The sequence below is a fragment of the Heteronotia binoei genome, chromosome 1, assembly GCF_032191835.1.
Source record: "Heteronotia binoei isolate CCM8104 ecotype False Entrance Well chromosome 1, APGP_CSIRO_Hbin_v1, whole genome shotgun sequence".
Classification (NCBI taxonomy): Eukaryota; Metazoa; Chordata; class Lepidosauria; order Squamata; family Gekkonidae; genus Heteronotia; species Heteronotia binoei.
The window spans coordinates 16,311,303-16,372,250 of NC_083223.1; the positions used below are offsets into that span (position 1 = coordinate 16,311,303).

The 60,948-nt window shown below is 46.6% G+C and overlaps 1 protein-coding gene across 1 annotated transcript; it reads left to right on the forward strand.

Annotated features, from left to right (window-relative positions):
* Positions 1-25,575: 25,575 nt before the first annotated feature.
* Positions 25,576-59,321, forward strand: LOC132585879 (meprin A subunit alpha-like). Its single transcript, XM_060257760.1, has 13 exons — positions 25,576-25,635; positions 25,731-25,761; positions 25,909-25,965; positions 28,169-28,209; positions 28,296-28,371; positions 33,587-33,704; positions 37,797-37,972; positions 41,584-41,805; positions 43,715-43,861; positions 51,929-52,144; positions 54,349-54,816; positions 56,582-56,752; positions 59,293-59,321. Exons 1-13 carry the CDS (start codon positions 25,576-25,578, stop codon positions 59,319-59,321), a joined length of 1,812 nt encoding a protein of 603 aa, XP_060113743.1.
* The last annotated feature ends 1,627 nt before the right edge of the window (positions 59,322-60,948 follow it).

The following is a 60,948-nucleotide window of genomic DNA, read 5'->3' on the forward strand; positions in this document are numbered from 1 at the left end:
AAAAAAAAAAAAAAAAAAAAAAACCCTAGTTCATTAAATCAATATTTCAGTAACTCAGTGTTCACAACACCAACGATTAAACAATTAAGTTAAACAATTAATTTTAAGTTAATTAAATTTGTAAATTTAAATTCATTTACAATTATGTCCGTTTTCCTCTCCTTCTTTCTTCTTCTTTCTCTTCTTCTTCTGTGTTTTCCCTCTTATTATTTCAGTTAACAAACATCTCAGTTCAATTCTAATTCCAATCAATTCTCTCCCTTTTCCAATGAGACCCAGTCTGCTATAAAATCTTAGCCAGGTCTAACAGACCGTCTCACACTCTCTGTAGCTGGGTCTTAAGCAATGTATCGGTAGTCTCAGTTTATAGTTTATAGTTCAGCAGGAAGCCTACGAAATATACTAAGTAGTCTCCCCTATTATTAATTCAGGGGACTCTTTCCAAGAAATACTAAAAGAACCCAAGTCTATAATCTTTTACTTCCGTCACTCGTTCCTGCCGCTCTTAACTTACAGTGTTCTCCGCCGCTCCTCGTCGTCTTAGTTTTTACAATGACTGATAAGCCTTGGCAAACTATTTGGCAGTCCTCCAATGTTATGCAAAGCACATCTTCTGGAAACTTAATCCTTGCTCTTTCCAGCTTCCCGTCGCCTCAGCCCCTTGTTACGAGTCGATTCACCTCCGGCGGGCCTCCGATCCTCCGATGCCTCGGACTCGGCTCCTCTCGCTCCGCCGACCGCCTCGCCCGCTGCAGCCGCTAGCAACTCTCACCCACGCGGCCAAACTCAAACACAGCCACTCCTCCAGGCCGCTACTGCCGCCGCCGCCGCTTCTCCTTCCCTCGCAACAAAAGTTGCCAGCTCGTCCTCTCTCCGTTGCTCAGGTAAAATTTTTTATATTTCTTTCTATCCACGCTTAGCTCTTTGTTATCTTTAATTTGGGATAGTCTATTGGGTCGCTTCTGCCCCGTCAACTCCTACTCCGGTGGCCTGGTTAAAACGCCGAAGCGTCGGAAAGCCCCAGGCGGGGGAAAGGTGGGGGAAGAAGGGAAGCCTCCGCTGCCCCACTAAACCCCTGCCAGCTCCCCCAAGCTTCGAAGCGTCGTACTGACGTTTCTTAAGAGGCTTCCACAAACGGGGAGCCTCTCTGGAGCCCTCAAAGTCGCAGCGCACGCCGAAGCTCGGCAAATGCCCTGTGTCTCACCACGCCATCTTACCGGAAGTCCCGCATGAAGGCTCTTTTTACCATATGTGGTGGACATGTGAAAAAACAAGACAATTTTGGCAAATGATTCAACAATAGATGTCGAAGATTTTGGGATATGCAGTTAAAAGGGCACCAGATACCTTTCTGGTAGGATTACAAATGGAAAGTTTTCTGAAGCAAGATAGGACTTTGGTGTGGTATATGTTGTCAGCTGCAAGAACATTGTTTGCACAAAGGTGGAAGCAAGCTGAAATACCAGATAAATGGGACTGGATTTTAAAAAATTTACATTGGAGTGAAATGGATAGACTTACTAGAATCTTGAAAGACAGTGATGTAGAAAAATTTAAAGATGAATGGAAGAAGTTTCAGGACTATATTGAAAAGCAATGGAGAGTTAAGAGACATTTGGTGGTTTTTGAAAGTATAACCTGAAATTGGGGGAAATGGGGGAGACAGGTGATTAGAAAGAATTTTTTGAATTAATATACGCTAGCTCCTTTTATTAGCGGTTAGAAAATATAGTGATAATTACAACAAACAGTTATAATTGATGTGATAATAGATCGATGAAAGATAAGTGTAATACTTATAAAGAATTAAATAGCTATAACCGGTGTGATAATAGATGAAAGATAAGTGTAATACTATGGGTGAACTAAAAGGTTAAGGTGATATGATTTAGTATATTGAGATAAATAAGTTCAGGATGTGCTAACAATGTCCTGAAGGAAAGCTAGAAGACCAAATTATAAATAGAGATATAGAGATGTTATTAGATTTTATGTAAGTTTTATAGTGCAAGTTTCTAAAACAGATGGTACCTTAATTGTTTTTTTCTCAATAGCTTGAAGCACTGATGGAGGTCAAAGAAAAGAAGTGGGGGAAGTGAGAAAAAAAAAGAAAATGTGTAATGTATTGATAAGGATTGAAATATTGCTTTTTTCTTTCCTTTTTTTCTTATTTGAAATACATTTCAATATATTGCAAAAAATTAATTTGGTTAACACGAAATTGACATTGCTTGCTATTTGTTTCCTGGGTGTGAACTGATGCAAAAAAATGCCACGTGCGAATGAACCGTACTTGTCCAAAGAAATACATTATAGTGGGAGTATTCATTTCGACAAATACAGTTAATTTGCACACTGAATTTTTTGCATTAGTTCTCATTGCGGTCTGCCATGATCCCAATTTATTCATCAGTCAGTTTCCTGGGGTCTGCTTGCAGTGCTACAGAAATCTGCAGAGCCACATGTACCCAGTTTGGTGTAGTGGTGAAGTGTGCGGACTCTTATCTGGGAGAACTGGGTTTGATTCCCCACTCCTCCACTTGCAGTGGCTGGAATGGCCTTGGGTCATCCATAGCTCTCACAGAGTTGTCCTTGAAAGGGCAGCTGCTGGGAGAGCCCTCTCAGCCCCACCCACCTCACAGGGTGTCTGTTGTGGGGGAGGAGGATAAAGGAGATTGTGAGCTGCTCTGAGCCTCTGAAATTCAGAGTGGAGGGCGGGGTATAAATCCAATATCTTCTTCTTCTACCCAAGAGAGACAGTGGAAAAATGCCACCAAGTTGCAACCAACCGATAGGGTTTTCAAGGCAAGAGATGTTCAGAGATGGCTTGCCCTTGCCTGCCTCTGCTTAGTGACCCTGGACTTCCTTGGTGGTCTCCCATCCAAATATTAACCAGGGCTGACCCACCCTGTTTAGCTTCTGAGATCAGGCTGGCCTGGGCCATCCCGGTCAGGGCTCATGGTACCCCACGGCCAGAGAGAAAAAAGGGCAGATTTGCGGCACAGTAATTCCAAACACACTTAATGGTTGAGCGGGATGCAACTGGGTTACAGATGCATTGTGGTTTCCCCCAATATAGAGACACGGAAAACACTGCTTTGCATATTTTCCACCCAAAGGAGAATGTATTTAGAACTAATTTGGTGTAGCGCACATGTAAATGTCGTCAGTATTCTTTGTAATGTATTGATAAGGATTGAAATATTGCTTTTTTTTTTCTTTTTTTATTATTTGAAATACATTTCAATATATTGCAAAAGTTTAATAAATTTGGTTAACATGAACATCTTGGAATGGATATTCTGATTTTTGAACTAGGGGATCTTCATTTTTATTCAAACTATAAGAAGAGATTATAAGACTATTCTCTAACAGGCACAATATTATAGGACTTAATTTTGAATCCCCCCCCCCCCTTTTTGAGGGATTCTTCAAACCTAAAGCAGGATTATTTGGTTTTTTATTTTTCAAATTGAACGGGCAGCTTGTTTTGGTTTGGTGTGATTTTCTGCAAAGCTCAAAATCATAATGAAGGTTAACAATCTGTTGCTAAAAAAGAGGGTTTTTAATGACTCTAACAACTTGTAAAACTTTTAAAAATTTAAATATACGCTAATGTAAGGCTAAAAAGTTAATCTGTTTAATAAGAATTTGGACTATTGTAGCTAGAATTACATACACACATACATATATATAAGGAAAGTGTGTACATACCTTTAATATTTTTGCTTTTTCTTGAATGATTAGTTAGGAGATGCCCTTTGTTCATTCCCATGCATGGAGATGTCTGCCAATGAATTAATCCACTAAGAGCTTTTTTCTTTGCTTTTCAAGGGAGTAAATCAGTACAATTTTATGGGAGTGAGATGAATCTTCCCTAAAGATCAAGGTTCCCCTTTTTGTTTAGTGTGAATTTGTGGGAGCAATTGGGAATGGCTAGCGCCTTCTGAGATGAGGGCTGCTGTAAAAACAGCATTCCATGGGTTTGTGTTTTTTTCCCTTTTCCTCCCTTGCTTATTTTTTCTCTTTTATTTTTGAAAACCCATCCTTTTTGTTTATTAAAGAGAGCTAACTGTTCAAGTAGATGCCTAAAGTTATCAACATTTGCTAATAAGACATGAGTATCATAACTGTACCCATCTAACTCAGAAGCCTTTCATGGTTAATGAGAAGCTTGTTTTATTTTCATTTAGCCTTGAGATTCCTTTGTAAAGTAGATAGAGATGCAGCTGCTGTTGCTACATATTGAAACCTCCTGGTTAAGAAGCTAGTACTGAAGACCAGAATTTGAACCTTTCTTTCTCTTCTTTTTCTTCCTTCTGTTGCTTTATGTAGATTAAAGATACATAGATTTGGTTTTGTATGATCACAGGATAGATAAGAATCTGGAATCTGCCACTAAATAGTTGGTAAAACAGGAGGGTTTTACAGTAATATCAAAAGATCATAAAATATCTGTAGACTTTAATGGTAATATCTATGTATTAATTTTGAGTACTTGCAGGTATAAGGAATTATACTTTTTCTTTTGTTTGTTTTTTTGATGTAGTAATAACTGTACTCTATTCTTTTATTTTCTGTATCCTATCCCTGATCCTTCCCCCAATTCCCCAATTTTCCCTGTTAAATTTAATAAAGCTTGTTATCATGAAAGGGGCAAAAAATTAAAAAAGTAAAGGTAGTCCCTTGTGCAAGCACCAGTCGTTTCCGACTCTGGGGTGACATTGCTTTCACAACGTTTTCATGGCAGACTTTTTTACGGGGTGGTTTGCCATTGCCTTCCCCAATCATCTACACCAGGGGTGGCCAACGGTAGCTCTCCAGATGTTTTTTGCCTACAACTCCCATCAGCCCCAGCCAGCATGACCAATGGCTGGGGCTGATGGGAGTTGTAGGCAAAAAACATCTGGAGAGCTACCATTGGCCACCCCTGATCTACACTTCCCCCCAGCAAGCTGGGTACTCATTTTACCAACCTCGGAAGAATGGAAGGCTGAGTCAATCTGGAGTCAGCTACCTGAACTCAGCTTCCACCGGGATCAAACTCAGATCGTGAGCAGAGCTTAGGACTGCAATACTGCAGCTCTACCACTCTCGGTCATGGTTATTTCAGGTGACACACATCACAGACTTACAGCCAGATGTCCATTGGGGGAATTCACTTTTTTTTAAAAAAAATCTTGTGTGCTTATCTCTGTGAGGGAATGTTGCGAAGAGGAAGAAAGAGCTTCTGGATTCTATCCCACTCTGCTTTCTCCAGTGGGCAAAGCACTGTTTATTATTAATAAGTAATCCTGCTATTGTTTTATATTCATGGATCTCTCTTCTTAATTCTGCTCAGGGCTTTTTTTCTAGCAGGAACTCCTTTGCATATTAGGCCACACCCCCTGATGTAGCCAATACTCCTGGAGCATACAAGGCTCTTAGTACAGGGCCTTCTGTAAGCTTTTGGAGGATTGGCTACAACAGGGGTGTGTGGCCTGATATGCAAAGGAGTTCCTGCTGCAAAAAGAAGCCCTGATTCTGTTAAAGCTTCTTTTGAATTTACAGTTAATATTCAGCAATAATAATCAGCAGACATATTGCTCCTGTAGAACAAAGCAGTATACAAGTTTCACCTTTAAGACCAACTAAGTTTTATTCCGAATGTAAGCTTTTATGCTCTAAACGGACTTCATCAGACAAAAATGGAATGGCAAGCAGTCCTAAATATAGAGAAAGTAGGCTTGCCATTCCATTTTTATCTGATAAAGTCTACTTGGAGCATATGAAAGCTTACATTCTGAGTAAAACTTAGTTGGTCTTAAAGGCGCAACTTGTATACTGCTTTGTTCTATTGCTTCAGACCAACACGGTTGCCCACTTGGATATTGCTCCTGTGTATTTGACCATTTATTTCTAAACCTCTGATACGTCTGTTAGTGTTTATGGCAGTTGCCAAGGGTTTTAATGAGGGAACAAAAAAGGACATCCCTGTTTAGTTCCTCTAGCTAGGGGAAAGCTTCCAGGATCAAATCCATTTACTCACACTCTAGCTTTTGACTTTTGATAGACTAACTGTATTGTTTCTTTGTATTAAACGGCGATTGATTTTCTTTGTTGTTTGAAAATTTAATGAAATATATCTTTTTTTAAAAAGACAAAATCCTGTTCATGATGGATTTTCTTGATGCTGTCTGACTGCAAGTTTAGTTGCACACCTGTGACCAACATGTCTTGGCTGTGTTGATTGCCTGAGTCCTTTGTATATTTTGGAGAAAAGGGGATATACATCTTCCCAAGAGATACCTGCCAACTACTGGTTTAGAAATATTATTTTTTTAAAAAAATTGAAAAATCTGCTGCTTAACCTAATTAATTAGGGGTATATTTTTACCCAAGAGGTTCTCAGATCAATGAAGGCAGCTGATGTTGAAGGACTGGGGTACATAACAGTGAACCTATCTTTCTGTAGTTCTTTTTATAACTCCAAGGATGCATGCCAGATGGTCTCATGATTCTAGCTTCTGCAAATGTAATATCAAATGTTCAAACCTCAACTACACTGTGCATCTTCAGACTACAATATATAACCTTCATGTGTTCCCGGTATCTACAAATTGGATCCCATTTCATTGCCTTTGAAGACTCAACATACAAAATCCACAGGAATACACAGTGTGTCAAGCAGAAGAAGAAAAAAACTACTGTGCACAAGAATTATGAAAAATAAAATTGTTTACAAACTTGAAAGTTTCAGTTCCATTGTTTAATAAGACAGTACACATTGGACACACTCTCCAATACAGAAAACGGATGCTGTCTACTTCCAAGCTAAACATTATTACACCTGTTATTTCTTAAAGTCACTTTAAAATTCACGACAAAGTGCTAGGTGTAAACCAGGTACAATTCCAACTTGAGGTGACACAGCTTGCTCCAGGAATGAGAATATCCACAAAAAGATAAACCACTCGACATTTCAGGATCGTGATTCACGGATAGGTTCTCTCAATTCTCAAACCTTTCAAGTTTGTGAACAATTTTATGTTTACATAATTCTTGTGTACAGTAGTTTTTGTTCTTCTGCTTTTGGAAGACTCACACTGTTGATTGGACTGATTTTATCCTACCTAATCCACCTTGAGTCCGAGTGAAAAAGGCAGTCTACAAATTATGCCAGTAACGACAACGACAACAACCTTTATTGGCATAACAGCATAGATGTGCACAATTGGCAAGGGAGAAAACATATATTACCCCAACATTTGAAACATTCCTCTCCTCTCAGAAGCGCAGCACAGATATTTAGCCACTGTCTCAATAATCTCAGGGTGATGAGAGGACCATAGGAGGAGAGTCTTACCACCATCAGATTGTCCCTCATGCTTTCGAAGAAGAGGATCTAAGTACATGGCATAAATATCACAGTAAAATGTACAATGTAGGATAACATGCTCTGTACTTTCTATATCCCTTGAACCACAACCACAAAAATGGGATTTTCTTAAACCTCCCATACAGCACAGCAGAAGGAAGTACATTAAAGCTAGCTAACATGAAGGCTCTATGAAGGTTAGGGGAAGTCAAGCAAGAAAGATATGTTGCCAAGGTTCCACGAGAGGAGATCCCCCACCTCAAAGGGGAACATCTGCCAGAGGCAAGGCTTCTGAGTTCTTGCATTTCAATATCTACAAGTCGTTGTTTAATCAGAGCAAACGCAGTCCTCTCTGGGACGGAGACTAAATCATCAAAACTGAACCCGATTATGGAGATTTCTTTTCTATATTGAGTAGCCATGCAGATAATTGGGGTTCAGATAGCATGCATACAATGAGACTATTGGGGCTACTCCTAAAATTTAAACGTAACCAGAATTTATTTGTTTTAATTCAGGCTTTTGTCTCTAGAAGTCTTTGATCGGTCTCCAAGCATATAGCTGCATAGGGCATACATGTTGGCAGCCCTAATATTTTTCTTAAAAAGCTGGATTGTATTCGTTCTACTGCTTTATTAAGGGCTGTGATCCAGATTGGAATACCATAAAGCAGTTTAGCACTGATTATCCAGTAATAAAAAAGGAGAACTACTCATTCATTCCAGTAAACAAAAGGCACACCTTGATTTAGAAGTGAGCCATGATTTTTAAAGCCTTTCCTGGCCTGGAGATAAAACACAGTTACAGCATGTTTGTAACTAGCTAACACACTGTCTGCACTTAAAAAAATACAAAGACCTATGTAACTCGTTTCTAAATTTCTTATTGCCCCAAACTGATATAAAGGCATCCACTGTAAAACAGCTATACATAATAAATGAAGGACCAAAATGAGAAATTGAATATCCTCCTAAGATTCTTGACAAGTACAGTTGAATAGATATGAAAAAGAGGACATTGTTGACCAGAAGGGACAATATTGTGATCAATGCTTGGGAGTGGGCGTCGGTTTGGGGGCTCCTGTGGCCGCCCCAACTACCCAGCATCCTCTGACGGTGCCTCCAAAGAGAGAAAAGTAACAGGACGGCAGAAGTAGCACAGATAATAAAAGCGGCAAGAAATCCAACTTCCAGCAAAGCAAGCGAGTGTGGGGCTGCCACTGGGTAGCTGCTATCAGTCACACTTTCATTTTGGAAGGAATTAGAAACATTCCTATTATCTTGTATTTCTAAGTCAATGAACGCAAACGGTAGGCTACTTTCCAAGGACAAAATTGCAGAGCCAACGAACCAGGTCGACTCCAGTCCTGAGAGTCTTCGTTTCAAGTGGATGAAGAAGGGGTGGCTGAAGTCTGCGATCTTCACGCAGTAGTAGCTGCACAAGGAAGCTGTGAGCCAGACGTTGTAAGAGGCGAAGTACCAGAAGGTGAACATTAACGCGTTGGAAACGTAGCCTAGCTGAAAGATCCAAAGACAGGATTTGTCCAGGATGGACCATATCATATCCAAGTACCCCAAGCCCATCCTGATGCTCCCTTGTAAGACAAGGATCTTCTCAGTTGTGCTCAGGCGTTTCTTTTTCATATAGTCCCTGTAACTGACAGTCAGAATGAAGACATCTATACATGTTCTTCCGAACAGGAAAATAGTTTCAACCAGGATGAAAATCATCTTCCTGTCAAACGAGTCCCCTGTTGAGCTGCTGTCAGAACTGTTTCCCATTCTTCAGATGTAGGTGGACTCCTTGGGGAAAACACACACTGGGGGAAGGGGTGCTAACAGTAATTCCAAACACACTTAATGGCTGAGTGGGATGCGACTGGGTTACAGATCCTCTGTGCTTTCTCACAACATGGTGATATGGAAAATACTGCTTTGTATATTTTCCAGCCAAAGGAGAACATATTTAGTACTAATTTGCTGCAGTGTGCATGTAAATGTGGTCAGTATGCTGTTACTGAGCTCTGGAGTCATACATCTATATTTAGATTTGAGCCAATGGGATTTGACCTGGAAAGATAATTCTCAAAAGCTCCACTTCCTTTTCCCAATCCCAGAATGCATTTTTAAATGACGAGATGTTTAGATTCCTTTGTCCTGAATTGGATCCAATAAATAGTGGGCTATGCCCATCTCATTTGGAAACCAGGGGGTTTTTTTTGCAGCAGGAACTCCTTTGCATATTAGGCCACGCCCCACTTCTGTAGCCAATCCTCCTGGAGTTTACAGGGCTCTTAGTACAGGGCCTACTGTAAGGTCCAGGAGGATTGGCTACATCAGGGGTATGCGGCCTAATATGCAAAGGAGTTCCTGCTACAAAAAACCCCTCTGCCTATAACAATCTAGCCACCCTGACATGTTAACCTTGTGAGGTCAAGTTACAGTTCAGTCAAAAACAGAGCCACACCATTTTAAGTCCATTGAATTCAATTGCCTATAAGCGTTTCTCTCAGTTTAGCATTGTACTGTAGCTCTCTGTCATATACAGCTTCCTGTATACAGGAGAAATTCTGGCAGGGATGAGTTGATTCATTATATTTGTATATAATCAGGCAATAGGTTTTATAAAGGCTACTTTCTTTCTTTAGGCATTATCTGTGAACATCCCATCTGGCTCGACCTCAGGACTCAAATGAGAAAGGCAGAGTATCAATAATGTCAATCAACAATGTCAGTCAATCACTCACTCAATCATTTATTCCAGTGAACAAAATTTAGCAGTGAAGAGAAGACCTTCTATGGCCTGGAGATAAAACACAGTTACAGCATGTTTGTAACTAGCTAACACACTGTCTGCACTTTAAAAAATACAAAGACCTATGTAACTCGTTTCTAAATTTCTTATTGCCCCAAACTGATATCAAGGCATCCACTGAAAAACAGCTATACAGAACAACTGAAGGACCAAAATGAGAAATTGAATATCCTCCTAAGATTCTTGACAACTGCAGTTGAATAGATATGAAACAGAGGACATTGTTGACCAGAAGGGACAATATTGTGATCAATGCTTGGGAGTGGGCGTTGGTTTGGGGGCTCCTGTGGCTGCCCCAACTACCCAGCATCCTCTGATGGTGCCTCCAAAGAGAGAAAAGTAACAGGACGGCAGAAGTAGCACAGATAATAAAAGCTGCAAGAAATCCAACTTCCAGCAAAGCAAGCGCGTGTGGGGCTGTCACTGGGTAGCTGCTATCAGTCACACTTTCATTTTGGAAGGAATTAGAAACATTCCTATTATCTTGTATTCTCAAGTCAATGAACGCAAACGGTAGGCTACTTTCCAAGGACAAAATTGCAGAGCCAACGAACCAGGTCAACTCCAGTCCTGAGAGTCTTCGTTTCAAGTGGATGAAGAAGGGGTGGCTGAAGTCTGCGATCTTCACGCAGTAGTAGCTGCACAAGGAAGCTGTGAGCCAGACGTTGTAAGAGGCAAAGTACCAGAAGGTGAGCGTCAACGCATTGGAAACGTAGCCTAGCTGAAAGATCCAAAGACAGAATTTGTCCAGGATGGACCATATCATATCCAAGTACCCCAAACCTATCCTGATGCTCCCTTGTAAGGTAAGGATCTTCACAGTTGTGCTCAGGCGTTTCTTTTTCATATAGTCCCTGTAACTGACAGTCAGAATGAAGACATCCATCCATGTTCTTCCGAACAGGAAAATAGTTTCAACCAGGATGAAAATCATCTTCCTGTCAAACAAGTCTCCTGTTGAGCTGCTGTCAGAACTGTTTCCCATTCTTCAGATTTAGGTGTACTCCTTGGGGAAAACACACACTGGGGGAAGGGGTGCTAACAGTAATTCCAAACACACAATGGCTGAGCGGGATGCGACTGGGTTACAGATCCATTGTGCTTTCCTTCAGCATGGTGATATGGAAAACACTGCTTTGTATATTTTCCACCCAAAGGAGAATGTGTTTAGTACTGAGTTGCTGCAGTGTGCATGTAAATGTGGTCGGTATTCTGTTACTGAGCTCTGGAGTCATACATCTATATTTAGATTTGAGCTAAAGGGATTTGATAATTCTCAAAAGCTCCACTTCCTTTCCCCAATCCCAGAATGCATTTCTAAATGACGAGATGTTTAGATTCCTTTGTCCTGAATTGGATCCAATGAATAGTGGGCTATGCCCATCTCATTTGGAAACCAGTGTTTTTTTTTTTGCATATTAGGCCACGCCCCACTTCTGTAGCCAATCCTCCTGGAGTTTACAGGGCTCTTAGTACAGGGCCTACTGTAAGGTCCAGGAGGATTGGCAACATCAGGGGTATGCGGCCTAATATGCAAAGGAGTTCCTGCTACAAAAAACCCCTCTGCCTATAACAATCTAGCCACCCTGACATGTTGACCTTGTGATGTCAAGTTACAGTTCAGTCAAAAACAGAGTCAGACCATTTTAAGTCCATTGAATTCAATTGCCTCAGTTTAGCATTGTACTGTAGCTCTCTGTCATATACAGCTTCCTGTATACAGGAGAAATTCTGGCAGGGATGAGTTGATTCATTATATTTGGCAATAGGTTTTTTAAAGGCTACTTTCTTTCTTTAGGTATTACCTGTGAACATCCCATCTGGCTCGACCTCAGGACTCAAATGAGAAAGGCAGAGTATCAATAATGTCAATCAACAATGTCAGTCAATCACTCACTCAATCATTTATTCCAGTGAACAAAATTTAGCAGTGAAGAAAAGACCTTCTATGGCCTGGAGATAAAACACAGAAACTAGCTAACACACCCTCTGCACTTAGCAAAATACAAAGACTGACGTAACTCGTTTCTAAATTTCTTATTGCCCCAAATTGATATTAAAGACTTGTTATGTATGTGGACTCAAGGGAAGACTCTGGGTGTTCCTGCCTGGCTCACTGGAGCCATACAGACTGAGCTTGGGGCTGCAGGATCCAAATCTCTGCAGCCATGAACCAATCACAAGCCCTCACCGGTTTGAATGATCCAATAACATACTTGTGCGGGAACCCAGAGATGTATATAAGTTTGGCTCTGTTGGCCCCGGCCTCAGTCTTGTAGTGGAGCCATTCACTATGTTACTATTAAATAAGAGCTTGTTATCACTGATCCTGAGACTCATCAATGCATAGAACCCACTATACAACAATGGTGATGAGGATGGGATCCGGATGAGCGAGGCCCAGAGCCACCCGGCATCGCTCAGTGCACCGAGCTCTAGTGCTACTGCACAACAGGCACCACCACCCGGCTCAACCATGGCCACTATGTCTGGATCTGCATCCCAGAGTTTGACACAGTGCAGCCCGAGGCCTGGGAAGCCTGGGTCAAAAGGCTCAAGTACCACCTTGTGGCACAACGAATCAAGGATGACGGATCAAGGATCACGAAGGCAATCCTGCCGCCGAGGATGCGAACAAGGAGAAAGCCCGCCGCCCGGGTCCCAGCGCTTACCAGCTGCGACTGGCTGTAGAGTTGGACGACTCCGGCGGGAACGATGTCCTCAAGCCGCATCAGGCAGGTCAACAAAAGCCATGGCCCGGGCAACAGAGCTGACCTTACAGGGTGGGTGCCGTGTTGGTCCATTTGTTACCGGATGGCCGCAAGGTTCTGGTAGCGTATTATTCAAGGACCTTAAAAAAAAAACTGGAGCGAAACTATGCTCAGATAGGCAAAGATGGCCTGGCCATTGTGGCGGGGTTTAAAAAATTCCACGATTACCCTTATGGCGGGCCCTTCACCATTCAGACAAACCACAAGTCCCTGTTGGGCCTGTTCGCTCCCGACCGCCAAACTCCCCAAATGCTTTCACCGAGTGTGTTGCGGTGATCCATTTTCCTTGTGAGGTACCAGTATGAGCTTAAGTACCACCTGGGAACTGCGATGGGTCATGCCAACACTCTTAGCCGCTTGCTACTGCCCTCCACAGACCCTGATCCAGCCCCGGCATTCCAGATCATGTCACTGGAGTCCCTTCTGGACTGCCCGATACATGCCAAGGACATTGCCTGCTGCTCCTCTAAGGACAAAACCCTCTCGTGGGTTCTGGACTGGGTGTGGAGGGGGTGGCTGGAGGGCAGGGTGGGCTCAGAATTCTTGGTGTTTGTGTATCGCCGGGATAAAATATCTATACATAAAGGGTCTCTGTTGTGGGGAAGCAGGGTGGTGGTTCCCCCAGTACTGTGGTAGTGAGTGCTTACAGAGCTGCACGAAACCCATCTGGGGGTTGTGCGCATGAAGGTGCTGACCTGCAGCTATGTGTGGTGGCTGGGAATAGATGACGCCATTGAGTCCTGGGTGGCCTGATGTCAACCATGCCAGGAGACCAGTCCAACAGTCCAACAGTGGAGTTCACTCCAGTCCAACAGTGGAGTTCACTTGCAACCCCTGGTTCTGCCTGCACCTTGACTTTGCAGGGCCTTTCCTGGGACATATATTCTTTCTGATTGTGGACTCCTACTCTAAGTGGTTGTAGGTAGTACCGGTAGCATCCACATCCTCCCACCCAGGTGGCATTAGGGGCTCTCCACAAGGTTTTCGCTACACACAGCCTCCCAGATATGTTAATATTGGATAATGGAACGGCTTTCACCTCGGCCGAGTTTCAGGATTTCTGTGGCCAGAACTTAATAAAGCACATAAGGTCGGCCCCTTTCACCCAGCCACCAACGGCCAAAAAGGATGGTGCAGGCTACGAAGGAAATGCTCTGCCGCATCATACATGGGGAGTGGGAAGCCCGCCTCGCCGAGTGCCTCCTAGCACAACTTTCCACCCCCAGTACTGTCCACCTCCAGTACTGTCACTGACTGCAGCCCAGCTGAGCTACTCATGGGCCGGCGGTTGGCAACCCTGCTTGACTGCATGCACCCGGACCGTGCCCCAGATCTACAAGAGCTGCCAGAGGCGGTCCGGGCTCCCAGGGTTTCGATACAGGGGACTTAGTGTTTGCCAAAAATGTCGGGGGGGGCAGCATGGATACCAGTCCATGTATGCAGAGTTTTGGGTGCCATTATGTATGAGGTTACCTCTGAGGGGGGGGGGGGTTCACAAAGAGGTGGCACATCGACCAATCATGCGTGAGGCGCCCGGGGGAGAAGGCAAGGACAACAGCTCCGAAAATCCAGCAACCAAACCAGATGCAACGACCCACGAGCCAGAGGAGGCCGGCAGCAACACCCCTGTCCGGACCAGAGCCAGTGGACCAGACGGGGCTACCATCAGCACCAGAGACCCCTGGGGACCCGGTCTAGCCGGCCGAGCTCCCCTTGGTGCCTGGACCTCCACTCGCCGCGCCTGAAGCTGCAACTGCATCGCTGCACACTCCAGCGCTTAGGTGGTCGACGCGAGAACACCGCAAGCCTGTGTACCTAAAAGACTGTCCACTAGGGGCTTGTGAACTAAGAGGGGAGGGATGTTATGTATGTGGACTCAAGGGAAGACTTTGGGTATTCCTGCCTGGCTCATGGGAGCCATACGGACTGAGCTTGGGGACTTGGGAACAAAGAGCTGCAGGATCCAAACCTCTGCAGCCCTGAACCAATCACAAGCCCCCACCGGTTTGAATGATCCAATAACGTGCTTGTGCAGGATCCCAGAGATATATATAAGTTTGGCCCCGTTGACCCCGGCCCCAGTCTTATAGTGGAGCTATTCACTATGTTACTATTAAATAAGAGCTTGTTATCTCTGATCCTGAGACTCATCAATGCGTAGAACCCACTATACAATAAGGCTCTACTGAAAAATAGTTATACAGAACAACTGAAGGACCTATATGAGAAATCGAATTTTCTCCTAAGTGTCTTGACAATGTCAGTTGAATAGATATGGAAATGACGACATTGATGACGAGAAGGAACAATATCGAGATCACTGCATGGGAGTGGGTGTCAGTTTGGGGGCTCCTGTGGCCGCCCCAACTACCCAGCATCCTTTGACGGTGCCTCCAAAGAGAGAAAAGTACCAGGACAGCAGAAGTAGCATTGATAATAAAAGCTGCAAAAAATCGGACTCCCAGCAAAGCATGCACGTGTGGTGCTGTCACTGGGTAGCTGACATCAGTCACGCTTTCGTTTTGGAAGAATTTAGAAAAGTTCCTATTAACTTGTATTTCCAAGTCAATGAACGCCAAAGGTCGACTACTTGCCAAAGACAAAACTGCGAAGCCAAAGAGCCAGGTCGACTCCAGTCCTGAGAGTCTTAGTTTCAAGTGGATGAAGAAGGGGTGGCTGAAGTCTGCGATCTTCACGCAGTAGTTTTAACGAGAGAACAAAAAGCAGAGGTGATATAGAGGACCATCCCTGTTTAGTTCCTTTTGGCAGGGGAAAGCTTCCAGCATCAAATCCATTTACTCACACTCTAGCTTTTGACTTTTGGTGGACTGACTGTATTGTTTCTTTGTATTAAGCGGTGATTGATTTTCTTTGTTGTTTGAAAATTTAATGAAATATATATTTTGAAAAAGACAAAACACTGTTTATGGTGAATTTCCTTGATGTCATCTGACTGCAATTTTAGTTGCACACCTGTGACCCAATACATGTTTCGGCGGTATTGACTATTCGAGCCCTTAGAATTTATTTTGGAGAAATATATCTTCAAAAGAGTTACCTGCCAACTTCTAGTTTGGAAATGTTATTTTTTTTAAAAAGCATTTGAAAAATCTGCTGCCCGACCTAATTAATTAGGGGTATTTTCTAAACAAGAGCCCCGTGGCGCAGAGTGGTAAAGCTGCAGTACTGCAGTCGGAGCCCTCTGCTCACGACCTGAGTTCGATCCCAGTGGAAGCTGGTTCAGGTAGCCGGCTCCAGGTTGACTCAGCCTTCCATCCTTCCGAGGTCGGTAAAATGAGTCCCCAGCTTGCTGGGGGGAAAGTGTAGATGACTGGGGAAGGCAATGGCAAACCACCCTGTACAAAAAAAGTCTGCCGTGAAAATGTTGTGAAAGCAACGTCACCCCAGAGTCGAAAACGACTGGTGCTTGCACAGGGGACTACCTTTACCTTAAAAAAAAAATATATATATATATATTTCTAACCAAGAGATTCTCAGATCAATTAAGGCAGCTGATATTGAAGGAATGGGGTACATAACAGTGAACCTATCTTTCTGTAGGTTATACCTCCTACAGGTATACCTCCAAGGATGCATGCCAGATGATCTCATTATTCTAGCTTCTGCAAATGCAATATCAAATGTTCAGATCTCAACTACACTGTGCATTCTTCAGACTACAATTTATAATCTTCATGTGTTTTGGATATCTACAAATCAGATCACATTTCATTACCTTTTGGAAGACTCACACTGTTGATTGGACTCATTTTATTCTACCTGATCCACCATGAGTCCGAGTGAGAAAGACAGACTACAAATTATGCCAGTAAATAAATAAAAAGAACTACTGCTCATTTATTCCAGTGAACAAAAGGCACACCTCGATTTAGCAGTGAGCCATGGCCTGGAGATAAAAACACAGCTACAGCGTGTATGCAACTAGCTAGCACACCGTCTGCACCTAACAAAATACAAAGACCTACGTAACTCGTTTCTGAATTTCTTATTGCCCAAAACCGATATCAAGGCCTCCACTGAAAAACCGCTATACAGAACAAATGAAGGACCAATACCATAAACTGAAATTTGTCCTAACAATATTGACAATTGCAGTTGAATACATATGGAAATGACGACATTGTTGACGAGAAGGGACAATATTGTGATCAATGCTTGGGAGTGGGCATCCGTTTGGGGGCTCTTGTGGCCGCCCCAACTACCCAGCATCCTCTGACGGTGCCTCCAAAGGGAGAAAAGTAACAGGACGGCAGAAGTAGCACAGATAATAAAAGCTGCAAGAAATCCAATTCCCAGCAAAGCATGCACATGTGGCGCTGTCGCTGGGTAGCTGATGTCAGTCACGCTTTCATTTTGGAAGAAATTAGAAACATTCCTATTACTTTGTATTTCCAAGTCAATGAATGCCAATGGTAGATTATTTGCCAAAGACAAAATCATGGAGCCAAAGAGCCAGATCCGCTCCAGTCCTGAGAGTCTTAGTTTCAGATGGATGAAGAAGGGGTGGCTGAAGTCTGCGACCTTCACGCAGTAGTAGCTGCACAAGGATGTTGTAAGCCAGACGTTGTAATAGGCGAAGTACCAGAAGCTGAACTTAAACGCTCTGGAAACATAGCTTATCTGAAAGATCCAAGGACAGAATTTGACTAGGATGGACCATATCATTTCCAAGCACCACAAGCATATCCTGATGCTCCCTTGTAAGGTCAGGATCTTGTCAGTTGTGCTCAGTCGTTTCTTTTTCATATACTCTCTGCAACTGACGGTCAGAATGAAGACATCCATCCATGTTCTTCCTAAAAGGAGAATAGTTCCAACTAGGATGGAAATCATCTTGTAGTCAAAGAAGTCGCCTGTTGAGCTGCTGTCAGAATTGTTTCCCATTCTTCAGATTTAGGTGGACTGCTTGGAAACAAACACACACTTAGGGAAGCGGTGCTAACAGTAATTCCAAACAGGCTTAATATAAGGCTGAGCGAGGTGCGAATGGGTTACAGATCCACTGTGCTTTCCCACAGCATGGTAATTTGGAAAACACTGCTTTGTATATTTTCCACCCAAAGGAGAATGTATTTTGGTACTAACTAATTTGCAGTAGTGGACATGTAAATGTGGTTGGTATTTTGTTACTGAGCTCTGGAGTCATACATCTATATTTAGATTTGAGCCAAAGGGTTCTGAAATTGGACCTGGACAGATAGTTTTCCAAAGCGCCACTTTGTTTTCCCAGTATGTTTTGTTAAATGACCATGCGTTTGGATTCTTTTGGTCTGAATTGGTTCCAATTAGGGATGGGGACAACCCAGGAAAATGCTGGTTTGTGTTGGTTCATGGTTCATATGGTTGCCCGAACCAGTTCATGATTCATTGGTTCAGTTGGTTCAGGAGGTGTAAGACTCACTGGGAGTCTTCAGCAGGCTATCCTCCACCCATCCTCCAAGTTTGGTGAAGATTGGATTTGGAATGTCTGAATTATAGCCCCCCAAAGCAGGTGCCCCTAGGAAAGTTCAGCGTCAGTTCTCACAACAACTAACTCTTCTCTTTTCATGCTGCAGAATGAGAGCTCTGTGATTGGTTCCCGGAGCTGCCAATCAAGCTATAGACAACTGCTATGGGTGTTTCAAGGGCTCCAGCATTGCCTAGGAACTGACTGAATCGGTGCCAGGCTGTCTGGAAAAACAAACCACAAAAACGAAACAAACAATTCACCAAGGACCGAACTTGTTCAGAACAAACTATGAATTGGCCTGATTCGTGCACGAATCATGATTGTGCATCAGTTTGTGCTCATCTCTAGTGCCAGTGAGTAGTGGGCTATGCACATCACGTTTGGAAAACTATAACAATTTATTCGCCCAGAAATGATGGGGTTGTGAAGTCAATTTACAGTTTACTCAGAAACAGAGTTACACCATTCTAAGTTCCTCAGCATCAATGAGCTTAGAAGGGGGAAAGTGTTTAGGTCTTACACTGCTAGTTTCTCATCATTTCCACTACTCAGCAGAAGGGGTGCCGCGTGACTCCATTGCTTGACATTTTAAACAAATGACCTAAAGAGATGGAATTCCTATTTCCTTCAGGGTTCCTAATTCACTTCGGAATAAATGGCACATCCTAGGCCAAGGGTGGTCCAACTGTGGCTTGGGAGCCACATGTGGCTCTTCCACACACATTGTGTGGCTCCCGAAGTCCCCACCACCCTGTCAGCCAGCTTGGAGAAGGCATTTGTCTCTTTAAATCACTTCTCAAAGCCATGCCAGCCAGTGGCTTGGAGAATACATTTAAAGTTAAAATTGCTTTCTTTTCACTTCTCCCTTCCTCCTCCATCCCCCAATTTATTTCCCTCCCTCCCTCCCTCCCTCCCTTCCTTCCTTCCTTCCTCCCTCCCTCCCTCCCTCCCTCCCTCCCTCCCTCCCTCCCTCCGACATCTGGCATTCATGTCTTGTGGCTCTCCATCATCTAACATTTATTCTATGTCGCTCTTACGTTAAGCAAGTTTGGCCACCCCTGACGTTAGGATTTAGGGCAGTTGGTTGACCCAGGTTAAAATCTCTACTTGTAACTGGACATGTACGATGGTCAGTTTGGTGGGAGAGCCAGTTTGTTGCAGTGGTTAAGTGCGTGGACTCTTATCTGGGAGAACTGGGTTTGATTCCACTTGCAGCTGCTGGAATGGCTTTGGTTTAGCCATAGCTCTGGCAGAGGTTGTCCTTGAAAGGGCAGCTGCTGTGAGAGCTCTCTCAGCCCCACCCACCTCACAGGTTGTCTGTTATGGGGGAGGAAGGTAAAGGAGATTGTGAGCCGCTCTGAGATTCTGAAATTTGAAGTGGAGGCTGGGATATAAATCCAATATCTTCTCCTTCTTCTGGTGGAAACTGGGTTCGGGTATCCGGCTCAAGGTTGACTCGGCCTTCCATCTTTCTGAGGTTGATAAAATGAATACCCAGCTTGTTGGGAGGAAAGTGTAAATGACTGAGAAAGGCAATGGCAAACCACCCCAGAAAAAAGTTTGCCGTTAAATTTCATGTTGTGACGTCTCCCCGGAGTCGTAAACGACTGGTGTTTGAACAGGTGACTACCTTTACCTTTAGGATTGTACTGTAGCTCTCCATCATATACAGCTTTTTTGTATACAGGAGAAATTCTGGCAGGAATGAGCTGGCTCATTATATTTGCATGGAATTCAGCAATAGTTGTGATAAAGGATACTTTCTTTTTTTTTAGGTATTATCTGTGAACATCCCATCTGGCATGACCTTAGGGTTCCAATGGGCGATACTCTTCTTGATACACATTGGCTCATGTTTATCTCAGGTGACACACATCACAGACCTACAGCCAGATGTACATGGGGGGGGGGGGATTCATTTTTTAAAAAAACTCTTGTGTGCTCATCACTGTGAGGGAGTACAGCGAAGAGGAAGAAAGAGCCTCCAGTTTCCCTCTCGCTTTCTCCAGCGGGCAAAGCACTCTTTATAATTAAAAAGTAATCCTGCTATTGTTTTATATTCATGGATCTCTCTCCTTAATTCTGCTCAGGGCTTTTTATGTAGCAGGAATTCCTTTGCATATAAGACCACACACCCCTGATGTAGCCAATCCTCCAAGAGCTTACAAGACTCCTAGTTCAGGGGCTCCTGTAAGCTCTTGGAGGATTGGCTACAATAGGTGTGTGTGTGTGATCTGATATGTAAAGGAGTTCCTGCTGCAAAAAAAGCCCTGATTCTGTAAAGTTTCTTTAGGACTTACAGTTAACATTGCCACATCATTAGCAGACATATTGCTCCTATGTATCCGACCATTTATTTCTAAACCTCTGATACGTCTGTTAGTGTTTATGGCAGTTGCCAAGGGTTTAATGAGAGAACAAAATCAGAGGTGATATAGAGGACATCCCTGTTTAGTTCCTCTTGGTAGGGGAAAGCTTCCAGCATCAAATCCATTTACTCACACTCTAGCTTTTGACTTTTGGTGGACTGACTGTATTGTTTCTTTGTATTAAGCGGTGATTGATTTTCTTTGTTGTTTGAAAATTTAATGAAATATATATTTTGAAAAAGACAAAACACTGTTTATGGTGAATTTCCTTGATGTCATCAGACTGCAAGTTTAGTTGCACACCTGTGATCCAATACATGTTTCGGCTGTATTGACTATTTGAGCCCTTAGAATTTATTTTGGAGAAAGGAGGGATATATCTTCAAAAGAGTTACCTGCCAACTTCTAGTTTGGAAATGTAATTTTTTAAAAAAGCATTTGAAAAATCTGCTGCCCAACCTAATTAATTAGGGGTATATTTCTAACCAAGAGCCTCGTGGCGCAGAGTGGTAAAGCTGCAGTACTGCAGTCGGAGCCCTCTCCTCACGACCTGAGTTCGATCCCAGAGGAAGCTGGTTCAGGTAGCCGGCTCCAGGTTGACTCAGCCTTCCATCCTTCTGAGGTCGGTAAAATGAGTCCCCAGCTTGCTGGGGGGAAAGTGTAGATGACTGGGGAAGGCAATGGCAAACCACCCTGTAAAAAAAAAGTCTGCCGTGAAAACGTTGTGAAAGCAACGTCACCCCAGAGTCGAAAACGACAGGTGCTTGCACAGGGGATTACCTTTACCTTAAAATATATATATATATTTCTAACCAAGAGATTCTCAGATCAATTAAGGCAGCTGATATTGAAGGAATGGGGTACATAACATTGAACCTATCTTTCTGTAGTTCTTTTTATACCTCTAAGGATGTATGCCAGATGGTCTCATTATTCTAGCTTCTGCAAATGCAATATGAAATGTTCAAATCTCAACTACACTGTGCATTCTTCAGACTGCAATATATAATCTTCATGTGTTCTGGATATCTACAAATCAGATCCCATTTCATTACATTTCGGAAGACTCGCACTGTTGATTGGACTAATTTTATTCTACCTGATCCACCATGAGTCCGAGTGAGAAAGACAGACTACAAATTATGCCAGTAAATAAATAAAAAGAACTACTGCTCATTTACTCCAGTGAACAAAAGGCACACCTCGATTTAGCAGTGAGCCATGGCCTGGAGATAAAAACACAGTTACAGCATGTCTGTAACTAGCTAGCACACCATCTGCACCTAACAAAATACAAAGACCTACGTAACTCGTTTCTGAATTTCTTATTGCCCAAAACTGATATCAAGGCCTCCACTGAAAAACAGTTGTACAGAACAAATGAAGGACCAATATGATGAATTGAAATTTGTCCTAACATTTTTGACAATTGCAGTTGAATACATATGGAAATGACGACATTGTTGACGAGAAGGGACAATATTGTGATCAATGCTTGGGAGTGGGCGTCGGTTTGGGGGCTCCTGTGGCCGCCCCAACTACCCAGCATCCTCCGACGGTGCCTCCAAAGGGAGAAAAGTAACAGGACGGCAGAAGTAGCACAGATAATAAAAGCCGCAAAAAATCCGACACCCAGCAAAGCACGCATAGGCATCATTGGATAGCTAATGTCAGTCACACTTTCATTTTGGAAGGAATTAGAAAAGTTCCTATTATCTCGTCTTTCCAAGTACATGAATGCAAACGGTAGGCTACTTTCCAAGGACAAAATTGCAGAGCCAACGAACCAGGTCAACTCCAGTCCTGAGAGTCTTAGTTTCAGGTGGATGAAGAAGGGGTGGCTGAAGTCTGCGACCTTCACGCAGTAGTAGCTGCACAAGGATGTTGTAAGCCAGACGTTGTAAGAGGCGAAGTACCAGAAGGTGAACATCAACGCTCTGGAAACGTAGCTTATCTGAATGATCCAAGGACAGAATTTGACTAGGCTGGACCATATCATTTCCAAGCACCCCAAGTATATCCTGATGCTCCCTTGTAAGGTCAGGATCTTGTCAGTTGTGCTCAGTCGTTTCTTTTTCATATAGTCTCTGCAACTGACGGTCAGAATGAAGACATCCATCCATGTTCTTCCTAAAAGGAGAATAGTTCCAACCAGGATGGAAATCATCTTATAGTCAAAGAAGTCGCCTGTTGAGCTGCTGTCAGCTCCTGCTTTCCCATTTTTCCAGATTTAGGTGGATTACACTTAGGGAAGCGGTGCTAACAGTAATTCCAAACAGGCTTAATATAAGGCTGAGCGAGGTGCGAATGGGTTACAGATCCACTGTGCTTTCCCACAGCATGGTAATTTGGAAAACACTGCTTTGTATATTTTCCACCGAAAGGAGAATGTATTTTGGTACTAACTAATTTGCTGTAGTGGACATGTAAATGTGGTTGGTATTTTGTTACTGAGCTCTGGAGTCATACATCTATATTTAGATTCCTTCCTTCCTTCCTTCCTTCCTTCCTTCCTTCCTTCCTTCCTTCCTTCCTTCCTTCCTTCCTTCCTTCCTTCCTTCCTTCCTTCCTCACTCCCTTCCTTCCTTCCTTCCTTCCTTCCTTCCTTCCTTCCTTCCTTCCTTCCTTCCTTCCTTCCTTCCTTCCTTCCTTCCCTCCCTCCCTCCCTCCCTCCCTCCCTCCCTCCCTTCCTTCCTTCCTTCCTTCCTTCCTTCCTTCCTTCCTTCCTTCCTTCCTTCCTTCCTTCCTTCCTTCCTTCCTTCCTTCCTTCCTTCCTTCCTCACTCCCTTCCTCCCTCCCTCTCTCAGACATCTGGCATTCAATGTCTTGTGGCTCTCCATCATCTAACATTTATTCTATGTTGCTCTTACGTTAAGCAAGTTTGGCCACCCCTGACGTAAGGATTTAGGGCAGTTGGTTGACCCAGGTTAAAATCTCTACTTGTAACTGGACATGTGCGATGGTCATTTTGGTGGGAGAGCCAGTTTGATGCAGTGGTTAAGTGCACGGACTCTTATCTGGGAGAACTGGGTTTGATTCCACTTGCAGCTGCTGGAATGGCCTTGGGTCAGCCATAGCTCTCATAGGAGTTGTCCTTAAAAGGACAGCTGCTGTAAAAGCTCACTCCGCCCCACCTACCTCACAAGGTGTCTGTTGTGGGGTGGTGGAGGTAAAGTAGATTGTGACCACTGTGAGACTCTGAGATTCAAAGTATAGGGCGGGATATAAATCCAGTAATCTTCTTCTTCATTCATATATTACAGCTGTGCATTTTGTTTAGATCCCCCCTTTGACATATAGCTGTCAGCTTACATTTATGCTGTTGTGTATGTGTATGTTTTATTGCCTTCCCATTCATATACATCCTTAATTAGAAAACAACTGTAACATCGACTTTTAGTGCTTATACTGAGAGGAGCCATTTTCTACCTAGTAGATCCTTTTGTGGCAGAAAGAGCGATGACGTTGCCTCCATTTTTGGTTCGTGTTTACCTCCAATCAGGGCCTTTTTTGTTGCAGGAACTCCTTTGCATACTAGGCTACACCCCCACCCTTCCCTGATGTAGCCAATCTTCCAAGAGCTTACAGTACGTCCTGTAAGAAAAGCCCTGTAAGCTCTTGAAGGATTGGCTGCATTGGGGAGGGGTGTGTGTGTAGCCTAATATGCAAATTAGTTCTTGCTACACAAAAAGCCCTGCCTCCAACCCCATCTCGGTCAGTGATTCCATCAGAGCTGGACTTCGGGGCAGAAGCCCAGGGTTCCGTATCACATTCTCAACAGGCTTGAGCTTTGAAGTATTCATTTCTGACTGAAGGCCCATGAACTCATCTAGGGCTGCCAAGCCCCCGGTCCGGGCGGTGGAGGGAACTTCCCACTATATCGCTGGCACGATGATATCACCCAGAAGTGACGTCATCAAAATGGTGATGCCCATGTGGGGCCGCTCTAGGCGTTTCCGGGAAAACTCTATGGTTTTCCCGGACGCTCTAGCCATTTGGGAGGGGAAACTCTATGGGGACTTGGCAACCCTAAACTCATCCAATGCAAAATCTAACTTGTTGATGTTGCTGCTGGAACTCAGGTGGGTTGTTTGAACTGGCCGCTGATGCTTGGCATGCAGAAGGTCTTGGGTTCAATCGCCAGTTAAAAGGACTAAGCAGTAAAGGATGTGAAAGACCTCTGCTGGAGACCTTGGAGAGCTGCTGCCAGCCTGAGTGGACAATCCTGACTTGGGTGGACCAACAGCTTAAATCGGTATAAGGCAACTTCATATGATCATATGCAGGGGGCGGACCACACACCCCCTGATATAGCCAATCCTCCAAGAGCTTACAAAACAGAGCCTTGTAAGCTCTTGGAAGATTGGCTGCATCGGGGTGTGGCCTAATATGCAAAGGAGCTCCTGCTAGAATTCCACCCCATATCATACGTTCCCTGAGCCAGAGGCAGGGCAGGTCCTGCCACTAGGCGAACTAGGCAGTTGCCTATGGCGCCAACCTTCTGGGGGCACCAAATTAGATGCTTCCTTGTGATCCGGTAATGTTATCAGTTCGGGGGGGGGGAGAGCCTTGCCAAGGGTGCCGGACAGTCTAGGCCCAGCCCTGGCCAGAGGAAGACTTCAGCCTTGACTGAGCAAGGTGGCAGGATACAAGGTACCAGAAACCAGGAGCGGTTTAATCATTACCTTACGGCTGCATCATCAATCCTTTAATGAATATTGCATGCAAAGTTCACCTGTCGATATGGGTGGTTATAGCAGTTTCCCCACAGTTTGTCCCAGGTTGTCTTTCGACATGGTTCCCTCAAGGCTCTTGTACCTGGCAGCCTGGCTTTCCCTTTCTTCTACCTTTGTGGTAGGTTTCTCGCCTGGGGTTTTCCTGGTTTGATTTGAGGCTGAAGTTTTACTCTGCTCACGCGGGTTTCTAAAAGCGTCCAATTGCTATTGCAGATCAGGAGGATGGAGCTGGACAGCGATGAAGGTACACCAGTTAAAAGACTATGCGTATGATTCCTTTTTAAAAAAAGACAGGACGTCCTTTCCTGAGGTAGGAGATGCACATTGTGAAATAATAATCCAGAGAGAAGTAACTATATCTTGATATTTACATCCTTGTCTACCCATTTAGTGGCATACGCCATAGATGAAGAGCGGCCGAGGAAAGGGATCCCGGAAATCAATGCAGGTGAGCAAATTTATCGTGAGGGAATCACGTCTCTTTAGATAAGTGGCCCATTGAAGACCCGAGGCAGATACTGACTTTCTTTGCTGTATTGTCTCTCAGAATGTGTTCAGATGAGCAGACCAGTCAGTCAGTCAGTTTATTTACGGTCACAGACCAAGTAAAAAGCAAGAATTTAAAAACTTCATCACAGAAGATAATCTGTGCTATAATAAGTATAAGGAAAGGGAAGGAAAGGGAAGGAAAGGAAAGGAAAGGAAAGGAAAGGAAAGGAAAGGAAAGGAAAGGAAAGGAAAGGAAAGGAAAGGAAAGGAAAGGAAAGGTCCCCTGTGCAAGCACCAGTCGTTTCCGACTCTGGGGTGACATTGCTTTCACAATGTTTTCACAGCAGACTTTTTACAGAGTGGTTTACCATTGCCTTCCCCAGTCTTTTACACTTCCTCCCCAGCAAGCTGGGTACTCATTTTACTGACCTTGGAAGGATGGAAAGCTGAGTCAACCTTGGGCCGGCTACCTGAATCCAGCTTCTGCTGGAATCGAACTCAAGTCATGAGCAGAGAGTTCAGACCACAGTACTGCAGTACTGCTGCTTTACCACTCTGCGCCACAGGGCCGCTTCAGCCTCTAAGAAAAGGAAAGGTCCCCTGTGCAAGCACCAGTCGTTTCCGACTCTTGAGTGACGTAGCTTTCACAACGTTTTCGCAGCAGACTTTTTACGGGGTGGTTTGCCATTGCCTTCCCCAGTCTTTTACACTTTCCTCCTAGCAAGCTGGGTACTCATTTTACCGACCTCGGAAAGATGGAAGGCTGAGTGAACCTTGGGCTGGCTATCTGAACCAGCTTCCACTGGGATAGAACTCAGGTCGTGAGCAGAAAGTTCAGATCACAGTACTGCAATACTGCTGCTGTGCGCCACTCTGCGCCATGGGGAAAGACAATATGTCTGATATAAAAGTTACATCAAGACGTAAGTTAAAACAGAACATCTTAAAACTGAGAAGCAGTAAAACGAATCTTTCGGATGCTATAGCAGGCAGCACAGAGCTTGGCAACGGCTTTGGAAATGAGCAGGTTTTCATCCGAAAGCATGAGATTAAGACATTCTGATTCCAGCAGCCCAGAATTTGCCCTTAATATAGGCTCTATATATCTCCCACGGTCCTCTTTATACCAGGAACACCTAAGAATGATGTGCGTAGTGGATTCAACTTCCCCTAAACCACAGTGGCAAAGCCTTTGTGCAAAATGGATCCACTTGTCCCTGCCCTCAAGAACCGCTGAGAGAGCAGACCATAAGTACTGGAGGCTAAGTGGGGTCCGTGGTGTGAGGGGAGAATGGGCAGAAATTGCTGCCTCCTCTTCCAAAGCTTTAATTACTGTTAAGTTTGGAGCACCCTGACTTGGATAGCCCAGGCAAGCCCGATCTCGTCAGATTTCGGAAACTAAGCAGGAACAGCTCTGTGAGAACTTGTGATTGACTCAAGGTCACATCAGCAGGTTCATGTGGAGAAGGGGGGAATCAAACCCGGTTCTCCCAGATAAGAGTCTCCACGCTTAACCACTACACCACTACTTTCAAACGGGCACTTTGCTCTAGCCTCGAGCCATTCTAGAGCGACGTGCCGGTTTGAAAGTATTTTGGAGACTTTTCTGTCCCATTTGTTTATCCATTGGAAATTTTGATAGCTGAATGCAATAGAAATGCCACTGCAGAACCAATCAGAGCTTTGCACCTTGTGAGGTGTTGCAAAATTGTTCAGAGCATTGTATCTTTTGTAAAAATGTGACTTATGGAGCACCCAATGCTAGAAGAGAAATTGAAGCAAGAGTAACTAAGTGAACTCTCTACACATCGGATGTTAGAACTTTGGACATCTCCTGTTGGAATTGTATTGTTTGGGAATTGTACATTTAAGTTTCCTTTTGACTATATTGATGAATGTATTTAGTTATTCAGTCACTATAACTATTTTGGTTGTTTTGTTTGTACCCACTTGAGGGTTGGCGACTGTTTTAAGTCCAGAAAACCCACATTTTGTGTCGTTTGGAGCTTACAAATTAAATTGAAGACCAGTGATCAGATTCAGTACTGTTTTTTTTTAAAAAAAATTCCGATGTCTAATTTCAGAACATAGAGAAGAAATAAGTAACTGTTCCTTTGATAACTGTGAATCGCTCTTGACTATTTTTAATTATCTCCTTTTAGCTACAGGAAGGAAGTTCTTTCAAGGGGACATTATCTTGCCGGTACGTTTGTTCCATCTAATTCTTGGAGGAAGTTTTGGAGAAAGAAGTTCTGTTTCAATCTGACATGTCCTTAATTTTCTTGACAGCCAGAGAGAAATGCACTAAGGAACACCTCCTACAGGTGGAAACTTCCAATTCCTTATATACTGGGTAGCACTTTGGGTAAGAAGATCCTTTGTGTTTTGGCACCCATATTGGTGTACTTCTGCTACAGACAACACTTCCCTCCTCTCGTCCACACAATGGATTGGGTACAGGGCTTTTTTTGTGGCGGGAACTCCTTTGCATATTAGGCCACACACCCCTTGATGTATCCAATCTAGGGTTGCCAAGTCCAATTCAGGAAATATCTGGGGACTTTGGGGGTGGAGCCAGGAGACTTTGGGGGTGGAGCCAGGAGACATTGGGGGCGGAACCAAAAGCAAGGGTGTGACAAGCATAATTGAACGCCAAGGAAGTTCTGGCCATCACATTTAAAGAGACTGCACATCTTTTTAAATGCCTTCCTTCCATAGGAAATAATGAAGGATAGGGGCACCTTCTTTTGGGGTTCAGAGAATTGGACCCCCTGGTCCAAACTTTTTGAAACTTGGGAGGTATTTTTGGGAGAGGCACTAGATGCTATACTGAAAATTTGGTGCCTCTATCTCAAAAAACACCCCCCCAGAGCCCCCGATACCCGCGGATCAATTTCCCATCATTCCCTATGGGAATTGTTCGTGGAAGTGCATGATGGTTGTGGGGGCGGAGCTTCCCCCACCGGCCAGCTGGCTGGGGGAGGGGGGAAGCCTGTAAAACCGGGAGATCCTCCTCTGGGACCTGGGGATTGGGAAGCCTAATCCAATCCTCCCGGAGCTTACAGTCAGCCCTGTACTAAGAGCCCTGTAAGCTCTTGGAGGATTGGCTACAGGGGTGGAATTTTAGCAGGAGTTCCTTTGCATATTAGGCCACACCCTAGGCTTCCCAAACCTCCCACCCTGGTGGGGGACTCCAGGTTTTCCAGCCTCTTCCTCCACTCCCAAAAAAAATGGAAGCGGGGGGAGGAGGGGGAAAATGGCACCAAGGCTCAGGCTGAGGTGAAGGAGGAGGCAGCTAGTGGCCCGTCCACGCCGCCACCAACCGGCCCTCGACAGTGCTCCGGGGCAGCCTCCCCTCCCCTCCCTTCCCCTTGGGGCTGCAGCGGCGCATGGCCTTGACTGGTGGCTGCTTCACTGCTGGGGAGGTAAGTGGTCGCGCTGGCTCTCTGCCACGCCGGGGCAGCCTCCCCTCCTTTCCCCTCGGGGCTGCAGCGGCGCATGGCTTTGACTGGTGGCTGCTCCGCTGCTGGGGAGGTAAGTGGTCGCGCTGGCTCTCTGCCATGCCGGGGCAGCCTCCCCTCCCTTCCCCTCGGGGCTGCAGCGGCGCATGGCCTTGACTGGTGGCTGCTCCGCTGCTGGGGAGGTAAGTGGTCGCGCTGGCTCTCTGCCACGCTGGGGCAGCCTCCCCTCCCCTCCCTTCCCCTCGGGGCTGCAGTGGCGCATGGCCTTGACTGGTGGCTGCTGGGGCCGGCGGGGGACTTCCGACGGTGCGGGCGGCTGCAGGCCGCGGCCTCAGGGCTGCCCGCGATGCCGCTGGTGCTGGGCCTGGCTGCGGGGCTCCTGCTCTCCGCCACACCGCCCCACCGGAGAGGTAAGTGGTCGTGCTGGCGCTGGGCCTGGCTGCGGGGCTCTGAGGGGAGGCTGGGGGTTTTAATAGTAGTCTGCTCTTCTTGGGGAGTGGCTGCTGGGGCCGGCGGGGGGCTTCCGACGGCGCGGGCGGCTGCTGGCCGCGGCCTCAGGGTTGCCTGCGGTGTTGCTGGCGCTGGGCCTGGCTGCGGGGCTCCTCAGGGCTGCCCGCGGTGCCGCTGGCTGCGGGGCTCTGAGGGGAGGCTGGGGTTTTTAATAGTAGTCTGCTCTTCTCGGGGAGTAGGAGGGATCTCAGGGCAGACCGGTGCCCTCAGCCCTGTCCGCTTCCCTAATGATGGGGGCCGGTGGGGCTCAACAAGAGCTGAGTAGCCTTTGCTCCCTTAGCTTGGTTGGGGGTGTGAGTGAAGTTCTGAGGAGTGGGCTGGTAAGGAAACCAGTGACTAAGATAAAGATCAATATTGAAATGTAAGCACGTGTGCTGTCCCTTTAAATGTGATGGCCAGAACTCTCTTGGAGTTCAATTATGCTTGTCACACCCTTGTTCCTGGCTCCTCCCCCAATGTCTCCTGGCTCCACCCCCAAAGTCCCCAGATATTTCTTGAATTGGACTTGGCAACCCTACCACACCCCCATGATGTAGCCAATCCTCCTGGAACTTACAGTCGGTCCTGTACTAAGAGCCCTGTAAGCTCGTGGAGGATTGGCTACATCAGGGGTGTGTGGCCTAATATGCAAAGGAGGTCCTGCTACGAAAAAATCTCTGATTGGATACCACAAACCTACAGTATTCTAATGGAACAGATCTCTGGGGTCCATATTCTCACTGATGTCAAGAGATATCCCACCCCGCTGCCACCCACTTAGCTGGGCAATGGGAGGAAATTGGGCAGGGAAATGGGGGGAACAAGTGGCACCCGGCATAATAATAGAACTTCTGGCATGACCTGGATAAAAGGAAGTACTTCTTCACCCAAAGGGTGATTAACATGTGGAATTAATTGCCACAGGAGGTGGTGGCGGCCACAAGCATAGCCACCTTCAAGAGGGGTTTAGATAAAAATATGGAGCACAGGTCCATCAGTGGCTATTAGCCACGGTGTATGTGTGTATATAAAATTTTTTGCCACTGTGTGACACAGAGTGTTGGACTGGATGGGCCGTTGGCCTGATCCAACATGGCTTCTCTTATGTTCTTATGTTCTTAAAGTAACATGTTGTGTGATGCTCTAACATGCATTCAAATCTCTATGGTTAACTCTATGGTAAATCGCCTGGTGCAGTGACATCAGTTCTGAGCTACACCGGAAGTGACATCATTGCACATGGCCTGCCAATCTCTACCTCCCCCATCTCCCGCTGGTTGCTAGGTAAACCTAGATCCAACCCATAATCTATTCTATTATCATAATCTGACCATTCAAAATTGAAACGCCCTAGCAGTAATACATAGGAAGGTTTTTTTTAAAAAAAGAAACTATTTGCTTTTTAAAAAATTACTCCGTTTTGTAGCTGTCGTTACAGGAGATGTCCAAAGTTCTAACATCCGTCAGAAAAAAAAACATCTTGTGAAAGCAGATCTGAGTATATTCTTTCTTAAGGGAATGTGATTAGATAGGGAGATAAAGTTTATGGTCTGTGGCAAAAGATATGTTGCAGTGATAGTCAAAAGTAATCCAGCTGCCTTAAAAGACTGTTAATGTCAGGGTCCTTTGAATAATAGCTCTCTCCTCTTTTGCCTTTTCCCTCACTCCAAGTAATTAATTAAGCTTGTCATAGTCGTAAACTGCAAGAAAGGATTAAATATTTGCTACACCATAGTCAGGGCTTTCTTTGCAGCAGGAACTCCTTTGCATATTAGGCCACTCCCCTCTTATGTAGCCAATCCTCCAAGAGCTTACAGGGCTCTTCTTACAGGACCTACTGTAAGCTCTTGGAGAATTGGCTACACCAGGGGTGTGTGGCCTAATATGCAAAGGAGCTCCTGCTACAAAAAAAAAAGCCCTGATTGTATTTTTCAGTTAGGCGTGTCTGGACCATAGGCTGGCCATTTTTCCTGGATTATTGCCTAACCACTAATAGCATATTGGGTAGATACACCCTGAGTGACTGCCTCATGTTAACCAACAAGCTTTATGGCTGAGCTGGGATGTAAGCCGAAATGTTCCCAGCCCAAGTCTAAGCCACTCAAAAGGCATTCTTGTGGTAAGCGCTCCTTTCCCATATTGCTTAGGGAGATGTCATCCTCATGCAACAACTGTTTTTGACCTTCTCCACACATAGCCTGAAACAGATAACAGGATGCATCCATATCACATGATAGTGTGCATTAGGCATGTACACAGACCGGGAAAGCTTGGTTTGATCCAGAGCTCACAAAGTGGGTGACCCTGAGCTGAGCCCCAAACTGAACCCTCAAGCAAGAAACCCTCCCGAACTGAACTGGTTTGAGTCGTGTCAGGCTCCGCCTCTGGAATGCTTGCATCATCAGGAAATGATGCGAGCGTGTTGGCTCCTGACATGTTTATATCACTTCTGTGTAGCAGCAAGCCCCACCCACAGTGCGCCCGCATGACCAGGAAATGACTCAAGCATCTTGGCAATGCACTGGCATCACTTCTGGAAGTTGTGGGCATGTTGTGGAGGGGGCTCAACACCACTCCAAAGTGGTGCGCACACATCAGGCCAAACAGATGACCAAGCAGAAAGTGAGTGTTCAGGGAAGGCACTTTTCCCAAACATAAGATTAGCCATGTTGGATCAGGCCAATGGCCCATCCAGTACAACTCTCTGCGTCACAAAGTAGCCAAAAAACCCAGGTGCCATCAGGAGGTTCATCAGTGGGGCCAGGACACTAGAAGCCCTCCCACTGTGCCCCCCCCTAGCACCAAGAACACAGACCATCACTGCCCCAGACAGAGAGTTCCAATGAAAAATGTTTGAAATGCAAACTATGAACTGGGCAAAGTCCAGTCTGAACTTTGGCTCAGGATTGGGACTGTGCTCATTCCTAGTATGCATTCTTAAATCTTTCAGGGAGAGAGGAGGAAAAAGTTTGTCACAGGGATGCTGTTTTGTGTAGCAGCCTTGGAAAGGAAAGGAAAAGTCCCCTGTGCAAGCACCAGTCATTTCCAACTCTGGGGTGAAGTTGCTTTCACAACGTTTTCACGGCAGACTTTTTACAGGGTGGTTGCCATTGCCTTCCCCGGTCTTGAGGTGGATGTAAACATCTGCTCCCATTCTCATGCTCACTTCTGTCTTCTTCTTCTTCTTCTTCTTCTTCTTCTTCTTCTTCTTCTTCTTCTTCTTCTTCTTCTTCTTCTTCTCCTTCTCCTTCTCCTTCTCCTTCTCCTTCTCCTCCTCCTCCTCCTCCTCCTCCTCCTCTCCACATCACACTGGCTTTACTTTATATGGCAATAATGCTTTGCTACAAACATGGTATAAAATATGCCAGTTGTCGATGAAAATTCATATGGACTTGGAACTGGTATATAACATTTTTCTTAGTCTGAGTTACACTGTCAGTCTAATAATTACAGCTGCAAACTCTTTGCCTAAATGTGTTTCTTGAATATCCGTTGAGTTATTTGCTCGAACAATTCAAAGCTTTTGACAATGAAGTATGTTTATATATATATTTTTTTCATTTGCTGGGCAGTCATTTTAAGCTCTGATTAAATAACAGACATCATTTGTGTGTGTCCCTTTCTTTTCAGATCTGAATACGAAAGGTGTCATCTTTCAGGCATTCGAAATGTTTCGGCTGAAGTCTTGTATTGACTTCAAACCTTATGAAGGAGAAAAGTCGTATCTCCAGTTTGAAAAGCTGGATGGGTAAATTGACTGTAAATTTTCTGCCACTGTATGAGTTGACCGAGGTCCCTTTTATGCCAGTGCTTTCAACCTGCTTTGACTTCGCTAGGCAAATGGATATTTTTGAAGGTTTTACCCACCTAAAGGGTAAAGCACAACACACACACACACAATTTCATCAGGGCCTTTTTGGTAGCAGGAACTTCTTTGCATATTAGGCCACACAACCCTGTTGTAGCCAATCCCCTAAGAGCTTACAGGGCTCTTAGTACAGGGCCTACTGTAAGCTCCAGGACGATTGGCTGCATTAGGGGTGTGTGGCCTAATATGCAAAGGAGCTCCTGCTACAAAAAAAGCAGCTCTGGTCTTCATTACCTGCTCTATCCTTGAAATGTTTTATCCTTAAGGTTTGCAAAAACTTTTTTTTAAAAAAAAGTGGAGCAGGTTTAAAAGTCTATACAAAAGGGACCCGCATGATTTTATATGATATGTAAAAGTTTAGGAAATGTATATTTTATGCCCATGAAGATGTTCTACATTTTCTTCTTACTGCTTTACTGTCTTACTGTAGAGGCCCGGCTTTTGCACACAGCTTAACATACTTTTCTATTGTACACCTGCTTCCAACTGTGATGTTGATAACTGATTTCCTTAGGATGGCTTATTTATTATTTTTTAAATATTTTATGGGATGGCTTGTCATCAGTAGGGAAGTTAATTTCCCACAGAAGGTCCATTACTTGCCAATTGTGATGCTATTCCCTTGCTTTGGCACATGTTTAATCGACACACAATTTACTTGGCTGAGGCTGGTCCCCTGGGGAGGGAAGGAAAGAGTCAGAGCTTCCTTTGCCCAGTTCCCTGGATCCCAAGAGAGAAATACAAAGAAAGTACCTTTAAGACTGAGTGCTAATGTTTTAAGGATGTTTTAAGTTTTTTTAAAAAAAGCTTTCTGTTTGTCTGTGTCCTTTATAAAGTGTATATCTCTGCTACCTGATCATAAATAGGTACACACATGGCCTGGCCCAACCTGACATGGCCTGGCCCAACAAGGTCTCATTTATGTCGGATTCAGCCCTCATGAGTTCAACACCCTGCTCTAGCATTTGTCCAAAGGTCTATGATTAAACTATAGAGTTTGGAGAGAATGCTAGAGTGATGACAGTGACATGATGACAGTGACATGATGACATCACTTCTGGATCGTACTGGAAGTGACATCACCACATTGTTGGAGACGTAGCAACTTTACCATCAAGGGCTTCCCCACTACTGTAAGTCTCCACACAGTTGCCAGCTTTGCGCTGTCAGCTCTTCCTGCTTGACCGATTAAAACACAGTCAGGTCATCTGTAAAGGGTATTGAGCCAGGCCAACGGTTTACCATGGTCAGTAGTCTACAACAACAAAAAAATATCCAAGGTATCATAGCCAAATAAATACAAAACACCAGTGTCTTTTAATCATGTAATCATGTACCTCTAATACAAAAATATTTAAATATTACATACAGGGCTGGTACTAGGGGTTCTGCTGCTTGAGGCAGACCCCTGCGCAGTGCCCCCACCTCGCAAGCTCACCGGAAGTGACATCATCGTGCAGAGAAAGCGACAGGAAGCACACAAGAGTGCTGCCATACCGCCACTTCCCCCCTGCACTAAGCTCTTCAGAGGCTTCCAAGGAAGCCGCCAAAGAGCGCACTGTTTTAGCAGCGCCCAGTCGCTTTCAACAGATCCTGCCTTCCAGGAGCGCTCTGCGTGGGTAAGGGGTGCCTGGTGGCGCTCCCAGGTGGGGTAGCCTATCCTGCTGACTCCCACGCACCAGCCCTGGTTACATAAGATAAGAAGTACATGGTGTTCCTTAGTTATTTAGTTATGGGTATTTTTGTTGCATTCGACTTTTGTGTAACCTTCTCCTGTTTTTAGCATGGTCTTGCCTGGCAGCAATTCTGCAGAGTCTTTCACGTTACCTACCCTGATCCATTTAACTAGAGATTCCAGGAGCTGAACCCGGGACCTTCTACATACAAAGCAGATGCTCTGCCACTGAGCCAGGGCCCCTACCCAAGGGAGAAGAGCTCTGTAAACATTCGAAAGAATATCTGCCCATCGCCTGTACCATTTCTATCCCTTTCAATCAGCGTCCAGCAAGCATTCTACACTGGTAAACACCCACGCCATTGGGTTGTGATTTGACATATGACAGTCTGTTCTGGTTGGGAACCAGCTCTGCAGTTTGCTTCATGTAATCATTAGCCCAACCTAACCTTGACTGGTGTCATCCTACCTGCCTGGCAAGGTGCCTCAAATCAGGTGCCTTCAGATTCTCTGCTCTGCTGCTTGACTTTCTTCAAGATAGCAAGACAGGCAAACGGTTCACCCCCTTCCCCCCAATCCTATTGCTAAGTGCCATGGGAACAGGGCTGGACTCACAAATAGGCCAAGTAAGCACTGGCCTATGGGCCCCCACTTTTTTAGGGGCCCTGGGTCGGTCCCCCCCCCCCCAGTTTTCCCCTTGCTTGCAGCCCTCCCCGCCTGCGTGAACAGCCAGCAACTGACCCGCTCTTTGCCCCACTTGCCTGGTGAGGCTGCTGCTGGCATTGTTGCCAAGTTTGCCTCTCTCTGCCTCTCCCCAACAGTTTTGTCAAGGGAACTTTTGAGAGGGTGCCTTTAGGCTGCACTGGGGGCCGTGGGCAGGCGCTCCGACTCAGAGATAATTTGCAAGGGGGCCCCTGAGATTTTGACTGCCTAGGGGCCTCCCACAAGGTTTAATCCGGCACTGCATGGGAAGGTGTTTATTTATTTATTTAATTCCACTTTTATCCCGCCCCCGCTGAGAGGGCGGGATATTCTCTAACTGACGCCAAAACGATTCACTATAGAGCAGAATACGGTTGCCAGGTCTGTGTTGGGAAATACCTGGAGACAGAGCTTTTGTTGTAGAAAAAGCCGAGCAGGAACTACAGTAATTTGCATATTAGGCCACACCCCCTGACATCACCATTGTTTCACACAGGAGTAGAAAAAGCCCAGCAAGAGCCTATTTACCTATTAAACCACACCCTCTTGGCACCAAGTCAGCCGGAACTGTATTCCTGTGCGTTCCTGCTCAAATAAAGCCCTGCCTGGAGACTTTGGGGGTGGATCCAGGAGAGGGGAGAGGGGAGGGACCTCAGTTTCAGACCTGGCTTCCGCATTTTGGACCAGCTGAATTCTCCAGGCAGAATGTTAGTGACCTAACCTGGATGTGATCAGAGCATGAATGGCCATGGGCAGACCACGGTTTTTGAGGACTAATTGGGGAAAAGAAAAATATTTCCCATCTTCTTCATGATCTGGCACTTCTAAATGGATGCTAGGCATGTCCAGACCTCATTTTCGGCAGGCGCTCACAGGAACGGAACTTCTAAATTTTATTGTGCTCTTTCTTTCTTAACCCTCCCCCCTCCGCCCCCAACAATTGCTTCTGGGCTCCATTGTTCAAACCCTCAGTGAGAATTTCCCCCACAAAAAAAAGGGAAAATAACCAAAATATCTAAAACAGACAGATGGAAATCTTCCTCATGCCACTGTGGCCACCTAGGAGAAAATAATTTTAGAAGTATGATGAGAGTCAGGTTTGCCAGTTTGGTGTAGTGGTTAAGAGTGTGGACTCTTATCTGGGAGAACCAGGTTTAATTCCCCACTCCTCCACCTGCACTTGCTGGAATGGCCTTGGGTCAGCCACAGCTCTGGCAGAGGTTGTCCTTGAAAGGGCAGCTGCTGTGAGAGCTCTCTCAGCCCCACCCACCTCACAGGGTGTCTGTTGTGGAGGAGGGGGAAGAAGATATAGGAGATTGTAAGCCACTCTGAGACTCTGATTCAGAGAGAAGGGCGGGGTATAAATCTGTAATCTTCTTCTTTTTCTTCTTCATGACAAATCTAATTCAAGAAGCATTTTAAGGTAGATGCTGAGCTGATGTAAGTTGTCAGGCATGTGTGGCATATGCAGATGAGTTATGCAAATGAGTTGTGCTAATGAGCTCTGGCCCCTCTTTCCTACAAAACTACCCTGGGCGTATCCAAGGGAATCTACTAAGCAAGTGGTTTTAAATATCTATATTCTTGTCCAACAGATGTTGGTCCTTCGTAGGCGATTTTCAGAACGGCCAGAACGTTTCTATTGGAGAGCGCTGTGAATATAAAGATACTGTGGAACATGAAGTACTACATGCACTGGGGTTTTATCACGAGCAGTCACGGAGTGACAGAGATGATTATGTCAATATTTGGTGGAATGAAGTTATAGCAGGTGAGTGAAAGTTCCAAGAGGACAGAACGATTACTGACTCTGGTGGTTAAATGGGTCCAGGCCCCCAGGGCCACATCTCCCACAGCTTTCTCTTCTCTTTTCTTCAGCACCAGCCTGCAAGGGTTTGCAGTCTATCCCAAGCCTGTCTATCCCAATCCTGGCCCCCCCAGGGCTGTTTTGTAGGGAAAAAACCCAGCAGGAACTCATTTGCACATTAGGCCACACCCCCTGATGCCAAGCCAACCAGAATTGCATTCCTGTGAGTTCCTGCTAGAAAAAAAAAAAGCCCTGCTGACCCCTCATTTTTTGCCCACAAGACTTTTGGGCCTCCATTTTGTCTTGGCCCTGTTGCCATGGTGACTGTCCCAATGCATATGTTGGGTATGAGGTGAATCATGGGGGTCAGGTGAACCTGAGAACCTGGTCCCTATTGCCTCTCTCTGGAGCTTCCGACTTGGACACTCATACCATACCATACCAAACCTTTAATGGCATAATAGATTCAGATAAAAATACACAGAATATAAAAATTTAAACATTGGAGATAAAATCAAGATAAAACCGAGCTTACAGATGCATTCAAACATGGTCAGAATTAAATTTAAGGATGTCAGCCAGAAATTTTGCCACAGCCTCACTAACCACCCCCTCAGTATCACTCGACTTGGACACTCGTCTGCTCCCTGCTCTCAGAATCATCTCAGCCTCTTGTGCCTCTCCCAAGGAGGGGGCGTGGTACCACCCGTCAGTTGCAGGACCACCCAAATCAGAGTCTTCTGGACCTGAGACAGTCCAAGTTCTTTCAGATCTTTGAAAACCCATTTTGTACATGGATGGTTTCAAATGGAAACCCAGATTGGATCTGACTTTGCAGAAATCTGCCCCTCAGATTTTACAAGAGTTTGTTGGCAGCTCATCAGAAGATTACTAGTACCCTTGGAAGCTCGTCAATTCATGAATCTTGAGTAGCAAGGTAGGAAGCAGATGGACAGTTGCATTTTGGACCTTCTGTGGTTTCAGGGCCAACCCTGTGTTGGCACCACCTTAAAAGTATATTTCCAGGACTGACTATAAAGGCTGTACTTGATGACAGATAGGACATCACGGCCGAGGTCAGACGCACATAAACTGATGAGATGGGCATGGATGAAAGCCAGATGCATGTCGGATTTTATGCGGTTGTCCAAACATCAGCATCTGGCAATGGTTGTTGGCTTGTTCGTGTCCCGAACTGCCACGACTGAGACGCGGACTTTTTTGATAGTACATTAAATCTGGAATAAGAATGCTTCCGACAACTCCCGCGCGCACTTTCTATGTTTGAACGCTGCATGGTAGCCGACTCGTCGCAAGTGCACATCCGCTTCCCTATGAGAGCCCACTCCAAATTATATCATTGCGCCAGCAATTGTTGACTCAGCCTTCCAACCTTCCGAGGTCGGTAAAATATGTACCCAGCTTGCTGGGGGGGGGGGGGGGCGGGAAGTGTAATGACCGGGGAAGGCAATGGCAAACCACCCCGTTAAAGGTCTGCTGTGAAACTTTGTGAAAGCAGCATCACTCCAGAGTCGAAAACGACTGGTGCTTGCACAGGGAACCTTTCCTAAATGGGGCGGGAGGCAGATCGCCCACCTTTGCTGTCTCCCTGCCAGGGGAGGAAGATGACCCACTTTTGCCATCTCCCCGCCAGGCAGAGAGACAGCAAAGAGAGTTGCCATCTCCCCCCCCCCCATTTAAACACCACAGCGGGGTGTTTAAATGGGGGGGGAGGAAGATCCCGCACTGTCACGGCTGGGGCCGGGTCAGGCAAAGTCCAGAGGCAGTCCGAGGTCTGTAGCCAGCAAGCAGGAGTGTCCGAGGTGCCAAATCCAAATCGCTGTGCAAGTATCGCAGGTCCGAGGTCCAGAAGCCGAGGTCAGGGAGTCCAGAAGTCAAAAGCCAAAGTCAGGGAGTCAGGAACCAAAGTCCAGCCGGAGTGGATGCTAGAACGTCAGGGAGATGACTAGTTGCTTCCACAAAGCCTCCTCCCAAAGCCCACAGCTATATAGCCCTCTGCTGGCTGTTGCCCATTTGGGCTAATTGCTGGCTCTGGGAAGCAGCCAGGATCCTGTTACAACTCAAGCATCCTTGCTCTTAGGAGGGCCAGAATCCTCTCAAAACTCAGGACTCAGGGAGCGTCTTGCTTGTAAGCGTGCCGCCCTCCTCCGATCCCTGAGGTCCTGACGGAGGCGGTCACGCACACGAGCCACCCAAGAGGGCAAGGCAGGGGGGCTGAGATCTTCTTCAGCAGGAGGCAGGGGTACTGGTGCAGGTGGCAGGGGTACAGTTTCCTTGGCAGACTCGTCTTCCTCTGCAGGGTCCCCAGCACCCATGACACGCACCTTTGCTGTCTCCCCGCTAGGCGGAGAGACAGCAAAGAGAGTTCCCGTGCTCCCCCCCCATTTAAACACCACATCAGGGTGTTTAAATGGGGGGGGAGGACGATCACCCACCTTTGCTGTCTCTCCGCCAGTTGGAGAGACAGCAAAGAGAGTTGCCGTGCTCCCCCCCCATTTAAACACCATGGTGGGGTGTTTAAATGGGGGGGAGGAAGATGACCCACTTTTGCTGTCTCCCCGCCAGGCGGAGAGACAGCAAAGAGAACTCTTGGGCTTCCCCTTCCTTTCTGGGTGTTCGCCCACCTTTTCTGGCACCTTTAAAAAAAAAAAAAAGCCAAGCACGATATCCCAGGTACTGTGCTTGCACGAGTGTGGAATGCCATCTCAAAAAATGAGGTCCGGTTGAGACCTCTGATCAACCAGCGACGGGACCAACGCTGCTTAGAACTGAAGGATGGAGGGATGTCTGATCAGGAAATTCGTTGTAAAAAAGCTGCGGGGTATAATAGCGACGGGTTAGGGATGGATTTAATGGTGAGTGTGTCTGCGGCCCATGAGAACTATGGTAATGGCATATATTGTTGCATCACACTATTGAAAGGGGCTAAAAATGTCTAAAAGTTCAACCCTAAGAACACCTTCCTGGGAGTAATCTTCACTGAATTGACCTGAGTGGGAGTCTGAATTGATTTACTTAGGATGGAACTGCAGAGTGAGTCTTAAGCTGTGGTGACCAATGTCTGCTGGTGGTCCCCAGCCTGAAAGACATCCGGCTGTCCACAGTCAGGGCTTTTTCTGTCCTGGCCCCAACCTGGGGGAACTCTCTGCCAATTTCCATTCATGCCCTGCAGGAATTACTTCCATTCCACAGGGCTTTCAAGGCAGAGATGTCCTGCCAGGTATTTGGCTGAGGACAGCTACAGTTTCCAACTGGGGAAAGAAGGAAGGAAGGAAGGAAGGAAGGAAGGAAGGAAGGAAGGAAGGAAGGAAGGAAGGAAGGAAGGAAGGAAGGAAGGAAGGAAGGAAGGGAGGGAGGGAGGGAGGAAGGGAGGGAGGGAGGGAGGAAGGAAGGAAGGAAGGAAGGAAGGAAGGAAGGAAGGAAGGAAGGAAGGAAGGAAGGAAGGGAGGGAGGGAGGGAGGGAGGGAGGGAGGGAGGGAGGAAGGAAGGATCTGTCTTTGAAGAGGGTATTACACTCAGTCATGCCTAACATAGTGGTCATGATTTGCTTCCAGGTCAGACACATAATTTCAACAAATATGATGACAACTTCATTACTGACCTGAACACTCCCTACGATTATGAATCTGTCATGCATTATGGGCCTTACTCGTTCAATAAAAACAGTAGCATCCCCACCATTACGGCGAAAATCCCAGCATTCAATGATGTTATTGGGCAAAGCCAAGATCTGAGCAGTATTGACCTCCAAAGGCTGAATCAAATGTATAGTTGTGGTAAGCTGACTTTTTCTTTGCCCATGGAAACTGTGGTATCTTTCTGTAGTTAGAAAATATATATATATTTTTGAACTTTTTGGTGGCAACAGGTGATAGACGTTTGCATTATCCAATACTTCTCAACAATGCAATATATTATTCTCTCTGTTGTATCATCTTACACTGTTCTAATTATACTGTACTGAGACAAGAAGATATGAGATTCTGGGATGTTATTGGAACTGGAAAGTCAAGATTCAGAACAGAAGATAAAAGCTAAGCAAAAGAGGCCTAAGTACTATTGGCTTCTACAGCTGTACTATCCCATGATGCTGTCCAGCTTTGTGTGTGTGTGTGTAGTGGTTAAAGCACCTATAGCAGGAGTCCCCAACCCCCGGTCCGTGGACCAGTACCGGTCCGTGGCCTGTTAGCAACCGGGCCATGAGTTGTATAATTATTTAATTATATATTACAATGTAGTAGTAATAATAATAAGATGACGGCATTGGATTTATATTCTGCCCTCCACTCCAAATCTCCGAGTGACTCACAATCTTCTTTATCTCCTTCCCCCACAATGGTACACCCTGTGAGGTGGGTGGGGCTGAGAGAGGTCTTACAGCAGCTGCCCTTTCAAGGACAACCTCTGCCAGAGCTATGGCTGACCCAAGGCCATTCCAGCAGCTGCAAGTGGAGGAGTGGGGAATCAAACCCGGTTCTCCCAGATAAGAGTCCGCACTCTTAACCACCACACACAAATAAAGTGCAGAACTGTATCATCCCAAAACCACTGCCCCCCACCCCACCCCGGTCCATGGATAAATTGTCTTCCACAAAACCAGTTTCTGGTGCCAAAAAGGTCGGGGACTGCTTACCTATAGGATGCTGTGCAGGTAAAGTTTTCTCCATCCAACTTCAGCCCATCCCCATTAAAGTATTCTCTGACTGATAACAGACGGGCGGTTTAAGCAGGCAGGCAGATCAAAAAAGTGCGTACGCACATCCACATCTGCCTGCTGTCCCCATGCTGCACGCAGACCATCCTGGGCCGGATTGAAGCCGCCTCAGAAAGGAACAACTTCCAGAGTTATGGAATGCTCTCCTGTAGGCCATAAGGGCCCTGCGGGACCTTCCTACATTCCGCAGGGCCTGTAAGAGCGAATTGTTTCGACAGGCCGATGCTTAAACTGAGAGAGAGCTGCCACCTGACATCAGCTAGAGTTCCCGGTGACCAACCGTCTGAAAAGCAGAACCGCCAACATAGTAATGGTACAGCACCGTGGAATAGTTTTTAAATTTTAATTGTATTAATGTTTTATAGATTTTATTGACTTATTGTTTTAAATCGTGTAAATGACTGTTGTAAGCCGCCTTGAGAGGGCGGGATAAAAGTCTAATGTAAATAAATAAATAAATTCCAAAGCGATACTCATTTTGTAGCAGGAGCGCCTTTGCATATTAGGCCACACCCCCTGATGTAGCCAATCCTTCAAGAGTTTATAGTAGGTCCTTTAATAAGAGCCCTGTAAACTCTTGGAGGATTAGCTACATCAAGGGGGTGTGGCCTAATATGCAAAGGAGCTCCTGCTACAAAATGAGGCCTGGATACCTAAATTCTGAGGCGACTCTGAGGCGTTTCCTCGGCCATCTGGACAGCTGGGAAGTGTCTGGGGAACAACGGACAGGTGCAGGAGCACTCTGGAAGCTCCTCCGGGGAGCTCCTCCGTGGACTGTCCAGAGGCTCCCGGCTGCTCCTTTTCCAGCCGGCTTACTTCTGGGATGGCATGATGCCATCCTGAGCCGGCTGCCTGTTCTCAGCCTCTGTGTGGAGGGGGAAGAATACGATCATATATCTCCAGGTTGTCACCAAATTCCTTTTTGAGCAAATTCTTTTTTTTCCTGTGAAACCTTTGTGCCTGTCTTACAGCTTCCAGTCTTACTCTCCTTGACCAGTGTTCCTTTGAGGCCATTAATATCTGTGGGATGGTGCAGAGTGAACAAGACGACACAAACTGGCAGCATACCCTGACTACACCTGAAGATAAGGACCACACCTTGGTGGGCCGCTGCACAGGTGAACTTATTACTATTTTTAATACAGCAACGGAAGAGGAAAATAATAACTGGGGGATCTTGCAGGAATATAAAGGGTACAATACAGTCAAAATCAAGCGCTTGCAGCTCTCAATGTCAGAACTGGAACGAACTTCAGACGATTCCAATACTTGTTACAAAGTAAGGATCTTTATTGAAGAACTACAGTGCTAGAGCTACGAGATAACAGTAATGCCGAGTCCTGGCAGTTGGTTACATTTTATGCCATCAGTGAAGTACAATAAAGCTATCATTCACACGGGTTACAGACAAGTGTCTCCTTTCCCAGGCTTCGTTATCAGAAGGGAGGATGCTTCCCTGTGGTGAAGGCCAAACGGCCTGTCTTCAAAAGGGCACCTGTGGATGTTGAACAGAGACTATCTGTCGCCTGTCATGGAGCCCTAAATATTTGGAATAGCTATGAGGCGCAGGGTTAATTGCTCAATCTATGGACTCTGTGTTAGTGTTAGGTTACAGCATGGAGTCAGTTTGGTCAAAGCAGACAGAGCGAAAGTTACAAGTTCTGACATGCTGCCCCCCCTTAGCTCTTCGCCTTGGGCTTGTGTGGGTACAGCAGGTGAAACTTTTTAAGCAGTTGCGGAGCGGACACATCGCTAGCCTTCACCCACTCGTCACAGCTCGGGGGGAAGTATCTCCACCTGCTGAGGTAGTACAACACACCCCGTTGGATTTTGGAATCCAAAATCTCCTGCACCTCATGGTGACTCTGACCCCTCACTCGCGTCGGAGGCGGTTCCGGAGGGCGAGGGTGAAATGACGTAGCTCCAGGGTCTTTGCGAAGGAGGCTGCAATGAAAGACAGGGTGGATCTTACTTAATGATTTGGGCAGCTCAAGTTCTACAGTTACCTTGTTGATAACCTTTTTTATTTTAAAGGGTCCCAGATATTTAAGAGCGAGCTTGCGACACCCCTGAGGGAGGGGCAAGTTCTTTGTGGACAGAAAAACTGTCTCCCCCTCTTTCAGTTCCCACTGGGGAGCGTGCTTTTTGTCGAAGTGGCGTTTGTACTCCTCTTTCGCTTCCTTTAGGTTTTCTTGGATCACCTTCCATCCCCCCTGTACCCCTTCCCACCACTGTTGACATGAAGTGGGTTCCGGGGCCCCGGCCGGCAGAGGGAGGTTGGGGAATGGCTTCCCTTCGTAGCCGTTGACTATTTGGAAAGGGGAGGTTTTGGTTGAGCTATGGAGGCTGTTGTTATACCCATATTCGGCGAAGGGGAGTAACTCCACCCAGTTCATCTGTTGGTAGTTGATGTAACACCTTAGGTATTGCTCGAGAAGCCCGTTCACCCTCTCCGTCTGTCCGTCCGTTTGCGGATGGTATGCGGAGCTAAGCCCCTGCTCAATGCCTGCTATTTTGCAAAACTCCCGCCAGAAGTTGGCAACGAACTGTGGCCCGCGGTCACTAATGACCTTGTCTGGGAATGAGTGAAGCCGGACCACGTGATTAAAGAATAACTGGGCCAATTTCTTAGCAGTGGGGAGTTTTTTGCATGGGATGAAGTGGGCTTGTTTGGAGAATGTGTCCACTACCACCAATATCACCGTTTTCCCTTGGGAGGGGGGAAGTTCTACGATGAAATCCATGGAGACTACTGCCCAGGGGCGACTCACTGTTGGGAGAGGGACCAAGTGGCCGGGTGGCTTCCCCCCTCTGTGCTTGGACATGATACATGTGGGGCAGGCAAGTACGAATTCAGAGACATCCCTCTTTAGTTTGGGCCACCAGAACTGTCGGGTAATTAAGTTGAGAGTCTTTACATACCCAAAGTGACCAGCAAGGCGGCTGGAATGACCCCGCTCGAGGACTTCTTTTCTCAGAGATTTGGGCACATAAATTTTCCCTTTGTGGAACCAGAGTCCCCCTTCCCCCTTTTCGAGGCCATCGGGTCGATCTTGCCCCTCTAGCTCCGCTTCTGCCGCGAAGCGTTCCTTCTGCTGCGGATCGGGGGCCCCGGTTTGCTTCCCTGAACGGGTGGTTACCCCCCCCCCCCGCGATGGCAGAGGGGGGAATGAGAGAGTCGATTACTTCTTCCCTCTGGCTCTCGTGCTGGGGCATGCGTGATAGTGCGTCGGCCAAGAAATTTTTGGTACCTGGGATGTGCTTTAGCACGAAGTCAAATTTGGCGAAAAATCCCGCCCACCTGATCTGTTTTGCGGTCAGTTTGCGGCGGCCGGTGAGGGCCTCCAGGTTCTTGTGATCCGTCCAAATTTCGAAGGGGACTCGAGCCTCTTCTAGCCAGGATCTCCATGTTTTGAGAGCAAACATGACCGCAAATGCCTCTTTGTCCCACACTGACCAGTTTCTCTGCTCATTGGAAAATTTGTGGGAGATGTAAGCGCAGGGACGGAGTCCCCCCCCCTCATTTCTTTGCATCAATATGGCTCCTACGGCGACATCGGAGGCGTCGCATTGCACCACGAAGGGCTTCAGTTCATTAGGGTGAGCTAGTACCGGTTCGGAGGTGAAAAGTTGTTTGAGCTCATTAAAAGCTTGGTGGCACTCCGGCGTCCATGTTAGGTGCGCGCCGGGTTTTTTCGCCTCGTCCCCTTTTCCTTTTGTTTTGAGGAGTTCAGTGAGGGGGAGCATTACCCGGGCGAACCCCTTAATGAACCCGCGGTAAAAATTTGCGAACCCGAGAAATGATTGGAGCTGCCGTCGGGTTCGAGGAGGCTCCCAGTCTAGGACCGCTTGGATTTTTGCGGGGTCCATCGCTAGTTCCTCCCCAGACACCCAGAACCCAAGGTAATCTAGTTCCGTCTTGTGGAACTCACATTTTGACACTTTAGCATACAATTTGTTTCGGCATAGGGTTGCTAGCACTTTTCTCACCAATGGTACATGCGATTCAAGGTCTTTTGAGTAAATAATGATGTCATCCAGGTACACCACCACCCCCTTGTACAGAAATTCTCTTAACACTTCATTGATAAAGTTCATGAACACCCCCGGCGCTCCCTGAAGTCCAAAAGGCATCATTAAGTACTCGAATTGTCCCATAGGCGTGTTGAATGCCGTCTTCCACTCATCCCCCTCTTTAATCCGCACGCGAAAGTACGCGTCGCGGAGGTTGAGCTTGGTGAAGATTTTACCCTCGGCCACTGTGCTCAATAGGTCTTTTATCAGCGGGATCGGGTAAGCATTTGACATGGAAATCCCGTTTAGCCCGCAAAAATCTGTGCAAAGCCTCAAACTACCGTCCTTCTTCTTGCGGAATAGGACTGGTGCTGCGTGGGGGGCCGTGGCTGGCCGGATGAACCCACGCTTCAAATTTTTGTCAATGAATTTTCTCAGTTCCGCTTTCTCCGCCCAACCCATCGAGTAGAGTTTTGCCTTGGGCAGCTCTTGCCCCGGGATTAGTTCGATGGCACAATCGGTTGGGCGGTGCGGAGGAAGCTCGTCCGCCTCTCGCTCACTAAAAGCTTTTCTCAAGTCTCTGTACTCCCTGGGGATCGCCCCTATCTCCTCAAGAGTGAGGCAGAGTCTTTCGCTCTGGGGAGGGGCCTTAGGACCCCACTCGGTTCTCCAGTGGTGGTGCTCACACCGCCAGTCGGGGAATCGCACAATCTGTTCCGCCCATCGAATGTCCGGTTGGTGCCGGGCGAGCCACCCTGCTCCCACCACCACGTCAAATGAAGACGAAGGGGCTATAACGAAAGTCTCTATCCCCCAGTGATTGTCCGTCCCTACGGGGGTCGCCTGGGTCTCCAAAGTACAGGGCTCCCCCCTCATGATGGACCCGTCCATCTGCTCGAATTGGATGGGGTGGGGCAGGGGGGACGAGGCCAGTCCTAGCGCCTCTACTAGGCGCGGGGTGATAATGTCTCAAGTGCACCCTGAGTCAATCAGGGCGCGGGCGTGCATAAACCGCTTAAGGTTGGGGTTCAGTAGGGTGACCGCCATGAACAACAGCCCCCCGGTAATTCTCACCGTCAGTAGTGCCGGCGTTTCCCGGACCTGCTTTGCGGCACCGATTAAAGCAGGTCGCTGTCGTTTCCCGCCGACTCTTGGTCCCAGGACTCCTCACTGGATTCCTCTATGGTGGTAACATCCTTGTCAATAGCCATGGAAGTGGCGACGGTGCCCCGACTGGGCTCCTTGGTGCAACCGCCTTTCTTCTTCTGCACGGTGGTTGCCGGCTTGGGTTGAGTAGGGGTCGGTGTCTGCCTCACCGGACAGTTGGCGGCTAGGTGGTTCGGGTCCCCACACCTAAAGCACTTGCGGACCACGGCGGTGGGGGTCGAGGTCGCGGGGGGTCGCTTCCCTTCAGGTTTACCGGACGCGGGGCTCGGCTTCCCCCCTCTCTTGCCTTGCTGCTGACGCCACATCCCGACGTGTTGGAGGTCGGTTTCCACCTCTCCCGCCAGCTGGATCCATCCTACCAAGGTATCAGGCCGCCCTTGGTGGTAACACCGGGCAAGGATGTTCGCGTTCAGCCCATTCTTGAACGCGGTGTACTTCATCACCTCGTTCCAGCCCCTGGCCGCCGCGCAGTGGCCCATGAACTCGGTGGCATACTCGCGCGTCGTGCGGTTCCCTTGCTCGATCCTCTGCAGCGCCTCGATGGCCTTTTCCTCCCGTAAGGGGTCCCCGTACTGACGGAGCATTGCTTGGAGGAAGTCGGCCACCGTGGCCAGCTCGGGCTTTCTTCCTGTGTACAGCCCCACGTACCACTTCCGCGCCGGTCCTCTCAGTTTGGAGGCGATGTGGTCGACATGGCTCGCTTCGGTGGGGTAGCCCGCTCCCCAGTGCGTGAAAAACGTGTTGCACTGGATGGTGAAGTACTGTTATAATGTCAGAACTGGAACTCATAGATTTGGGACTTTAACAGGAAAGATTTTATGGGAGAGAGCATACCATGGGGGAATTATTTTTATCTTCTTATGGGAATGTTTGAACCAAGTCACATTGTGACATGTCCAGTCACAGAACTTGGACTGAAGGTTCTTGGGTTGGTAGAAGATGGTGGACATTGCGTTGTTCCTACCCCTCAGCTCAGTGAAGAAATCAAGGAAGAACCTCGTCTGCCAGAGGAGCCTCTTTGGGTCTGGTGAAGCTTCCACATTTAGCAGAACAAAGCGGAAGGACACAACTTGATATTTGTGTAAGCTTCTGTGTTTACTCCTGGAGGGCGTGTGTGTGTGCTGGTTGAGAACCGCAGCTGCAAGGGTGGTTGGGAGGCTGGCAACCCTGTCTGAGGCATGTTGAGAGAAGTGTCTCTGAGGTGGTTTGTATATATATAACCATATATTCTATATGGTTAATAAGCGTAATGGTTTCCAGTAAGTCCATAAGCATAATAGTTCCTTAAACAGACTAAGCCACACTGCTGTCGTTCTCACTTCCCACTTAGGATGGTAAACTACAAGCTGAACTTCTCAACCTGCCACCCTGCTAGTAACTTCCACGTAAAGCAGATTTCTCTCACACTCTGCAGGGGTGGGCAACAGTAGCTCTCCAGATTTTTTTGCCTACAACTCCCATCATCCCCAGCCAGCATGACCAATGGCTGGGGCTGATGGGAGTTGTAGGCAAAAAAAACATCTGGAGAGCTACCATTGGCCACCCCTGCATAGCACCCCACTCAAGCTTCTTCCTACACACACACACCTGAGAGAGACAGAGAGACAGACTGACAGAGAGAATAACAAACCTTTCAGCTCCATTCAGAGTTCAGCCCTTTCTATCACACAGTCTCTCTCTGAACTGAACTGAACTCTCTGAACTCTACATCCTCAGGTACAACTACCTTGCAATCATAACTTGCAACATACATTTAAAATGGCAAGTTAAAAACATAGAAATAAAACACATGCACAATATTTACATGGCAAAACACCACAAGCTCTCGGTGTCTCTCTGTCTCTCTCTTTCTCACTCCAAAACAAGCTGAATGCTGCCATGGAAAGGCTGTGGCTTGCCGTCTCTTCACCCCAACACAGACTTGCATGCCATTAAGTTTTATGGGGCATGTAACATGTTACAAGACTATAGCACTGTGTAGACGGCTTTATACTTCCTTGTTAGGGTTGTCAGCCTCCAGGTGGTAAAGAAATATACAAAAACACTGCGTTAAAATTAATATTCCATGTATTTTATACACTTGCCTAAGTTCAGAGCTTCTTCCACAAACTATAGGAAAGGAAAGGTCCCCTGTGCAAGCACCAGTCGTTTCCAACTCTGGAGTGACATTGCTTTCACAACGCTTTCATGGCCGACTTTTTTACGGGGTGGTTTGCCATTGCCTTCCCCAGTCATCTACGCTTTCCCCCAGCAAGCTGGGTCCTCATTTTACTGACCTCGGAAGGATGGAAGGCTGAGTCAACCTCGAGCCAGCTACCTGAAAACCCAGCTTCCACCGGGGATCGAACTCAGGTTGTGAGCAGAGCTTAGGACTGCAGTACTGCAGCTTTAACACTCTGCACCACGGGGCTCTTTCCACAAACTATACAGTCGCACAAAATGCCCAATATACATTTTGAAGAAATATAATAAATGTTACAACCCTAAGTAAGTATTTACTTGAATCTTTATAGTACCATCAATGTATGAGGAAACAAATTCCAAAACAGGCAACGTTTCCCGCTATTACAATTGATCTCCAGGTTACAGAGATCAGGCCACCTGGAGAAAATGGCTGCTTTGGAAGGTGGAGTCTGTGGGATTAGACCCCATGGAAGACCTGCCCCGCCCCTCCCCAAACCCCGCCCTCCTCAGGCTCCACCCCCAAAATCCCCAGGTATTTCCCAACACAGAGCTGAGAGCCCTATTCGTTGTCGCTGTTTAACTGTTAGCCATAGTTATCATCAGGCCTCATTTTGGGCAGGAGCTCACTGGAGCAGAGCTCCGAACCTCTGAATTTTATTGTGCGCTTTTTCTTAACCCCCCCCCACCTTTGCTTCTGGGCTCCATTATTCAACCCCCCATGAGAATTTTACTGAACTCTAAGATCTGACAAACTTTCTAATATTTTCCCCCATTACAAAAAGGGGGAGGGGGTAACAAAACGTCTAAAGCAGACAGATGGAAATCTTCCTCGTGCCACTGTGGCCACAGAGGAGAAAGTCATTTCAAAAGTATGATGGGAGGAAGTTTTTATGATGACCATTATAATTCAAGAAGCATTTTAAGGTCGATGTTGAGCTGATATAATTTAGTCCACCTTCCGGTGATACAGGGGTGTGTGGCATATGCAAATAAGTTAGAAGAAGGAGAAGACTGCAGATTTATACCCCGCCCTTCTCTCTGAATCAGAGACTCAGAGCGGCTCACCATCTCCTATATCCTTCCCCCCACAACAGACACCCTGTGAGGTGAGTGGGGCTGAGAGGGCTCTCACAGCAGCTGCCCTTTCAAGGACCACTCTGCGAGAGCTATGGCTGACCCAAGGCCATTCCAGCAGCTGCAAGTGGAGGAGTGGGGAATCAAACCCGGTTCTCCCAGATAAGAGAGCTATGGCTGACCCAAGGCCATTCCAGCAGCTGCAAGTGGAGGAGTGGGGAATCAAACCCCGTTCTCCCAGATAAGAGAACTATGGCTGACCCAAGGCCATTCCAGCAGCTGCAAGTGGAGGAGTGGGGAATCAAACCCGGTTCTCCCAGATAAGAGAGCTATGGCTGACCCAAGGCCATTCCAGCAGCTGCAAGTGGAGGAGTGGGGAATCAAACCCGGTTCTCCCAGATAAGAGAGCTATGGCTGACCCAAGGCCATTCCAGCAGCTGCAAGTGGAGGAGTGGGGAATCAAACCCGGTTCTCCCAGATCAGAGTCCTCACACTTAACCACTACACCAAACTGGCTCTCCAGTTATGCACATGAGTTGTGCTAATGAGCTCCAGCACCTCTTTTTCTATGAAATGACCCCTCGTTATCCTTTGTAACTTTAAAAGATTGCTTTGGTTTCTCTTATTTGTGCCGCTTTGGAGACATACGGGCAATGAAATTTCAAGAGAGAGCACTACTTGTTTAGCACACCAGACTCCTGCATTGTTGCCTAACGTTTGTAAAAGATTTACACTTTGCTTTGTAGGTAGAGGATATTTCATGCACCTGAACACCACGGAAGGAAATTCAGGAGAATCGGCTGTTTTGGAGTCCCGCATCCTCTACCCAAAAAGAGCAGTGAAGTGTCTACAGTTTTTTTACAAGTTCGACGGAAGTCAGCAAGATCAACTCATAATCTGGATTAAAAAAGACGATGGAACCGGAAATGTTAGGAAAATGGAGAAGCTGCAAAGGTTTTATGGTGAGCATTAGAATTCGGCGTCCTCATCATTATTATACCCTGGATGTCTAACTTTTCATCTATACATGTCCTAATGGGTGGAGCTCTCCTTTCAGTTTCCAGTTTTGCATGTTAGCTGAAGTTGTTGGTGGTTGGAGTGGTCTCCTTGCAAATAAATGGAGGATGCTTTGAGCCAGTTTGTCTCTGCTGAATGGACCTGAGAACTGGTGACTGAGTGAGCACTCCAATCAGGGACCCCACAGCCAAAGGGGCACATTACACTGCTGAACTCAAACCTAGTTCTACTGCAGATCAACATGGCTACCATCGGAAACAACTCAGGGAGAATATTATGTCAAAGGCTGCATCCATGCACATGATCCACGCGGGCAAACCCAGTTGGAAATGATGTTGTAGCACAGGGGTAGCAGTGTTTTCCAACCACAAGTCAGAGCACAGTCATATCGGTCCCACGCAAACTCCGGGAAAGAAGAACAGAATCACCCTGGCCTTGATCATCCGGGCAAGCCAATCTTTTCAGTTCTCAAAAGTTAAACAGGGCTGACACTGGCAAGTACTTGGATGGGAGACCTCCAAGGAATACCAGGGCCGGGATGCAGAGGCAGCCAATAGAAGCACTCTCTGAATGGCCAAGCCCCCAGTAGGGGTCGCCAAAAGTCCCCAATGACTTCCAGGCACACACGCACACACAAACAGGCAGGGCCAGTGCGTGGCAGTAGGCACTTGCCTAGGACGCCACCTGGCCTAGGGGGAGCCAGTGGGTGCCCGCTCTCCGACACGTGACTCTGGCTCCCGACCACTGCCGCCTCGTCCTTTCCCATCACCAAGTTGCCCTCGGCAAAGCCAAGCCGCCCCCCTCTCCTCCATGTGTGACTTGGGCTCTCACCTCATCCTCTCCTGCCATCCTCCTTCCTGGCCCGGCCAGTAAGCAATTATTCTCACAGTTTTTTATAACTTATCACATTTTTTGGAAAAATTAAATTTAAAAATCAGCAAATTAAAAATGTGAAAAAGTTTGGCACTCTTCATTTCCCCCACATTTTTTTTTTTAATAATGAGGGGGGCACGAGTGTGTGACTCTCCTAGGGTGCCAGAAAGCCTAGTAGCAGCCCTGCACATGGGTGCTTTCACACTCATTAAACAATGCCCTTTCAACCCACTTTCAATGCGCTTTGTAACTGGATTTTGCTGTGTGAAATGGTAAGCTCCACTTGCTGAAGTGGCATGCGTGAAAGAGCCCCCCTCCAAAAAAATACTTACCAACCCCCTCCCCAATAGAATCTATTTAATGCCTTTTATTGGACCAACCAAATTAGCACAAAAATCTGTGCCCGCTTTTGAGCTCACCAGAACTCTTCGTCATGCTCGACGTCACAAAACAATGGAAATACGTTTGCCAGAATTCACTGGAATATACGCCCAAGTAAGTGGGCACAGGATTGCACCCATAACCTCTGTATCTCCAGGACTGCTCTGGTGAAGCCAGGGCTTTTTTTTGGTAGAAAAAGCCCAGCAGGAACTCATTTACATATTAGGCCACACCCCCTGATGTCGCCATTGTTTTTGTGCAGGGCTTTTGTGTAGAAAAAGCCCAGCAGGAACTCATTTACACATTAGGCCACACACCCCTGATGTCGCCATTGTTTTGCATTGTTCTACACAAAACCCCAGCAGAAACTCATTTGCAAATTAGGCCACACCCCCTGACACCAAGTCAGCTGGAACTGCATTACTGTGCATTCCTGCTTTTTTTTAAAAAAGCCCTGGGTGAAGCCAAATAAAGACTCTCAAGTGCCACTGAAGTGACTTATGATTTTTTGGTGTTGTTGAAATCAATCAGTCTTTATTGCATTAGCAGCAAAATGCCATAGCAACCGACCACCAGACCTAACAATTAAAAAAATCCTCAATAAAACATTCAATACAACAACGGAATGATATTAATCATGATAAAATTTACGCTGAATTATCAATAAAATTTATCCAATGACATCCTAAGAAAACAACCCACGGTGGTAAAAAGAAGAGTAGTTAATATATCTCAGTTAAAGTAGGAGATAAATTTATTTCTTCCCTACTTTATGCAGACGACCCCTTGTTAATTTCTCATACCCAAATTGACCTTAGAGACATTTTAGCCAATATTGCAAAGACAATCTATTGTGTGTTGTTGAAATCTCACCGTTTCCCCTCTTTGTTCACAGCGGATGAAGAACAGCACTGGAAGTTGGCAACTGTCCCCTTCAGCAGCCAGACCAAATTCCGCTACGTCTTCCACGGCATCAGAGAAGACCCTGGCAACTCTACTGGCGGGATTAGCATTGATGACATCAGTCTGACCGAGACTCAGTGCCCCACAGGGGTTTGGCAGATCTCCAACTTTACCGCCCTTTCTGGCAGTGCTTCCCAAGGTGACTACATCTCCAGCCCCTTGTTCTACAGCTCGGAAGGTTACTGCTTTGTGCTGAGGCTGTATCCCTACGGCGTGGCCAACTCCAGCGGCAACTACTTGGGTATCCGTTTTGCTCTGTGCAGCAGCCAGAACGATGGGGGTCTAGAGTGGCCGGCGGGGAACAGGCAAGTGACGTTCACCATCGTGGATCAAGATCCCGATATCACCCAAAGGATGTCGGCAAGCAGGGTCTTCATGACAGATCCCAACCAATTAAGCGGTAAGTTGTAGGGCACACTTTATCAGACGATGAAATGGGGTATAATGAGTAGGCAAAATAGTACCAAGCTAGAATCTTTGGCAAAAGAGTACAATTAACAAACTGAAAGAACAACCAGTTTGGTTTAGATGCCATGTGTTGTGTTGGAAAACAGCAAAATCAGTGATCATGTCCAAGGGTGGAATTGTAGCAGAGCTCCTTAGCATATTAGGCCACACACCCCTGATGTAACCAGTCCTCCAAGAGCTTACAAAAAAGAGCCTTGTAAGCTCTTGGGGGATTGGCTACTTTGAGGGAGGGGGTGGCCTAATATGCAAAGGAGCTCCTGCTAGAATTCCACCCCTGATCATGTCAGAATTGAAGAGTGATGGGGAGTGTGTCACAAGCAATAAATGCAGAGTTTGCTAATTGCTGTATAGCTACTCAAGGCTGAGTTAAACTGAGAACATGTTTTTCTCAGAGGTGTTCCTGTCCCACCTAATTTACTTTTTAACTTGTAGCATACATTACAAACATCATTCCGATACAGGCTACATGGGAGCAGAATCCTTCTTTTTTAGAGGAACTGGAATATAATATCTCCATTATGTGGGATCTCCATGTGTCAACGTCAAGTCCCATTTCTCCCTGAAAGTAGAAATGGGACTTCTCTGCTGATCGGTAGTTTGAATGCGTCTGGCTAGGCTTCTCTCCTCCCTCCCCTCGCGAGGATCCCTTCCCACAACAGCTGTTTTTCAACTGCACAAAATGCATTGCAACTATCTTTTTTTCAAAGACACGCACTGAAATTGTCATTCTCCAGGAAATGCTCCGGCTTCCCCACGCACTCTCTTTCAAAAGTTTAACTTCATCCTTCAACTTGCCCTGTAATAAAAGAGCATCATCCAGATTCAACTCTCTCTTTTTAAAAAAGTTTTGGAAGGGGCCGCTCTTCTTTCTTGGAAAGTGATCCGTCATCAACAATAACACTAATAACGGGAGGGAGGGAAGGGTTGCAGGAGGCGTGGAAAGCAAGAAAGCCCTCCCCACCGCCCGAGTTCCGAATCCAAGCCTTTCCCTTCGCCATCCATCTACAAATGAGTAGACAGTACTTACTTTGATGCACCAAGGACCCGATTCACTATAAGGCAGCTTCATACGTTCATATGTTTTTTGTTCCAAGTTTCATAATCATTTGTAATTCAGCAGTTTCCGTCTCCATTCTGTTCTTGAAGTTCCTTTTCACGCATCCCCATCTAGCAGCTGTTCCCCAGTTGTACACACCCCATCGAAAGATGAGTTGGAGATGAACTAAATAGACAACAGATGATTGTGCATTCATGAACACCCCAGAAATGTTTTCTTATTTAAAAAGTCAAAGTTGGTTTAATTTTTTTTTTTTAAAAAAAAGACCAGACCACACACTCTGTGATTGACACGCAGCTCTAATCTGAATGGTCAACCATGGAAGAAATGTGGTTGTAGATGGATCAGGGTGGGAGTATGATTGAAAATTGCAATCACAAAATGTATGGAGTAATTTAGGGGGGTGTCCAAACCATGGCAGCCTGCCGGTCTGACCACAGCCAACGTCTGAATAGGTTTAAATCATGTTTTTCAGTATAAGGCAGCTTCATGTGATTGTAGCGTGTGTGTGGACTGATGCATCCCATCCAAAATCTGTGCAGCATGATGTAAACCTTAAATTCCCATGCAAAAGAGTTGACCCCCCCCCCCCAAAGCACACGGTTTATGCATTAATCCATTTCAACCTTTTTTTGCATAGCGGATGGCCGACTTCTTTGGAATAAACCCTCTGTTATAGGAACTTTTGATCCTTCATATAATCGCCACATAGGCCCATATTATGGCTGGAACAGCATCCTGCATCGCAGAGAACTGCTACGGAGGAGTTTCCTTAAAGACGACGCTCTGATCATCTTTGTGACCTTCGAAGGTAGAGTGGCATGCGCCTCTGCTGATCGCCCTCCCTAGAAAACACAGGGCTAAGGTTGCCAGGGGAGGCCCGGAACTGTTGGTGGTCTTAGCTATGGAGCACGAGAGGCAGCTGGTCTGGGCTCCCGTCCTCGGGGGGCCCATGCTCAACAACCAGGGCTCTTTTTTTTGAGCTGGAACGCGCAGAAACGCCATTCCAGCTGGTTTGGCATCAGGGTATGTCCTAATATGCAAATGAGTTTTTGCTGGGCTTTTCTACAGAAAAAGCCCCATGTGAAACAATGGTGATGCCAGGGGTGTGGCCTAATATGCAAATGAGTCCCAGCTGGGCTTTTCCTACAGAAATAGCTCTGCCAACAACTCTATAGCCCGTCGGTCCATCACTGCCATTGCTTCTGGAGGTGTAATTCAGGCAGCTGTACAGTGGTCGGGGGGGGGGGGGGGGGGAGGGAGAAGTGGCCTGATTTCTCCCTGGCCAGCTGCACCCAGTGGTTTTGCAGACCCATTCTTTTCCCAAGGGTCCCAGGATCATTAAGACTGTCACAGCCTCGAACAACAGATTGGTTGCAGAATGAGACCTAGGGTCACCAGGCCCCAGGTCCTACCCCGGTTTCAGGGGTTCCTCTCTGCTGTGGACCAGTTGGCTGGCAGAGGAAACCCATCCCCTAACCAGGGACGATTGCAGAGGAAGAAAAGGTAAAGGACAAGAGTCGTTACCAACCCATGGGGTGACGTCATACCATGACGTTTTCTTGGCAGACTTTTTATGGGGTGGCGTGCCCTTGCCTTCCCCATCATCTATGCTTTACCCCCAGCAAGCTGGGGACTCATTTCACTGACCTCAGAAGGATGGAAGGCTGAGTCAACCTCGAGCCGGCTACCTGAACCCAGCTTCTGCCAGGATCAAAATCAGGTCGTAAGCAGAGCTTGGATTGCAGTACTGGAGCTTACCACTCTGTGCCATGGGGTGCCTGCACAGGAAACCCCTCCTCTAAGAAGAAGAAGATATTGGATTTATATCCCGCCCTCCACTCCGAAGAGTCTCAGAGCGGCTCACAATCTCCTTTCCCTTCCTCCCCCACAACAGACACCCTGTGAGGTAGATGAAGATATTGGATTTATATCCCGCCCTCCACTCCGAAGAGTCTCAGAGCGGCTCACAATCTCCTTTCCCTTCCTCCCCCACAACAGGCACCCTGTGAGGTGGGTGGGGCTGGAGAGGGCTCTCACAGCAGCTGCCCTTTCAAGGACAACCTCTGCCAGAGCTACGGCTGACCCAAGGCCATGCCGGCAGGTGCAAGTGGAGGAGTGGGGAATCAAACCCGGTTCTCCCAGATAAGAGTCCGCACACTTAACCACTACACCAAACTGGCTCTCTAAATAGGGACAATGTGCAGGGATGCTCTGGTATTTGGGCAAACTCTATGGTTTTGAGGTCCAAATACCATAGAGTCCCTGTGTGACATCCTCACTCACCTCCAGAACGCCCCTCAAATCCCTCCCTGGCAACCCTAATAGGACCAGCAGCTGTGAGAAAGTCTGCATTTCTTTTACCCACTTTCCCTACACTTGATATTTATGGAACTTCCTCCCCTGCCTCCCCCCACCCTGTTCTAAATACATATCTTCTATCTTTTTTGAACTCCCTCAAGTGAAAAAGTGAGAAACGCCAACCCCAAGTCTCCTTGGTCACCTCCTACCCTGAAATCCTGCTTCCCCTTCTTAAATGTGTGCAGGGCTTTTTTTGTAGCAGGAGCTCCTTTGCATATTAGGCCGCACCCCCTGATGTAGCCAATCCTCCTGGAGCTTGCAGTAGGCCCTGTAAGCTCTTGGAGGATTGGCTACATCGGGGTGAGGTGGGGTGGGGCGTAATATGCAAAGGAATTCCTGCTACAAAAAAAGCCCTGTGTGTATGTGAGTGTGTGTTGGCTGACGGTGGTTATTCAGTCATAAGAAAAAGGCACGGTGCACATGCCTGTATGCAGGGCTTCTCTTTTTTTGTAGCAGGAACTCCTTTGCATATTCAGCCACACCTCCCTGACATAGCCAATCCTCCAAGAGCTTACAGGACTCTCAGTACAGGGCCTACTGTTAGCTCCAGGAGGATTGGCTACATCAGGGGGGTGCGGCCTAATATGCAAAGGAACTTCTGCTAAAATTCCACCCCTGTAGCCAATCCTCCAAGAGCTTTCAGGGCTCTTAGTACAGGGCCTACTGTAAGCTCCAGGAGGATTGGCTACATCAGGGGCGTGTGGCCTAATACGCAAAGGAGTTCCTGCTACAAATAAAGCCCAGCTTGTAGGGATGTGTGTCTTTATTGCTGATGCTCAACTACCATGGCTGAAGCCTGTCATTCAGAGCCGATTCTGAGGCTTACCATCCGTGTAAAGGAGTTCCTGCAATGAAAAAAGCCCTGATGCATTTTATTTCAGTATTTAATATGCGGTGCAGAAAAAAAGAAAGGTATGGAGGAAAGAAAAAGGAAGAATAAGATAAGAATGATGACATGCTGTTTTCCTTCTCTTTTCCTTGCATTTCTAGTTGTTGAAGAGCCAGGGAGTATTTTGTAGCTCGACTTCATACGTTTGCAGAGTTCTTCATAAGCGAGCTGGCATCTCTACGACTTCTTGAAGGTTTGAACGCTGCCTTCTAGCACAATGAGATTCATGGATTCGTCGCTTGCTCATTCTGTGTCTTTTCTTGATAAGAGAAAAAAAAAATCAATATGCTTTGATTTAGGTGCTGTTTTTCTGGTGTTCAAAGCTCCATTTCAATCCAACTATACCTTATGCTAGCGCTGTCTGTAGCAAAACTTCAGATTTTATATGAAGATAACATACATTCTGTACCAAGGAAATATCATTTACGTGACCTGAATAAATTGTAACAATTGAGCGCTTTGCATGTCTTCAGTCCATCTGTGTAACTTTACCTCCTTTGAAGACCCTGGGTTGGAGTCCAACTGCTCCCAGTTATGGATGATGATGATATTAGATTTATATCCCCCCTCCACTCCGAAGAGACTCAGAGCGGCTCACAATCTCCTTTCCCTTCCTCCCCCACAACAGGCACCCTGTGAGGTAGATGAAGATATTGGATTTATATCCCGCCCTCCACTCCGAAGAGTCTCAGAGCGGCTCACAATCTCCTTTCCCTTCCTCCCCCACAACAGGCACCCTGTGAGGTAGATGAAGATATTGGATTTATATCCCGCCCTCCACTCCGAAGAGTCTCAGAGCGGCTCACAATCTCCTTTACCTTCCTCCCCCACAACAGACACCCTGTGAGGTAGATGAAGATATTGGATGTATATCCCGCCCTCCACTCCGAAGAGTCTCAGAGCGGCTCACAATCTCCTTTACCTTCCTCCCCCACAAGAGACACCCTGTGAGGTAGATAAAGATATGGGATTTATATCCCGCCCTCCACTCCGAAGAGTCTCAGAGCGGCTCACAATCTCCTTTACCTTCCTCCCCCACAACAGACACCCTGTGAGGTAGATGAAGATACTGGATTTATATCCCGCCCTCCACTCCGAAGAGTCTCAGAGCGGCTCACAATCTCCTTTACCTTCCTCCCCCACAACAGACACCCTGTGAGGTAGATGAAGATATTGGATTTATATCCCGCCCTCCACTCCGAAGAGTCTCAGAGCGGCTCACAATCTCCTTTACCTTCCTCCCCCACAACAGACACCCTGTGAGGTAGATGAAGATATTGGATGTATATCCCGCCCTCCACTCCGAAGAGTCTCAGAGCGGCTCACAATCTCCTTTACCTTCCTCCCCCACAAGAGACACCCTGTGAGGTAGATAAAGATATGGGATTTATATCCCGCCCTCCACTCCGAAGAGTCTCAGAGCGGCTCACAATCTCCTTTACCTTCCTCCCCCACAACAGACACCCTGTGAGGTAGATGAAGATACTGGATTTATATCCCGCCCTCCACTCCGAAGAGTCTCAGAGCGGCTCACAATCTCCTTTACCTTCCTCCCCCACAACAGACACCCTGTGAGGTAGATGAAGATATTGGATTTATATCCCGCCCTCCACTCCGAAGAGTCTCAGAGCGGCTCACAATCTCCTTTCCCTTCCTCCCCCACAACAGACTCCCTGTGAGGTGGGTGGGGCTGCAGAGGGCTCTCACAGCAGCTGCCCTTTCAAGGACAACCTCTGCCAGGGCTATGGCTGACCCAA

What these genes read in the sequence shown, in the direction of transcription:
- LOC132585879 (XM_060257760.1), top strand. Translation starts at nt 25,576, where the DNA reads ATGGTTCCCTCAAGGCTCTTGTACCTGGCAGCCTGGCTTTCCCTTTCT. An exon ending in AAGGGGACATTATCTTGCCG is followed by an intron (nt 28,210 to 28,295) that starts GTACGTTTGTTC and finishes TTTTCTTGACAG; the next exon opens with CCAGAGAGAAATGCACTAAG. An exon ending in GAATCAAATGTATAGTTGTG is followed by an intron (nt 41,806 to 43,714) that starts GTAAGCTGACTT and finishes CCTGTCTTACAG; the next exon opens with CTTCCAGTCTTACTCTCCTT.